The 72,089-nt window shown below is 41.9% G+C and overlaps 2 protein-coding genes across 6 annotated transcripts in view; one reads left to right on the top strand and one right to left on the bottom strand.

The window, feature by feature from the left end:
• The first annotated feature begins 17,915 nt into the window (after positions 1 to 17,915).
• On the top strand, positions 17,916 to 43,410 carry TMEM45B (transmembrane protein 45B). 2 transcript variants are annotated; one of them, XM_070765167.1, is made up of 6 exons: positions 17,916 to 18,002; positions 25,162 to 25,362; positions 28,604 to 28,816; positions 31,798 to 31,982; positions 33,779 to 33,924; positions 40,123 to 43,410. In XM_070765167.1, the coding sequence occupies exons 2-6, from the start codon at positions 25,179 to 25,181 to the stop codon at positions 40,229 to 40,231; spliced, it is 837 nt and encodes a 278-aa protein (XP_070621268.1). In that variant the 5' UTR covers positions 17,916 to 18,002; positions 25,162 to 25,178; the 3' UTR covers positions 40,232 to 43,410. The 2 variants fall into 2 exon arrangements, with proteins under 2 accessions (XP_070621268.1, XP_070621269.1); XM_070765168.1 differs by having other exon boundaries at positions 17,918 to 18,002; positions 25,145 to 25,362.
• Positions 43,411 to 53,449: 10,039 nt separating this feature from the next.
• The window catches only part of APLP2 (amyloid beta precursor like protein 2), a 112,341-nt gene continuing 93,701 nt past the window's right edge, over positions 53,450 to 72,089 (bottom strand). For 2 of the 4 annotated variants that reach the window (XM_070765459.1, XM_070765461.1), the window contains 5 exons: positions 70,199 to 70,234; positions 60,461 to 60,543; positions 60,167 to 60,244; positions 57,524 to 57,679; positions 53,450 to 55,143 (listed from right to left, as the gene is read on the bottom strand). In XM_070765459.1, the coding sequence (XP_070621560.1) occupies positions 55,042 to 55,143; positions 57,524 to 57,679; positions 60,167 to 60,244; positions 60,461 to 60,543; positions 70,199 to 70,234 (455 nt within the window). In that variant the 3' untranslated portion in view covers positions 53,450 to 55,041. The remainder of the gene's footprint in view (positions 55,144 to 57,523; positions 57,680 to 60,166; positions 60,245 to 60,460; positions 60,544 to 70,198; positions 70,235 to 72,089) is intronic. The other 2 variants (XM_070765463.1, XM_070765460.1) reach the window with 1 other exon arrangement.

Below are 72,089 nucleotides of genomic sequence, written 5' to 3' on the forward strand. Positions count from 1 at the left end.
GAGCTGATAGATAAATTAGTGAAGATTGGACTTAATCCCTGGATAGTTCAGTGGATTTCAAGCTGGCTGAAGCATAGACATCAGAGAGTTATTGTTAATGGCGAGTATTCTGAGCAGAGACAGGTTACAAGCGGTGTGCCACAAGGGTCTGTTCTGGGTCCTATTCTTTTTAATATGTTTGTGAGTGACATAGGGGAAGGTTTGGTAGGGAAGGTTTGCCTATTTGCCGATGACTCTAAAGTGTGCAATAGGGTTGATATTCCTGGAGGGGTCTGTAATATGGTAAATGATTTAGCGTTACTAGATAAATGGTCAAAGCAATGGAAACTGCAGTTTAATGTTTCCAAATGTAAAATAATGCACTTGGGGAAAAGGAATCCTAAATCTGAGTATTGCATTGGCAGTTCTGTGTTAGCAAAAACTTCAGAAGAGAAGGATTTAGGGGTAGTGATTTCTGACAGTCTCAAAATGGGTGAGCAGTGTGGTCGGGCGGTAGGAAAGGCAAGTAGGATGCTTGGCTGCATAGCTAGAGGTATAACAAGCAGGAAGAGGGAGATTGTGATCCCCTTATATAGAGCGCTGGTGAGACCACATTTGGAGTACTGTGTTCAGTTCTGGAGACCTCACCTACAAAAAGATATTGACAAAATTGAACGGGTCCAAAGACGGGCTACAAGAATGGTGGAAGGTCTTAAGTATAAAACGTATCAGGAAAGACTTAATGAACTCAATCTGTATAGTCTGGAAGACAGAAGGAAAAGGGGGGACATGATCGAAACATTTAAATATGTTAAAGGGTTAAATAGGGTTCAGGAAGGAAGTGTTTTTAACAGGAAAGTGAACACAAGAACAAGGGGACACAATCTGAAGTTAGTTGGGGGAAAGATCAAAGGCAACATGAGAAAGTATTATTTTACTGAAAGAGTAGTAGATCCTTGGAACAAACTTCCAGCAGACGTGGTTGGTAAATCCACAGTAACCGAATTTAAACATGCCTGGGATAAACATATATCCATTGTAAGATAAAATACAGGAAATAGTAAAAGGGCAGACTAGATGGATCATGGGGTCTTTTTCTGCCGTCAGTCTTCTATGTTTCTATGTTTCTATATAGGAGAGCAATAGGACAGGGGACGGAAGGCACTCTAGTGCACTTGTACTCGCCCCTTACTGACCTCTTAGGAATCTGGAGAGGTCAACCATAGATAATCTAAGGGTAAAGTGTTGGGGGTTTGGGGATGACACTATGGAGTCCGGTAATGAGTTCCACGCTTCGACAACTCGGTTACTGAAGTCATATTTTTTACAGTCAAGTTTGGAGCGGTTAATATTAAGTTTAAATCTGTTGTGTGCTCTTGTGTTGTTGTGGTTGAAGCTAAAGTAGTCGCCGACAGGAAAGACGTTGCAGCATATGATCTTGTGGGCAATACTTAGATCTTGTTTAAGGCGTCTTAGTTCTAAACTTTCTAGGCCCAGGATTGAAAGTCTAGTCTCGTAGGGTGTTCTGTTTCGAGTGGAGGAGTGAAGGACCAACATTTTTCTACCAGTTCTGAGTACCTGACCGTACCCTTAGGAGCCCCTCACTGTCCCCAATTTCCTGCAAGAAGGTTGACCTTAAACCCAGATCTCCATGTTTTCTCTTATCCGATGCCTCCACCATCTTTCATCCCAGCTTTCTTTCCATCAAGGGTTTCCTTTCTAAAGGAGAAGCTGCAATGGGGAGAAATGAACGTCAGGTTCACTTCCTGAAGAACCCAAGACAGACATTATCCCTCCCGTTAATCTCTGGGCCTCTCTCCCCGCCACCCTAGCCTGCCACCTCTGCTTCACCCCTCTCTCTTCCATCATCCAGCATCAGGTTCTGAACAGCTGTTTCTGAGCCCTTCCGAGAGCTGCACAAATTGTGCTTGAAGCAACACGTCAAAACACCATTAGCAAGCTTTGTCTGCCGCTACATGGAGATGCTTCCTCCCCAGCCGTCCCGCCAGGACACGCTGGCGCTGAGACACCCGGCATCCTTCTTTGAAGAGCCCATTTGCGTTGGGTTCAGACAGCTGGGCTTCGCTCTGTTTCCACCCCACCCCACTCCGTTCTTGGATCTTGGGGATAAACGGAGGTTTTAAAATAGACCTTTGCACACAACAATAGGTGACAACTGTATCCTTATTTGCGATGCTGTTTCGCCAGCTCGCGCAATAGGCGAAGCTGCTTGGGGAAGGAGAAGTGGACGAGGGTGAAGGCTCATTCTCTGAGCTTGTGGGGTTGGTTTATTTTATTTTATTTTATTTATTTATTTTGTCCAATGCACAAACACACACACACACACACACACACACACATAGGAAGGTTATAGAGGAGATACTCATAGTAAAATACAGTATATCTAAGAAAGAATAGAAAAGAAAATATAGTAATAGAAGAAAGGTATAGGAGATATAGGAGAGCAATAGGACAGGGGACGGAAGGCACTCTAGTGCACTTGTACTCGCCCCTTACTGACCTCTTAGGAATCTGGATAGGTCAACCGTAGATAATCTAAGGGTAAAGTGTTGGGGGTTTGGGGATGACACTATGGAGTCCGGTAATGAGTTCCACGCTTCGACAACTCGGTTACTGAAGTCATATTTTTTACAGTCAGGTTTGGAGCGGTTAATATTAAGCTTAAATCTGTTGTGTGCTCTTGTGTTGTTGTGGTTGAAGTTGAAGTAGTCACCGACAGGCAGGACGTTGCAGCATATGATTTTGTGGGCAATACTTAAATCTTGTTTAAGGCGCCTTAGTTCTAGGCTTTCTAGGCCCAGGATTGAAAGTCTAGTCTCATAGGGTATTCTGTTTCGAGTGGAGGAGTGAAGGGCTCTTCTGGTGAAGTATCTTTGGACATTTTCAAGGGTGTTGATGTTTGAGATGCGATATGGGTTCCAAACGGATGAGCTGTATTCGAGGATGGGTCTTGCAAAAGTTTTCTAAGCTCTGAACATTGGTTTCTAAATAATGTAGGTTGGTTTCTAAATAAAGTAGGAAAATGTGGGATGGACACAGTGAAGGGTTACCAAAACTTTTACTACCACACTGTGGGTGTGGCTTATGCAGGACAACCTGCATTTTCTTTCAACATCTCTGAGTGGAAATTGGAGCTCCATTTTTGCCACCCCACTGCATCCCCCCTTCCCCGTCCGGGCAGTAGCCCATCCCTGGATGGATAGCAAAGGATCCAAAACTGGCTAACCCAACTGCACTCAACGGGTAATGCTCAACAGAACTGCAACTACATGGCTCTGTTTTAGGACCAGTACTCTTCAACATCTTCATCAATGACTTGGACGAGGAGATAGACAGGGAACTCATCAAATTTGTAGATGACACCAAACTGGCAGGAATAGACAACACTCCAGAAGATAGGCACAAAACACGGAAGAATTTTGACAAACATGAACAATGGGCGCTATCTAACAAAATGAAATTCAATGGTGGAAAAAGTAAGGTTCTACATTTAGGCAAGAAAAACAAAATGCACAGGTACAGAATATGTGGTACATTGCTCAACAGTAGTAACTGTGAGAGGGATCTTGGAGTCCTAGTGGACAACCATTTAAATATAAACCAGCAGTGTGCATCAACTGCCAAAAAAGCCAATACAGTTCTAGGCTGCATTAACAGAGGGATAGAATCAAGATCACGTGAAGTGTTAATACCACTTTATAAGGCCTTGGTAAGGCCACACTTCGAATACTGCATTCAGTTTTGGTTACCATGATGCAAAAAGGATGCTGAGACTCTAGAAAAAGTGCAGAGAAGAGCAACAAAGATGATTAGAGGACTGGAGGCTAAAACATATAAAAAACGATTGCAAGAACTGGGCATAGCTAGTTTAATGAGAAGAAAGACCAGGGGAGACATTATAGCAGTGTTCCAATATCTCAAGGGCTACCACAAAGAAGAGTGAGTCAACCTATTATCCAAAGCACCTGAGGGTATAACAAGAAGAAATGGGTGGAAACTAAACAAGGAGAGAAGTAACTTAGAACTAAGGAGAAATTTCCTGACAGTTAGAACAATTAATCAGTGGAATAGCTTACCTCTAGAAGTTGTGAATGCCCCAACACTGGAAGTTTTTCAGAAGATGTTGGATAATCATTTGTTTAAGCAGGGGGCTGGACTAGAAGACCTCCAAGGTCCCTTCCAACTCTATTTATTGTTGTTGCTGTTGCTGTTTCAAGTTTCAAGTTTTATTGGATTTAAATGCTGCCCCTCTCCGAAAACTCGGGGCGGCTAACAGCAATCATAGACAATATACAATAATAATCCAATACTATCCAATGTTGCTGTTATTGTTGTTGTTGTTGTTATTATTATTATTATTATTATTATTATTATTATTATTATTATTATTATTATTATTGCAAGTTCGTGGAAGCCTGGCACTCAATAATAATAATAATAATAATAATAATAATAATAATAATAATAATAATTTATTATTATTAGATTTGTATGCTGCCCCTCTCTGAAGACTCGATTCCATCAAAAGGCACATTGGCCTACAACTTCTTATCACAAATGTCTATGGGGATTCTCAGTCAACAAGGTCATGGTTGTCCCCAAAGTTGCAAAAGCATCTTGGATGAGAAACAAAACATCTTCAAAGAAAAATCAGAAAGTCCAGTTGCCTCTTGAACAAAGCACCTTTGTGATCGTTGGCACAGGATCCATTACAAGACTCTCACTGACGGCTGTTAGATGACTAATCACAAGACCAGTCAGGAGAACCTCATTGGACAAACCCACACCCGAAGCCTTCAGCAACAGAGTGGTCAGTTTCTGGAATACACTACCTGAATCCATTGTTATATACTCAACCCCCCAAAACTAAATTTAGACTATGTACCATGGACCTCACCCCTTTCCTAAGAGGTCTCTAAGTTATGTGCATAGGTGAAAAGGAATATAAATACTGGTATATGTTGTGATTCAGCCTGCGGCTCCTCAGGGACTGGCTGCGTCTCTGCTGGCTCCATGCCCAGAGGAGGAGGACAGTGAACAGGAGGGGGAGGACCAGGCAGACGGGGGAGAGGAAAGTCAGGAAGAGGAGGAGGTAGAGCAGCCTGAGAGCCCCGGGGGGGGGCTCTCCCCAGCTAGTAGCCTGGACTCATTGGATGAAGAAGCACAGGCTATAATTGACATGAGACAGCGACGTGCAGCTCAAAGACGGGACCAATTAGAAAGGTATTTGCATCACTGAATTGGCCACAGCTGGGTTTGGGTGTGGTTCTACTCAGCAGGGTTTAAAAGGCAGGCCCGCCCTTGCAGCCTTGTGGAGCATTATCAACTGGAAGTTATGTGACCCTGCTTCGCTTCTCGGCATCTCTGATCTTGGCTTGTGGCCTAGAAGTCTGGAAGACTTGGGGGAGGCGTAGGTTTTGTTATCTCCAGCGTTGTTTTTGACAGCAAGAATCCTGTTTTCTTTCATGGCCTTCGTGAAACCTCTGTGAAGTTCCAGCGTGTTCCTGTCTGTAAGAACAGTTTCTGTTACCTGTATTTGCTTTGAATTATATAAACTGCCTTTGCTTTTTACCAGTGTGTCTGGATTCTCTTTTTGGTTGGTGTTGACTTCTGGAGGGACCCAGACAGAACAGTATACAGTATATACAGGATTTTTGTTGAAGCAATTTTGTTTGTTTGTTTAATTTCTATTCTTTTGGGAAAGAATTTGGCAGTTGGCTGTGGAACATGTGAAGAAAAAATAACAATGACCGGGCAGCCTTCTCAGGTGGTAACCTGAAAAAGAGATAAATATTTGTGCGTGTTTAAGCAAGTTTTGCTGTGACCTTCCACTTGAAGGTTAACATGGATTGAAATAGTTAAATACAGTCTGAACATCTGAAACGGTGTGAAATGAAAAGACACCAGAACATCTAGACAAAAGAAACTTATCCCTATAGCATGTATTTAATTTTAATAAATTAAAAGCACTCAACATTAAGAATTAAAACATTAACATTAACCAAGAGCTGGATAGGACGGCAGCAATGTGGAAATGGGATAGAGGCGAGGTTTTATAAAAATTCAGATTAACAGAGTGGGAAGGGATCTTGTAGATTATCTAGTCCAACACCCCATCCAAGCAGGAGATCCTAAATCATTTTCGACAAATAGCAGTCCGGTCTCTTGTTGAAAGCTTCGAGTGATGAAGTTCCCACACTCCTGGAAATATTTGTGAATATCAAGCACCACCTAGCGTTAAAACACCAATTAGCATTCGAAAACTTGTGGTTTTTTGTTTTTTCAAACGAGAGAGCAGAACCCAAAGCATCTTTTCCAAGAGGCAACTAGACTTTTGGGGAGGGGTGTTGAAGATGTTTTGCATCTCATCCAAGAAGTCCAGATGCCTCTTGAAAAAAAAAAGGTGCCCATACCTATAATTCAATGCCTGGGGAGGGCGAAAACAGCTTCCCCCGCCCCCTGGAGGCCCTCTGAAGGCCAGGAACAGGCTATTTTTCCCAACTTCTGGTGGGCCCAGTAGGCTCATGTTTCGCCCTCCCCAGGCTGCAAAGGCTTCCTTGGAGTTGGAGAAGGGTAAAAATGGCTTCTCGCATCGCCCTGGAGGATCTCTGGAAGCCAAAAATGCCCTCCCAGAGCATCTGTGTGACTCAAAAATAAGCTGGCCAGCACACACATGCACGTTGGAGCTGAGTTAGGGCAATGGCTCGGGTGCCAGCAGATATGGCTCCGCGTGCCACCTGTGGTGCCCATGCCATAGGTTCGCCATCACTGCCCTATAACATCTTGGACAAACGACAGTCCAATCTCCCCCTGAAGCAAGCAACCTGTTCCACTGGTCAATTGCTGGCTGCACTCCAGCATCCTAATACCTACTCCTATCACGTTCTATTCCACTTCCCATAACTTTTCTGTCTAACAATGCACCACCTAGGAATATTTCAAATGAAAGAGCAAAACCCAAAGCATCTTTTCCAAGAGGCAACTAGACTTTCTGTGGGTTTTTTTGAAGATTTTTTGCTCCAAGAAGTCCAGAAGGCTCCTGGGACAAAAAAACCCTTTGGGACAACCATGACTTGGATGACTGAGAAGCTCCATAGACATAGAGAGCAAGACTTTGCTTCTAAGGATTCTCTTACGGTCCAAAAAAATGGACATTCATAGAAAAACCTTGAACCTGAGGGTCGGGGGTATCGGTAGTTATTGAAATAGATGTCCATGTGCCGCCTCTATGTTGGTTGAGGCAGGCAGGATTCCATTGGGTACCATTTAATAATAATAATAATAATAATAATAATAATAATAATAATAATAATAATAATAGTAATAATAGTAGTAGTAGTAATAATAGTAATAATAGTAATAATAATAATAATAATAATAATAATAATAATAATAATAATTTATATTTGTATTTGGGGGTCAGGGGAAAGGGAGGGTCTTGCCTTCTCTTTCTGCTCAAGATCCCCATGGACAATTGGTGGGCCACTGTGTGACACAGAATGCTGGACTCGAGGCGTTTTGGCCCGATTCAGCATGGCTCTTCTTATGTTCTTATGGGGGGGAAGTCATTTCTTATCTTATCCCTCCTGTTGCAGCAAAAAACAGTTACCAGTCAAGGTAATGGAGACCACAAGGAGATTGAATAACTCAGCTCCACATTTCATAACTGCATAGGCTGTATTTTTCTGTACTTCCTCTTTTTCTTGCTAGAGCTATGTTTTGTTAAGCAGCTTGCTTATGGAAACATGCACACATCGGGAATTGGGAAATGAAACATCTGAATGCTAAAGTATCTCTCTGTATAACTATCATGAATTGCGCAGCACATATATGCTGCCTTTGTACTTACCTTGTCATTATTCCAACGTGTAATCATATTTTCTGTTGATTTTGCTTTTTTTACTTCTCCCTTTTGTATGCACGTGCACGTGTAGCCCATATTATTGGTCCATGCAATAACATGCCCGTTCATCCTACTTTTCCTAAAAGGTATAAGAATGTACTATAAGACTGTATTTATGTACTAAATATATAACAATTGTTAAAAGGAAGATATTCCTTTGTAAATGAGACATAAGCTGCACATGAATTACACTACTCTTTAAGTAGTGCAAATTGTAAATAATGATACCAAATCTGTTATGTATAAAGCAGGATGCTTTATTGTTTTTCTTCCTCTTTCTCTTACTTTCTCTTATTCTCTTTTTCCCTTTCCTTTCCCTTCATATTTGTCTTATGTGTATATACTGTCAAGATGTTGTCCCTTGCTGTGTATTTTTTAATGTACATATTTAATAATTTTTTTAAAAAAAGAATGTACTGTAACTAAAAGTGTTAATGGTTGTTCAGATTTTATTGTCTTATTTCTGAACCTTGCATGCAATAAACCTAAGTTACTCAATCTCCTTGTGGCCTCCATTCTCAACTGCAACAATTCTCGTGGTCTGTAAAGGGAATCGAAAGGGGACTGTGGGTTTCCTTTCCCGTTATGTCTTGTTCCTTCTGTGGGTCTATCTGAGAGAAGAGAGAGGAGGGGCAATTGGGTGTGGCTGTTCCTACAGCATGGCTTATGTGTATTGCTAATGCATATGTTCTTTTATTTATTTTATTTATTTATTTATTTTGTCCAATACATAATACACATTGCAGAGAAAGATATGCAATCATATAAGTAAAGAAAAGAATAGAAGAAAAGATATAAAGGTAAACATATTTGAAAGGAAGAAAAGATAAATGAGATAAGGAGAGACAATTGGACAGGGGACGGAAGGCACACTGGTGCACTTATGCACGCCCTTACTGACCTCTAAGGAACCTGGAGAGGTCAATCATGGATAGTCTAAGGGAAAAATGTTTGGGGTTAGGGGTTGACACTACTGAGTCAGGTAATGAGTTCCACGCTTCGACAACTCGGTTGCTGAAGTCATATTTTTTACAGTCAAGTTTGGAGCGGTTAATATTAAGTTTGAGTCTGTTGCGTGCTCTTGTGTTGTTGCGATTGAAGCTGAAATAGTCATTGACAGGTAGAACGTTGCAGCAGACGATCTTGCGGGCAATACTTAGATCGTGTTTTAGGCGACGTAGTTCTAAGTTGCAATTTGGAGGAAGTCGTTCAGTGCTATGCTCTGTTTGTTGGTTGACCTGATAAATTCATATTCCTAGATGTTGCATAGTTAGAAAAGTTATGAGAAGTGGAATAGAAGGTGATAGGAGTAGGTATTACGATGCTGGAGTGCAGCCAGCAATTGACCAGTGAAATATGTTGCCTGCTTCAGAGGGAGATTGGACTGTCATTTGTCCAAGATGGTATAGGGCAGTGATGGCAAACCTATGGCACGGATGCCACAGGTGGCACATAGAGCCATACTTGCTAGCACACGAGCAATTGCCCTAGCTCAGCTCCAATGTGCATGTGTGTGCTGGCCAGCTGATTTTTGGCTCACACAGAGGCTCTGGGAGGGCATTTTTGGCTTCCAGAGATCCTCCAGGGCAGGGGTCCCCAAACTTTTTACACAGGGGGCCAGTTCACTGTCCCTCTGACTGTTGGAGGGCCGGACTATTAAAAAACAAAATGGGAACATACTATTTAGAGATGAAATCGATGGGGACGTTCTCACCGCTGTCACTCCGGCTTTGGATGCGGAGGTGCCTCATCGAGCGGGCATAGAGACGCAATCCTCGCCTTGGCGGAAGGCACCAGCGATAGACACAGGTGGTGGGGAAGGAGAGGGAACCACTGCTGCCCCCGGCACCGCCTGCCATGGATGGGCCGGTGCCGAGCCTCTTTGAAGTTTGCAGCAGAGTGCTCAGACTTCCCCACCCCACCCCCCTGGCACATGGCAGGCTGGCAATGAAATGGGGAGCTCCTTCATTGCTGCAAGACTTCCCTGCACTTTTTTTGCTGCTCCTCGCCCCAACTCCGATGCCCAGCTCCCCAGTGCAGCCTTGGAAAAGACCCGCGGGCCGGATAAACGGCCTCAGTGGGCCGCATGTGGCCCGCGGGCCGTAGTTTGGGGGCCACTAGCTCCAGGGGGTGGGGGAAGGCATTTTTACCCTTCCCCAGCTCCAGGGAAGCCTTTGGAGCCTGGGGAGGGCAAAACATGAGCCTACTGGGAGAATAGTCTGTTTCTGGCCTCCAGGGGGCCTCCAAGCGGCGGGGACGCTGTTTTTGCCCTCCCCAGGCATTGAATTATGGGTATGGGCACTTTTTTTTTCAAGAGGCATCTGGACTTCTTGGATGAGAAGCAAAAGGATGATTAAAAGAGAGATAGACTTATTTTTAGTACAAAATAAGAAACAACCCACCTCCATACAAATATACTGGGATACACTAAAGGCATACCTGAGAGGCTTAACAATAGGTTATACAGTCAAAAAAAAAGGAAAGGAGGAAAGGGTAGAATATAACTGACATTTAAATGAGATTAAAACTTTAGAAAGGAATTGACAACAAGACCCAACCAATAATAAGACACTAAATTTGCTAAGGGAAACCAGACGCAAAGTAAATATTATCGATCAACAAGAACACGTTAGAAGTATAAAGCAAACTAAATAAATATACTTTGAAACAGCTAACAAACCAGATGGCAGATGGCTCTCTCAAAAGATTAAAAAGAGTAAAAGTGATAGGCTACTATATCAATTAGTAGATAAAAATGGACTGGTTCAACACACGGAACAATGGAAAAAAGAAATCACATTTGATTACTATAAAAATGTATACAAACAAGACCCAGTAGAAACTTCAAAAACAACAAAATACCTAACTGAAAATAATACTATACAAATTGAGGATTCAGATAGACGAATGTTGAATGATAAGATCACCATCCAGGAACTCCAACAAGCCTTAGAAAGACAAAAGAACAACAAATCACCAGGTCCGGATGGCTTCCCAGGCGAATGTTATAAAAAGATTAACGAAACTTTCGAACCCATCCTTATAGAAGTGTATACAGTGATCCCCCAGTTATTGCGTCCCCGACCATTGCGAACAGGGTAATTCGCGATTTTTCAACCCGGAAGTCAAAACACCATCTGCGCATGCGTGCCCTTTTTTCTATGGGCACGCATGCGTAGATGGCACCCGGCAGATCAGCTGCTGGGCGGCTTCCCTGGGTCTTCCCCCTCTTGCTGGCGGGAGGGCGAGCAGCGGGCATCAGCAAGGAGTTTCCCCACCGCCCACGCAAACTCCTCGCTGCCGCCCACCCTTCGCCCGCCCACATCGTTCATTCTCGCCGCTTTGGAGCTGAGTCCTGAAGCGAATTCGCTTCAGGACTCAGCTCCAAAGCGGCGAGAGCGAGCGCGGACAAGCCGTTCGCTGGCGCTAGCTCTCGCCTGCCTGCCCGCTAGCGAGGAGCCACCTGCCTGCCCGCTAGCGAGGAGCCGAAGATTGGGGGCGGGGCGGCTGTTTTAAAACGTCCCCGCCGACATGGGGGGCTCGCTAGCACACCCCCAAACCCGGGTTGGGGGTTCGGGGGTGTGCTAGCGAGCCCCCCATGTCGGCGGGGATGTTTTAAAACACCCGCACGACTTTCCAATGAGTCCCGAAGACAAACGCGGAAGTTTGACGTTTGTCTTCGGGACTCATGTCTATTCCCCTTCCAACTCTGTTGTTATTATTATACAGAACACTGGAAACTTGAACGGCCAGAAAGGCATATTTAGTAACTCACTTCCCTTTTGCCAATTCCTAAGGCTTGAGTTATAGTACAAATTACCACTAGCTGAGCACTCATGCCAAGAGGGAGGGGTTGAGCTCCTCACACTTCTGCTAAAATTACAATAGCACATCCTGCTGAATGCCATCTTGCACAAAACTTGTGCCATCTGTAAAGAGGATGTATTCCGGGTCCAAAAGAGGGATGTCAATCATGGCCGGGACGGCTAACAAAGATTTCATTCATTGCTTGAATGCAATCGTGCATGTGATATAAGTCGGGCTTGGGCAGCAATGTAGATAGATTCAATGCTGTTGGGTGGATTAGAGCAGTGTTTCCCAACCTTGGCAACTTGAAGATATTTGGACTTCAACTCCCAGAATTCCCCAGCCAGCGAATGGGGGTTGAAGTCCGGATATCTTCAAGTTGTCAAGGTTGGGAAACACCGGATTAGAGTAATCAGTAGGTTATACATAACCATCGCCCCGGTATTTTAGTATTCAGGTGTTTGAAAGCCACAAATGACCCTTAGCTTCCAAGACAGGTTTCAAAGTGTGAGGTGTGCGAATATGTAACTCCTGTCTAAATGTTAATTTATTAGCTTCCTGCGTTAGTGCCGTGTCTGCAATAAATTGGGCCAGCTCTTAACCTCATTGTCATGCTGCTTAGAGAGATAAACTACTGAGTGTTGCCAGTCTTTTTCTGGGTGACCACTCCCAGGGCCACATTTTGCTTTGAATAAATGAAATAACTTTTCAAGATGTAATAAAGCGAAGCCAGGACTTGTAGAAATGCCCTTTTTTAAAAGCTCAGAAACTACAGTGATACCTTGTCTTACAAACTTAATTGGTTCCGGGACGAGGTTCTTAAGGTGAAAAGTTTGTAAGGCGAAACAATGTTTCACATAGGAATCAATGGAAAAGCAATTAATGCGTGCAAGCCCAAAACTCAACCCTTTTGCCAGCCGAAGCGCCCGTTTTTGCCCTGCTGGGATTCCCCTGAGGCTCCCCTCCATGGGAAACCCCACCTCTGGACTTCTGTGTTTTTGCAATGCTGCAGGGGAATCCCAGTATCGCAAAAACGAGCGCTTTGCTGGCAATGGAAGTCATAGAGATGCAAGGTGGGGTTTCCCAGCGAAGGGAGCATCAGGGGAATCCCAGCAGGGCAAAAACACCGAAGCCCTTGAAACACCACCTCCGGACCTCTGTGTTTTTACGATGCTGCAATTTCATTGAGGCTCCCCTCGCTGGGAAACCCCACCTCCGGACTTCCATTGCCAGCGAAGTGCCCGTTTTTGCGATACTGGGATTCCCCTGCAGCATCGCAAAAACACGGAAGTCTGGAGGTGGGATTTCCCATGGAGGGGAGTCTCAAGGGAATCCCAGCAGTGCAAAAACAGGCGCTTCGGTGGCAACGGAAGCCCGGAGGCGGGGCATCCCAGCGGCGGCGGTGGGTTTGTAAGATGAAAATACTTTGTAAGAAGAGGCAAAAAAATCTTAAACCCCGGGTTTGTATCTCGAAAAGTTTGTATGACGAGGCGTTTGTAAGATGAGGTATCACTGTATTTCTTTCCTGTTTTTTTCCCCATGGCAGAGGTTCTTTTTCATTTCCTCTAATGGCTTCATACGAGGACGCTGAAATTAGGAATCTCAAATTTGGTGGGCTGAACCTGTTCGGTCTTGATCCCACTTCTACACTTCAGCCAGACCTATAAGTGTTGTGGTTAGCTCTGGCCCTGCTCCTGCCCCAAGGACTGTGGATGTGGGGGAGACATCCACATGCTGCAGGCCTGTTTTGCCCCCGGTGGAATCTGATGATGAAGGCTCCTCTGACCAAGAAGACATGAGTGACAGGGAGGAGGAGAGTGTGGCAGACAGCTCAGAAGGAGATCAATTATCTAGCTCCTCCTTGGAGTCAGAACAAGAGTTAATGATACAGCCACGCATGCGGAGAGCGATGCATAGGCAACAACAACTGAGAGATTATTATCAAAGAAAATGATAAAATATGGTTGGGTGGGGCTGTGGTAATTAGTGAGGCTGCTATAAATAGCAGCCTGTGGGTTTGGCCATTGTGGAGGATTATCTGATCATTGTGTTTTGTGCCTGCTTTACTGACTTTGACCTTTTGTGTGCTGCTTTTCCCCCCGCTTTGAAACTAAACCAGAGCAAAGTGTATTTCACTTTGTGAAAGAAGAAGGACTGTGAATTGCCTCACAGCTGCAAGCTAAGTATCACCGAACTGATAAGGGACTTGTACAAATTACCAGTTTGTTTGAAGACCAGTGCTCTTTGCTATACCAAAAGAGGGCTTAGTTTATGTGAATTTTCATTATAAAGAACATTGTTTTGAATTTTCAAACGTGTGTGTGTGTCTGAAATTTGTACCTGTGAATTTTTGGGAGGAGTGTACCAGAGAGCCCGACAGAACAATAAGGGGGAGCCGAGAGTAACAATGAAAGAGCTTACAAGCTGCTAAGAGCTGGGAACATCATTAGCACCTGGCTGGAAAGAAACAATCTGAGTAAGTAAAGCAATGAATAAAATGCTGCACAGATATAGGGCTTGGAAAGTATTCTTTGCAGAGAGTAACAATGGCAGAGCTTGCAAGCTGCTAAGAGCTGGGAACATCGTTAGTACCTGGTTAAGGCTGGAAAGAAACATTCTGAGTAAGTAAAGCAATGAATAAAAACCTGCACAGACATAGGGCTTGGAAAACATTCTTTGCAGAGAGTAACAATGAAAGAGCTTGCAAGCTGCTAAGAGCTGGGAACATCGTTAGTACCTGGTTAAGGCGGAAAAGAAACATTCTGAGTAAGTAAAGCAATGAATAAAAACCTGCAAAGACATAGGGCTTGGAAAACATTCTTTGCAGAGAGTAACAATGAAAGAGCTTGCAAGCTGCTAAGAGCTGGGAACATCGTTAGTACCTGGTTAAGGCGGAAAAGAAACATTCTGAGTAAGTAAAGCAATGAATAAAAACCTGCAAAGACATAGGGCTTGGAAAGCATTCTTTGCAGAGAGTAACAATGAAAGTTTGCAAGCCACTAAGAGCTGGGAACATCATTAGCACCTGGTTAGGGCTGGAAAGAAATTTATTCAGAGCAAGTAGAGCAATGAAAAACCCTGCAAAGACTTAGAGCTTGGAAACCATTCTCTGCAGAGAGAAACAATGAAAGAGCCTGCAAGGTAAGAGCTGAGAAGATCAATAGCAGCTAGTTGGGGCTGGGGGAAAAAAAGGCTACATTCAGAGTATAATACACATCCTAATTATCAGCCTCTTTTAGGGAGTAAAAAAGGTGCATCTTTTACTCTGAAAAATACAGTATATTCCCCAGGCCCAGAGCATGATACAATGGTTGCAGATTTTCATGGGTATATTCGGGTCTTTTGTGCTAGGTTCACCCAAGCAGAAAGCCAAAAGCACCAACCTGAAGACGACGAGTAGGACTCCGTTGAAATGCTCCCTAGATTCAATTAACCTTACACGGAAAAGACACACACACATATACACAGAGAGAGAGCAAGGGAGGGGGAGCGAGAGAGAGAGAATTATCCCAAAAATGCGAGTTCCAGGTACAGTTATAAATAAATAAAGAGGAAGTGGCCATCACAATCTCCGGAACATTTAAAATTTAAAATCTCCCCCACCATTCACTTAATCAATGTCCCATTTTTGTACATCTTTGTTGCCATCTAATGATTACCTAGAATCTAGATAGATAGATAGATAGATAGATAGATAGATAGATAGATAGATAGATAGATAGATAGATAGATAGACAGATAGACAGATAGACAGATAAATAGACAGATAAATAGATAAAATTTATAATAAACCACATTTGGAATACTGTTTTCAGTGCTGGAGACCTCACCTACAAAAAGATATGGATAAAATTGAACGGGTCCAAAGACGAGCTACAAAAATGGTGGAAGGTCTTAAGCATAAAAGTTATCAGGAAAGACTTCATGAACTCAATCTGTCTAGTCTGGAGGACAGAAGGGAAAAGGGGGGGCATGATCGAAACATTTAAATATGTTAAAGGATTAAATAAGGTTCAGAAGGGAAATGTTTTTAATAGGAAAGGGAACACAAGAACAAGGGGGCACAATCTGAGGCTAGTTGGGGGAAAGATCAGAAGCAACGTGAGAAAATATTATTTTACTGAAAGAGTAGTAGATCCTTGGAACAAACTTCCAGCAGACGTGGTTGGTAAATCCACAGTAACTGAATTTAAAACATGCCTGGGATAAACACAGATCCGTCCTAAGATAAAATACAGGATAATAGAATAAGGGCAGGCTAGATGCACCATGAGGTCTTTTTCCGCCGTCAATCTTCTATATTTTGTAACAAACAAACAAACAAACAAACTGTAACCCCTGAATACCCAGTAACCTTTGCAATATGACGAATATTGACAGGCCCTGAACTATTATTAACATCTAGAATGTCTCACAAAATAAACAAAAAAGCAAAGGAAACATCCTGCAACGTTCACAGATACAAATCTCGCGAAACGGTACAGATCCATTGAGCAGTGTTACCTGTAACTTTGGTGATTTGCTTCCAATCTGGCATACTTGTGAATTTTTAAAAAACAATTGTGTGGAAACTGGCCAACGCACAATGAGGGAGAAGGAAGTTTGCTGATTCTTATCAAGGGATTGGTAAACCAAACGGATAACGCTCTTTATCCAGGAATGGGCTCCTACGGATACGGTACGGTACACACAACCGGTAGAAAAAATTTGATCCCCCCCCCCTTTCTGGGCTCTGGGTATGTTTTTCCTATCACAGGAAATGAGGTTGAATGTGTATGTGCTGCTCCGAGTCCTGGGAGAGGGGTGGCATACAAATCTAATAAATTATTATTATTATTATTATTATTATTATTATCATTATCATTATCATTATCATTATCATTATCATTATCATTATCATTATCATTATCATTATCATTATCATTATCATTATCATTATCATTATCATTATCATTATCATTATCATTATCATTATCATTATCATTATCATTATCATTATCATTATCATTATAATTTTAGAAGAGCTACGTGCATGTGTGTGTACATACACATACAGTTTATATAGTAGATAATGTATATTTTTGTGCGCCTGTGTGTAATATTTATGTACACACATGGCATATATGCATAGAATTAAATAGTATATTTTGGATAAGGTCCAGGAGGGAAGTGTTTTTAATAGGAAAGTGAACACAAGAACAAGGGGACACAATCTGAAGTTAGTTGGGGGAAAGATCAAAAGCAACATGAGAAAATATTATTTTACTGAAAGAGTAGTAGATCCTTGGAACAAACTTCCAGCAGACGTGGTTGGTAAATCCACAGTAACTGAATTTAAACATGCCTGGGATAAACATATATCCATCCTAAGATAAAATACAGAAAATAGTATAAGGGCAGACTAGATGGACCATGAGGTCTTTTTCTGCCATCAGACTTCTATGTTTCTATGGATGTTCAGTAATAATAAATAGGGAAATTGTATCTCTTTGAGGCGATGAGAAGCCAGGCACCCTAAACCTAACCCAAACCCCTGACGTGAGTGATGTCAAGTTGGCCACCTTTAAGCCAGTTACATGACATTTAAGCCACACACACCCCGGGTCACATGATCGTCAAGCCACTCCCACCTGGTCATCTGGCCGACAAGCCACTTCCACAAAATAAGCCACGCCCATAGTGTGATAGTAAAAAAAAAAATCACCTTCACTGATATATATATGTATTGGATGATAAAATTAGCAAGAAATCCATTCATACTTTAGTGATTGCTTTCTCTCTCTATAGAAACATAGAAGATTGACGGCAGAAAAAGACCCCACGGTCCATCTAGTCTGCCCTTATACTATTTCTTGTATTTTATCTTAGGATGGATATATGTTTATCCCATGCATGTTTAAAATCAGTGACTGTGAATTTACCGACCCCGTCTGCTGGAAGTTTGTTCCAAGCATCTACTACTCTTTCAGTAAAATAATATCTTCTCACATCACTTCTAATCTTTCCCCCAACTATCCTCTCCTCTCTCCCTCCCTCCCTCCGGAAAGTGTGGTCTAGAATACTTGCCATCTTGTTGCTTGATTTTACATAAATTTGCCACCAGCAACTCTGAAAAGGGAGATTTTGAAATCTACACTTCTATAAAAAAGAGGGTGTGGCATGAACTACGTTATAGGCTGTTATCTTTCACAGAGACTCCAAAGCTTTGCCACTAGCAGTCTTTCTGCTAAGCGAACAGATAGACTTTGAGCTCTACCAACAGCTGAAAGTGGAATTAAACTGCTTGATCCAGGTAAAAAATATTTTCTTCTTGTTCTCCTCCACCACCCCTCCTCCTCCTTTTCTTTTTCCTTCTGCTTTTTCTTTTCTTTCTCTTCCTCCTTCACCAACTCCAACCATCCTCCTCCTCTTCTTCTCCTTCTCCTCCTTTATATTTCTCCTTCTCCTTCTCTCCTTCGCCAACTCTAACCATCCTCCTCCTCTTTCTCCCCTTCCTCGTCTTCTTTCTTCTTCTCTTCCTCCTCTTTGTCCTCCTCCTCCTCTTTCTCCTTTCTCTTTTCCCCTTCTTCTCTTCCTTCTCCTTCATCAAATCTAACAATTCTCCTAACTTTTGGAATTCATAAACAAATAAATATTATACCTACCTACCTACCTACCTACCTATCTATATACATACATACATACATATGTGTGTGTCTGTGTGTGTTTTTTTTCTCTTGCATATATATTATATATATACATACATACATACATCTACGAAAATCTACATCATACATCATACATAAATCTACGAAAACAAATATATACACTGTATATGCAACATATTTTGCTGATAGTGAAAAGGAATATAAATATATATACAGGATTTTTGTTGAAGCAATTTTATTCATTTGTTTGTTTAATTTCTATTCTTCTGGGGAAAAATTGGCAGTTGGCTGGGGAACATGTAAAGAAAAAATAATAATGACCAGGTAGCCTTTTCAGGTGGCAACCTGAAAAGAAATAAACATTTGGGCTAGTTTAAACAAGTTTTGCTGCGATCTTCCACTTGAAGGTAAACATGGGCTGAAATAATTAAATACACTCCTTATATCTGAAAGAGGGTGAAATGAAAAGTCACCAGCACATCTATACAAAAGAAACTTATCCCTATAGAAATTTGCCTACAGGCAAGTGAGACATCAAATAAATGCCAGATTCACATTGTACCGTAGAAAGATATAAATATTTGAGCAGCCTTAAGAAAATCGCTAACTAAATATCGATCCCTACACCTCACTTCAAGGACGTTTCAGCAGCTGAAATTTTTTTCTTGTTTCATATTCTTTCTTACAGAGAAATGATTAGATCCTTGTCAGCCCAGTCTTTCCCAACCCAAGAGATCCAGATAGCTTGGATTAAAATCCAATAATTTTTGAATCTAAGATAAGATCCGACAGAAAGCAATTGAAAATATCTGGCAGTATTATTAAAATAGATAGATATAACCCTAGTGAAGGAGAGTAAGAAAATCGGACATGGAATTAGTTCTGAATAAAACAGAATGGACTTTGCTTTATAGAAAAAGGCTTGGTTCTTGCATATTCTCTAATGCTGTCTGTCGAATCTTATGAGACACTCCTATCTTAGATTCAAAAATGATAGAACTGGGCATTTCATCTTGATAAAAGCCTATCTAACAGAAATATTGCGCTTATTTTGTGAAAGATGGGATATCGTTACAGGTAAAAAAGGGTTTTGTGCAGCTCTGGGGATTAAACTGTGTATTCTTCCTTACTAGAAACTTTTTTTTCTAATATCAGAGCCCCCTTATCATCAATCTCCAAGCAATTGTTTTTGAGAATAAATTCCAGAATGATTTATTTCAAAACTAAAAAGGGAAGTGCATCTAACTACAGCCCAAAGAGAGCTGGTTGCCATGCCCATATATTTTATGCCTTGTTGCTTATCTGAAAAATTTAATTGCTCTGGCGGAGTCAATAAAAAGTAAATTATTAAGAGATTGCAAAAGCTGTTCTCACTGTCAGGAATTTTCTTCCTGGTTCTAGATTCCCCTTTAATTATTATTATTATTATTATTATTATTATTATTATTATTATTATTATTAATTGGATTTGTATGCCGCCCCTCTCTGCAGTTTCTTTAGCCTTTTGTGTGAATATTTCTGTGGGGTTTTTTTTTTACTTAGCTTGGTGTTAATGTGTTTGGATCTAACAACAAATATTGGAAGAGTTCTCTATACACAACCTTTTCCTTTATTTTCAATGAGAAATCATAAACTGTAATTACTCTCTTTGGCCACTAGAGTGTGATATTTAATATGATGACTGACAAACACCCTATAGTCTTAGAGACAGAATTTCTGCTTTAAAAATTTGTTACTCTCCCAAGTATCAAATTTTGGAAGAATTGAAAAATTACTGGATAATCAATGGGATACAATTCATGTGGAAACAAATAAAGAAATACAAAACAAACAGGAAGCAATAAAAGTCAAAACAGACATTAATAAAGAGGAAGGACATTTTATGAATACATCTTATGTTTTAAGTGAATTCGTTGCCTACCAAAAAATACAGGAAAAAATTAGGAGCAAGTTTCTTCTGATTAGTTTGATGCAAGGTTAAAAGCTGACAATTCAAATACATTTGCTTTGAGAGAAATCCCTACATCAGTTTGAGATAATGACAGGAATATTATATTCTTCTATATTTATATCTAAATAAGCAAAGAGTGGGTCTCATTAGATCAAAAGTATCCAAAGATTTATTGATTTTCACAGTGGAAGTATAGTAGATTTTGATCAAGGTTCAACTAAATTAAATGAAATGATTGTTCAGCAGCAGTTTGCTCATTATTGATGATGAACATCAGAAAACAGGAACAGGGGACACAAAATACAAAGAAAAGAGCCTAGATGAGAAAATAGATTTCAGTAGGAAAAATGAAGGTTATTTTTATAGTTAAGGTATTTTTATTTATATTTTTTTTGCTAATACAGGTTAATTTTTTTTAAAAAAAAAACCTAAAACAGTCCGAGTCAGCATAAAAAGAGGGATAGAATCAAGATCATGTGTTAATACCACTTTATAATGCCTTGGTAAGGTCATGCTTGGAATACTGCATTCAGTTTTGGTCACCACGATGTAAAAAAGATAGGAAAAAGTGCAAAGAAGAGCAACAAAGATTATTAGGGGACTGGAGACACTATGGAGTTCCACGCTTCGACAACTCGGTTACTGAAGTCATATTTTTTACAGTCAAGTTTGGAGCGGTTAATATTAAGTTTAAATCTGTTGTGTGCTCTTGTGTTGTTGTGGTTGAAGCTGAAGTAGTCGCCGACAGGCAGGACGTTGCAGCATATGATCTTGTGGGCAATACTTAGATCTTGTTTAAGGCGTCTTAGTTCTAAACATTCTAGGCCCAGGATTTCTCAGCTGTGCTATAGGCGGCGCCAAGGTTGGGCAGTGATGGGGATGGTGTGGAACAACATTCCACCGGCGCAAATGAAGCTGTGCACACAGCAGCTGAATCTCACCGCCCCACCCAGGAAGGAGAGAAGCTTGTCGGGGAGACGACATGGCTCCCATTTCGCATGCGTGCCAGAGTCTCCCTGATGAGCTGCTGTCCTTCCTGGCAAGCGGTCAAAGAAGGAACCACATCGTCTCCCAAACAAGCTGCTCTCCTTCCTGCAGGCTTTCCGTTCCAGTCTTCGGAGAGGGGCGGCATACAAATCTAATAAATTATTATTAATAATAATTATTATTTCTTCCTTCTGGTGGCTCCCAGGCGGGACTAACCGGGGCGCCTCTGCCGATGCAGTTGGCAGCTCCCAGCTGGGATAGACTGCTGCCACCACCATGCAGGACCCAACCCCGTGGCTGCCGGCTCGCTACATCGGCAGAGGCTCACCAGTTAGTCCTAGATTTCTTCCTTCTAGTGGCCTGGGAGCAGGACTATCTGCTAACTACCTAACTGGGTCCTACATGGTGGCAGAGGTCCATCCAGCCGGGAGCTGCAAGCAGGAAGAAATCCTTTGCTTCCTGCAGAATTTCTTCCTTCTGGTGGCTCCTGGGCAGGATGGACCATTGCCACTGCCGCACAGGACCCAGCCTCGTGGCTGCCAGCTAGCTGCATCGACAGAGGTGCCCTGGTTAGTCCCACTCCCAGGCCACCAGAAGGAAGACATCTGTGACTAACTGATGCGCCTCTGCCCATGTAGCCAGCATAGTTCCCTCTAAGCTGAGCAGTGAGCAATCGCTCACTTAAAAATCATCATCAACTCAGAGTTTTCCAAACCTGCCCAGAAGCCGAGAGGGAAAGAGTGAGAGGGAAGGAGGGAGAGAGGAAGAGAGGAAGAGAGAGAAACAGATAGAAAAAAGAGAGGAAGGAAAAGAGAAAGAAAAAGAATGGGAGTAAGGAAGAGAGAAAGAAAATCAAAATCTAGTTTGAAACTAGCTCAACTATTTCAGTGGCATTTTGATATTGATAGAGTTGCCCTATTATGAGCTCACTGTTATAGACACACAGTACAGTATTTTATTTAAAGTTTATTTGAATTATTTATGATTTGTTATATCTTGTTGTGAGCCGCCCCGAGTCTTCGGAGAGGGGCGGCATACAAATCTAAATAATAAATAAATAAATAAATATGTACAGTACTGTGTTAGAATGTCATTTTGTGTCATTTTGGTTGGTGGTGTGCCCCAGGATTTTGTAAATGTAAAAAATGTGCCGCGGCTCATGGCGCCTTCTCTGTGGCGGCACCGGCCCTCTGGAACCAACTCCCCCCAGAGATTAGAACTGCCCCTACTCTTCCTGCCTTCCGTAAACTCCTTAAAACCCACCTTTGTCGTCAGGCATGGGGGAACTGAAACACCTCCCCCGGGCTTGTTCAATTTTATACATGGTATGCTTGTGTGTGTGTCTGTTAGTATATGGGGTTCTTTTAAATCTTTAAATATTTTAAAGTTTATTTGAATTATTTATGATTTGTTATATCTTGTTGTGAGCCGCCCCGAGTCTTCGGAGAGGGGCGGCATACAAATCTAAATAATAAATAAATAAATAAATATGTACAGTACTGTGTTAGAATGTCATTTTGTGTCATTTTGGTTGGTGGTGTGCCCCAGGATTTTGTAAATGTAAAAAATGTGCCGCGGCTCAAAAAAGGTTGAAAATCACTGTTCTAAGGCAGTGTTTCCCAGCCTTGGCAACTGGAAGATATGTGGACTTTAAGTTCCAGAATTCCCCAGCCAGGGAATTCTGGGAGTTGAAGTCCAAATATCTTCAAGTTGCCAAGGCTGGGAAACACTGTTCTAAGGAATCATTGATAAAATAGTGATATGTAGAGAAATTTAGCTCTGGCCTTGAAAAAGTAGAAGGCTGTGAGACTGCAGATTGCCCAGGAAATGGAAGGGCCTGTCCTGCTAGGTATTTATTTTATTTATTTATTTATTCATTTGTCCAATACACAAATACATAGGAAGAAAAATAGACATGTGGTAATATATATAAGGGTAAAAGTGAACTTAGAGGAGAGGATATATGAAAGGAAGAGAATATATATGATAGGAAGGAAGGAAGGAAGGAAGGAAGGAAGGAAGGAAGGAAGGAAAGGGAGGGGGAGAGAGAAGAAGGAATAAAGGAAGTTATGTTCATGTGTGGAATTTAAAACAGACTGAAACAGTGGAAAAGATTTTTTTCCCCAGCAATTTTTTCACAAGGAGTAAAAGTGGAGTAGGAGTAGTGGAAATAGTGAATAATAGCTATGAATGCTTCTTTGTGTGTATTATTTGGGGAGCTGTGCTATTGGATCTTTGGATTCCCCTAAATTGGGTATAGTTAAAAGAGCCCAAGACTCAAAATAAATATAAAAGTGGCCAGTAGACGGGCTTTCCAAATTCTGTGTTGCTATAGGCTTTCAAAATAAGAGAGATTCTTGACCTGGTCTAGCTTGTAGACCATCTAATCCTATGTAGCTTCCGCTCTGGCAATCTCACACTACTTACCAGAGCTTATAAAACTTTCACCAGACCCACCCGAGTCTACGGAGAGGGGTGGCATACAAATATGATAAATAAATAAAAATAAATAAATCCTAGAATATAGCTCATCTGTTTGGAACCCATACCGTATTTCTGACATTAATACCCTCGAAAATGTCCAGAGATACTTCACCAGAAGAGCCCTTCATTCCTCTACCCGTAACAGAACACCCTATGAAACTAGACTTACAATCCTGGATCTAGAAAGCTTAGAACTAAGATGCCTTAAACTTGATCTAAATATTGCCCACAAAACCATATGCTGCAACATCCTGCCTGTCAAAGACTACTTCAGCTTCAACCACAACAACACGAGAGCCCACAACAGATTCAAGCTTAATATTAACCGCTCCAAACGTGACTGTAAAAAATACGACTTTAGTAATTGAGTTGTCAAAGCGTGGAATTCACTACCGGATTCTGTAGTGTCATCCCCTAACCCCCAACACTTTACCATTAGACTGTCCACTCTTGACCTCACCAAGTAAGGGGCGTACGTAAGTGCACAAGAGTGCCTACCATCCCCTGTCCTATAGTCTCTCCCATATCTCATATATCTTCTCTTCTATCCCTATATTTTTTTCTGTTATTCTCTCATAGTTATATTTTACGCCTTCATTTTCTTCTCTATTCTCCCTTTAATACATTCTACCTGATTATATCGTCTATAACCCTCATTTATTATTGTGTATTGGAATAGATAGATGGATAGATAGATTAGATAGATAGATAGATAGATAGATAGATAGATAGATAGATAGATAGATGATAGATAGATAAATAGATAGATAGATAGATAGATAGATGGATGGATGGATGGATGGATGGATGGATGGATGGAATGGTAGATAGATAGATAGAGTAGATAGAGTAGATAGGATAGATAGATAGGTAGATAGATAGATAGATAGATAGATAGATAGAAAGATAGATAGATACAGTAGATAGATAGATACAGTAAATAGATAGATAGATAGATAGATAGATAGATAGATAGACAGACAGACAGACAGACAGACAGACAGACAGACAGACAGACAGACAGAGTAGATAGATAGATAGATAGATAGATAGATAGATAGATAGATAGATAGATAGATAGATAGATAGATAGATAGATAGATAGATAGATAGATAGGAGGAAGAAAAGGAAAGACACATCTCAAACCGGTAGAGGAATTGCAAACTGAGATGATAAGATCAGAATTTCATACCTGAAAGGGAAGAATTTATTCCAAAGAGAGAAACCAGTTGGTCCAGTCCCTAGGTCTTTCCAGAAGCGATGATTTCTTCATAAATAGTTGTATATTAGACTCAAAATCTCAGTTGTAGTGGAGTCAGTATACTGGAGTCACACATTTACACTTCCAATGTTTCTAACAACAGGATATTCTGTTCTCCAGGACCTGATTGAAGCAGAATGGCAAATTTAAAGGGCCATATTCTCCCAGGGAGTTTTTTTATATTGTTTGGCCTCTGGTGGTCAGTGAAATACTCCTTAAAACATATCAGCAGGACACCGAAGAAGAACAATCACGTACAGTGGAACTTCAAACAGGTGGAGGTCATTGAAGGGGCAGTCAAAGTTGCCTTTACATTAATAGGTAAGACTCAGAATATGACAACTGGCTTAAGGCATTTGAGGGTAGCTGCTTATCGCTCTCCTTGCTTTGAATTTGTGCGTTTTAAGCAAACCAATTACTTAACATCTGCCTCGGCAAATTGGCAACCTCCTAAACCTAGCACTGGGGATCTCCAACCTTGGCAACTTTAAGACTTCTGGACTTCGACTCCCAGAATTCCTCAGCCAGCTGGGAGTCTTCAAGTTGCTAAGGTGGGAGACCCCGGACCTACATCAAAGAAATCAGGAGGGTAAACTAAAAGTGACTTTATTTGAGTAATTCATCCCAGCGCAAAATTAACCATTAATATTGGTTGTTTCCTGATTGCTTATTTGAACCCTATGACAATTATTAAGTGCTGTACCATGATTTTTGACAAATGCCTCTTTTATTTTATGTACACTGAGAGCATATGCACCAATGAAAAATTAATTGCATGTCCAATCACACTTAGCAAATAAAGAATTCTATTGTAATTCTTTTTTAAAAAAATATACTTTATTAATTTATACAAAAAGGAATAAAACAGGGGGAAAGGGGGATGGGAGTGCAGAAAAAGAAAAGTGGGAGGGGAGTGGGGTAAACAGTATTGTTATATCACAGCTTATATATATTATTGTATATACATTTCAAGTACAGTGATCCCTCGATTATCGCGAGGGTTCCGTTCCAAGACCCCTCGCGATAATCGATTTTTCGCGATGTAGGGTTGCGGAAGTAAAAACACCATCTGCGCATGCGCGCCCTTTTTCATGGCCGCGCATGCGCAGATGGTGGAGTTTGCGTGGGCGGCGGGGAAGACCCAGGGAAGGTTCCTTCAGCCGCCCAGCAGCTGATCTGCTCGGCAGCGCAGCGAGGAGCCGAATCGGGGTTTCCCCTTTGCGTGGGCGGCGGGGAAACCCCGATCTTCGTCTGCTCGCTGCTGCTGCGGCCGCCCAACAGCTGATCTGCTCGGCAGCGCAGCAGCAACGAGCAGACGAAGATCGGGGTTTCCCCGCCGCCCACGCAAAGGGGAAACCCCGATTCGGCTCCTCGCTGCGCTGCCAAGCAGATCAGCTGCTGGGCGGCCGAAGGAACCTTCCCTGGGTCTTCCTCGCTGATGCCCCCGCTCGCCCGCCCGCCGCCCGCCAGCAAGAGGGGGAGAGATAGAGAAAGAGAGAGAAGGAAAGAAAGAGATGAGAGAGAGAGGAAGAGAGTGTGAGAGAGGAAGAAGCAAGATAGAGAAAGAGAGAGAGAAAGAAAGATGAGAAAGGAAGGAAGAGAGTGATGTCATCGGGTGGGAAAAATCGCGATATAGCGTTTCGCGAAGAACGAGATCGCGAAAATCGAGGGATCACTGTATTTGTCCATATGTAAATATTTCGTATTCAGAGTTCTTATTTAAATATCTTATAGCTGTAATATTTGGTAATCCAACAGTAATGTGGGAAAAGAAAGGGTAGAAAGGGAGAAAAGGGAGAAAAAAAAAGAGAGAAGAAAGAAAGAAGAGAGAGATAGAGAGAGGAGAAGTAGTACCTGCAAGCAAGCAGGCGTTTGGATTGTGACGACTTAGATGGATTATATTTGTGGTTTTTGTTAGTGAAATTTAATCATAGGTTGTAATATTAGTAGATTTCTAATAATTATCAAATGGATTGAACTCAGACAGGGATTGAATGATTTTTGATCCGATTTTTGGTTATACATAACTTTATTTTGGTGAATTCTATTGTAATTCTATTCTATCCTAAACCCAACACGCTTTAAATTTGGTGGGACTGTATCTCCTGGAGTTTTACAGCCCATGAGATCAAACTGTGTAGTTTGTTTCTAATGAAGTGTTGAATTTATCGTTAAATGGGAATGAAATAAGACTTGTACAAAGTAAGTGGGGTTTTGCCAGATGCAGTTTTGATCCCCAGTTGAATTAATAATGTTGTAAGTTCTGCTACTTCATTCTTTGGTAACAATCAAATTGTTTTAATGAATATATCTACCCAATTAGGCAGCCAAATTATATCCTTAACTACTCTGTTGTCTCAAGATCCTCTTAAGATTTATCATCTGAAATAGACTTGGGGTTATTTACTGCAGTTTGTCAATTCCATCCCCCTTTTTCTCCCCCCTATTGTTGGTTTTTAAAAAATTATTGTCAACATTTTGGATTTAAAAAGAAAATGTGTTGAGCATATAGAAGGCGAGGTTTACTGGCTTTTTTAGCAGAAGATAGGATCCAAAGTTTTGCAATCAAATAGTAGTAGTTAGAAAGAACAGGTTGAAAGAAAAGCATTGGTTGTTACCAGTGGTGGGGTTCAATTTTTTTTTATTACTGGTTCTGTGGGCGTGGTTTGGTGGGCAAGGTGTGGCTTGGTGGCCGTTGCAGCTCTATCTGTTTGGGATGTGCGTCACATCTCAACTTTTTTTTAACTCTACGTGATTGAAACATTTAAATATGGTAAAGGGTTAAATAAGATTCAGGAGGGAAGTGTTTTTAATAGGAAAGTGAACACAAGAAAAAAGGGGGCACAATCTGTGGTTAGTTGGGGGGAAAGATCAGAAGCAGCGTGAGAAAAATATTATTTGACTGAAAGAGTGGTAGATGCTTGGAACAAACTTCCAGCAGACGTGGTTGGTAAATCCACAGTCGCTGAATTTAAACATGCCTGGGATAAACATAGATCCATCCTAAGATAAAATACAGGAAATAGTATAAGGGCAGACTAGATGGACCATGAGTTCTTTTTCTGCCGTCAATCTTCTATGTTTCTATGTTTTTATACCCTGTGATTAGAGATTCTCAGTCATCTAGGTCAGTGTTTCCCAACCTTGGCAACTTGAAGCTATCTGGACTTCAACTCCCAGAATTCCCCAGCCATAGGATGGGAATGGAGATTTGGTAATATCCTTCCCCTGGAGTGGGGAGCGAATGGAGATTTTGCAGGATCCTTCCCCTGAATTTGGGTGGGAATTGAGATTTTGCAGGATCCTTCCCTCTGGAGTGGGATGGAAATGGAGGTTTTGCAGGATCCTTCCCCTGAATTTGGGTGGGAATGGAGATTTTGCAGTATTCTTCCCATGCAGTGTGGTTGGAATGGAGATTTTGCAGTATCCTTCCCCTGCCACGCCCATCAAGCCATGCCGCACCCACCAAGCTACGACCATAGAACTGGTAGTAAAAAAAATCCTGGATTTCACCACTGACCTTCCTTAACAGATCTATTCAACTTTGATCTCTGTTGAACAGGGATCCTTGCTGAGCAGTTTGTCCCCGATGGACCCCACCTATATCTCTACAGCGGGCAGCCACACAGTTGGGTGAAGCTGATGAACTGGCAACATTCCACCATGTATTTATTCTTTTTGATCTCTGGAGTAGTGGACATAGTCACCCATTCCTCAACTTTAATGCCTGTCGGGATGGACCGCTTCATGCTGGGCATTGCACTCTTTGTGGAAGGTAGGCACAAACAGAGAGGCAGTAAGTACAGGTAGTTCTCAACTTACAACAGTTCATTTAGTGACCATCCAAAGTTATAATGGCACGGGGGGGGAGTGACTTACAAGAGTTTTTTAAACTTGTAACCTTTGTAGCATCCTTACAATCATGTGATCAACTACTCACACTACTTACCACAGCTTACAAAACTTTTGCCAGACCCATCCTCGAATACAGCTCATCTGTTTGGAAACCATATCGCATCTCAGACATTAACACCCTTGAAAATGTCCAAAGATACTTCACCAGAAGAGTCCTTCACTCCTCCACTCGAAATAGAATACCCTACGAGACTAGACTTTCAACCCTGGGCCTAGAAAGTTTAGAACTAAGACGCCTTAAACAAGATCTAAGTATTGCCCACAAGATCATATGCTGCAAGGTCCTGCCTGTCGGCGACTACTTCAGCTGCATCCACAACAACACAAGAGCACACAACAGATTTAAACTTAATATTAACCGCTCCAAACTTGACTGTAAAAAATATGACTTCAGTAACCGAGTTGTCGAAGCGTGGAACTCATTACCGGACTCCATAGTGTCATCCCCAAACCCCCAACACTTTACCCTTAGATTATCTACGGTTGACCTATCCAGATTCCTAAGAGGTCAGTAAGGGGCGAGTACAAGTGCACTAGAGTGCCTTCCATCCCCTGTCCTATTGCTCTCCTATATCTCCTATACCTTTCTTCTATTCCTATATCTCTTCTTCTATTCTTTCATTGATATGACAATTTGCTTTGCGTTTCCCATGCTCGCCTTCCTGGGCCGCCCCCCCGCCTCAGGCTGGGTAGCTAGGTGAACGGGTGCTGCCAGAAGCATAAATGCTGCCAGCGCTGCTTCCACCCACGCCTTCTGCTTGCACCTCAGGTGGGAAGTGGCCGTGTGAGGCTGGAGGGGAGCCGGGAAGGAGAGAGGGAAGCTCATCCGAGGCCAGGAAGGAGGAAAGAGGAAAAAAGCAAGGAGCACAGATGCAGCAGCAGCAGGGAAAAAAAAGAAGAGCCGAGCCGAGCCCAGTAATCCAGGAAGTGAGAGCCGCCAATCAGCTGGAGCTGCACAGGCATCTTCATTTCCACCGGTGGAACTGCATTCCACCCCGTCCTGCCTGCTGCCTACCCCTGCTTACAACACTCCTTAATTGAAAAACGTTAGTCTATTCATTTCTGCACATTCTAATATTACCTTCTAATATCTGATCTTTCCTAACATATCTTATTATTTGAATATTGAAATTGAATTAGGGTTTTTAAATTAACTTAAATATTAGATTTGTTTATATTGTCTTATTATTGTTGTTAGCCGCCCCGAGTCTAAGGAGAGGGGCGGCATATAAATCTGATAAATAAATAAGTAAGTAAGTGAGTGAGTGAGTGAGTGAGTGAGTGAATGAATGAATGAATAAATAAATAAATAAATAAATAAATAATGTGGCATCCCTTGATTATTTTGAAGCACGCTGAGAATCTCAACCTTGGGCTTCTCTTGAATAAAACAACAGAAGCTGATCCAAATATGAGATTAAGATGCCTGGCAGCCCTCACCTTAATTTCACCCAGTGGTTTTGTCCCTACATCAGGATTAGAACTCGGTTTCTGATCTCTCACACTTTAATATTGCTTATTTAAATTTCACTCAACAGCTTGTAGTTTTCTGGGAGTGGAGGAAAGATATAGATTCACTGCCCCATTGGAGCTGGTCCAGGCTAAATTGAATTTCACTGAAATCATCATCGGAGTCCTCGGAGAGGGGCGGCATACAAATCTAAATAATAAATAAATCATAAATAAATAAATAATAAATCATCAATACATAGGATTGATAGGGGTGGCTTAAATAGGATCGGTCTGTCCCATTCTTTCTGAAATTTCTGGTCATTCCCCTGTACTCAAGTCTTTGCCTTGAGGGTCATATTTTGGGTGGAACAGGATAAACTTGTAGTGCAACTCAGTTTATTGATGGTTGGCTATTTTGTGGTTGGTTCTTTTTACCACCTTGCTAAACTGTCCACAAAGAGGGCTTTGACTGTTTTTAAAAGCTAGAGGATATGTTTATACCTTTAAAAACAAACAAACATGGAAGGCAGTTTTGCTTATAAAGCTCAGAACATAATCAAGAATAGGTTACTGTTATTCTCAGCTGGGAGAATAGAAAGGCCATAAGCAGTGATCAATTCAAGGTAGTTCAAAAGACAACAGCAAACCACTTGTAAATTTTATGTATTTATTTATACATAACACACACACACACATCTACAAATCTATCTGTACACACACATTTACACACACTGTCAAGCCGGTGCAGAAGTTGGTGATAAATTAACAGCTTGCACATAATCGGAGAGGGGCGGCATGCAAATCTAAATAATAATAATAATAATAATAATAATAATAATAATAATAATAATAATAATAATTTATTATTATTATGTCAGTACAACACAGCAAACAAGATCACTATGCTGGATTTCGTATTTCATTTCGTATTATTATTATTATTATTATTATTATTATTATTATTATTATTATTATTACTATTATCCTTCGTTCCTCCCTCCATTTCTCCTTCCTTCTTTCCTCCCTCCATTTCTCCTTCCTTCCTTCCTTCCTTCCTTCCTTCCTTCCTTCCTTCCTTCCTTCCAACCTCTGCGGGCCGGTCACAGACAGCGGGCAGGCCAAATCCGGCCCCTGGGTCGCACTTTGCCCAGGTCTGATATAGAGCATCCTTATTTTCTTCCTTTTCCACTTTTTCTTCTGCACTTTTTCTTTTCTTTTTTTTTCTCCTTTATGTATTTATTTATTACTTTTATTTATTACTTAGATTTGTAGTTTTGTTTTGTTTTTAAATATATTGGAAATTGTAATCTTTGGTGAAATTTCTATTAAAAATGTTAAGGTTTTTCTTGAAAACAATCGTTGTTTTGAACAACTTCTGCATTTTAATAGGTTTCCTCTTTAAATACCATGTCAACCAACGGCCAATGCTTGATCAACACATCCATTCCCTGCTCCTGACAGCCATCTTTCTTGGTGTTGCCACCTGCTTTGTACAAGTCTTTGTGCATGACAACATGATTTTGGACTTATTTGCAGTCTGCCTGGCCCTCTTGCAAGGAACCTGGTTATGGCAGGTGGGTTATCGTTTCTGTTTTCTCATTAAATTAGCTTACTGCTGCCATGACCATGGCCAAGGAGCTAAGGTTCAAGGCAACTCATGGGAACCCCCCTTTGAATCTACTCTATAAGGTGTGGGGCAGCTTAGGACAGATCTGAAGAGGACGTCCAGGGCCATGTCCTCAGGCAAGGGACCAAGGACCACATGGAGTGCAGCAATTGATGGTTACTGGCCAAAAGGTTAAGTGTTAGCACCTTGGTGAACAAACAGAGGTTCAGGCGGTAAGGAAAGCAAGTACAATGCTTGGCTGCAAAGCTAGAGGTATAACAAGCAGGAAGAGGGAGATTGTGATCTCACTGTATAGAGCGCTGGCAAGAGCCCATTTGGAAGACTGTGTTCAGTTCTGGGGACCTCACCAGATATGGATCAAAGATATGGATCAAATTGAACGGGTCCAAAGACGGACTACAAAATGGTGGAAGGTCTTAAGCCTAAAACGTATCAGGAAAGACTTCATGAACTCAATCTGTAGAGTCTGGAGGACAGAAGGAAAAGGGGGGACATGATCGAAACATTTAAATATGTTAAAGGGTTCAATGAGGTTCAGGAGGGAAGTGTTTTTAATAGGAAAGTGAACACAAGAACAAGGGGACACAATCTGAGGTTAGTTGGGGGAAAGATTAGAAGTAACTTAAGATAATATTATTTTACTGAAAGAGTGTAGATGCTTGGAACAAATTTCCAGCAGACGTGGTTGGTAAATCCACAGTAACTGAATTTAAACATGCCTGGGAAAAACATATATCCATTCTAAGATAAAATAAAAGAAATAGTAGAAGGGCAGACTAGATGGACCATGAGGTGTTTTTCTGCCGTCAATCTTCTGTGTTTCTATACAGTAGACCAGCTCTAATGCATTGGTGCCAATGGCATTATTTGTGGTTGTGGTTTTTATCTCTTAATTGTTAAAATATTATGTACAGGTATATACATGTACGGCCATTATGAACTAATTTGAGCATTGACAATTAGGTAATTCAGAGTTCCAAAGGAGTAACTTAATTCTAGGTCTGTTTAAACACTAAGCCTCACTGGCCTCAAATCTCTTTATTAGAGTATTTCGAGAATTTGGACATTTGTTGGAAAAGAGAAGTATGGGGTAAACATATAATTGAGTAAGGTGAAGATCAGTGATGGCGAACCTATGGCACGGGTGCCACAGGTGGCACGTGGAGCCATATCTACTGGCATGTGAGCTGTTGCCCTAGCTCAGCCTCAACGTGCATATGTGTGCCTGCCAGCTAATTTTTGACATGCACAGAGGCTCTGGGAGGGTGTTTTTGGCTTCCAGAGAGCCTCCAGGGGGATGGGGGAAGGCATTTTTAACCTCCCCAGCTCCACAGAAGCCTTTGGAGCATGGGGAGGGCGAAACACAAGCCTACCAGGCCCCCCAGAAGTTTAGAAACAGGCCGTTTTCATGCTCCAGTGTAGGGGTCTCCAACCTTGGTGACTTTAAGACTTGTGGACTTCAACTCCCAGAATTCCTCGGCCTGCAAGTCTTAAAGTCTTACTCCACAAGTCTTAAAGTCGCCAAGGTTGGAGACCCCTGCTCCAGAGGGCCTCTGCGGGGGTGGGGGAAGCTGTTTTTGCCCTCCCCATGAAGTTAATTATGGGTGTGGGCACTCGCGCATGCATGATAGCATGCATGCATGCTCTTTCGCTATCAATGGGGTAGATGAATTACAGCTTCTAAAATAAATGTTTGCCACCCGTGCTTTACCCAAATGCTCTTTTTTTAAAAAAAAAATCCAGATAGGTTTTGTCTTGTATCCACCATGGGGAGGACCAGAATGGGATCTGAATGACCACAGCAACATGATGTTCATCACTATGTGCTTCTGCTGGCATTTGGGCCTTGCAATCTTCATTACGGCCGTGAATTATTCCCTGATCTATTGGTAAGTTTTCTAGAATCATACATTCCCGATCAAAATTATGTCCTTGAATAAAGGGGTTTGCAGAGACTTGCTATGGAATAAAAGAATATGTGAAAGAATACAAGGAACTTTGCTTCCCTTGGTGGTTGTCCAGTGACAGCATGGTGTCTCAATTTAACAAGTTATTGAGATCATCTTGTAGAAACACAGGAATATTTTATTTGTTTGTTTTTTAATTTGTTTGTTTATTTATTTGTTTGTTTATTCCTTTATTCATTCACTTTTTCATTTATTCATTTATTTATTTATTTATTTACTTACTTACTTACTTACTTACTTTACTTACTTACTTACTTACTTTACTTACTTACTTACTTTACTTACTTACTTTACTTACTTTACTTACTTATTTACTTACTTATTTACTTTACTTACTTACTTACTTTACTTACTTACTTACTTTACTTACTTACTTACTTTACTTACTTTACTTACTTACTTACTTACTTTACTTACTTACTTACTTTACTTACTTACTTACTTATTTACTTACTTACTTACTTACTTTACTTACTTACTTTACTTACTTTACTTACTTACTTTACTTATTTACTTACTTTACTTACTTTACTTACTTTACTTACTTACTTACTTACTTACTTACTTTACTTACTTACTTTACTTACTTACTTACTTTACTTACTTTACTTACTTACTTTACTTACTTTACTTACTTACTTTACTTACTTACTTACTTACTTACTTACTTTACTTACTTACTTACTTTACTTACTTTACTTACTTACTTACTTACTTACTTACTTGACTTCTAGGCTGCCCAATTCCGAAGGCCTCAGGGCGGCTTACAAAATAATAATACAATAAAAAAGATACAAAACAATAAGAGAAGTCAACATAATATCTAAAACTAAAACGTATATTCGGAGAGGGGCGGCATACAAATCTAATAAACTATAACTATAACTATTTATTATAAAAAGACATAATCACATACATACACACCATTCATACAGTTGGCCACAAATGATGTATAATTTATGGCCCCCAGGCCTGCCGGCAGAGCCAGGTCTTTGTGGTCTTATGGAAGGCCAGTAGGGTGGGAGTCAGGGGGTAGTTGGTTCCATAGAGCTGGGGCAGCCACAGAGAAGACCCTCCCCCATGGTCTGGCCAACCTGCATTGCTTAGTCGACGGGACCTGGAGAAGGCAACACTGTGTGTGTTCTTATTGGTCTCTGGGAGGTGTGTGGCAAGAGGCGGTCCTGTAGAATAAGTTGTTTCGACTGGGGTCTCCAACCTTAGCAAATTTAAGACTGGTGGACTTCAGCTCCCAGAGTTCCGCAGCCAGCTTTTCTGAAGTCCACTAGTCTTAAAGCTGCCAAGGTTGAAAAGCCCTGGTTTAGACCAAGAAACCAAGCTGCAAACATTTATTATACTAAACCATGGTTTGCTCAATTCTTAGTTACTGAATAAATCAAGTGTTTCAGGTTCACCCAACATTCTAAGCCAAAGCCATACTCTATAAAACAGGGGGTCCAACCTTGGCAAACTAGTTAAGATTTGTGGACCAACTTCATTTTTTTGATGATGAAAAAAGTAAGGCTCTACATTTAGGCAAGAAAAACAAAATGCACAGGTGCAGTATATGTGGTGCCTTGCTCAATAGTAGTAACTCTGAGAGGGACCTTGGAGTCCTAGTGGACAATCACTTAAAAATGAGCCAGCGGTGTGCAGCAGCTGTCAATAAAGCCAACGCAGTTCTAGGCTGCATAAACCAGTGTTTCCCAACCTTGGCAACTTGAAGATATTTGGACTGCAACTCCCAGAATTCCCCAGCCAGCAAATGCTGGCTGGGGAATTCTGGGAGTTGAAGTCCAGATATCTTCAAGTTGCCAAGGTTGGGAAACACTGGCATAAACAGAGGAATAGAGTTGTAATCATAGGTTCATAGGCACTGAACATTGGAATGGAATATTGCTGAAGGGTGATGTTTTAGCCTAATGGGTGCTGTATAAACCTTATTCTTCCTCTATCAAAAGGCAGCAAAGTCCAGGCTGAGTAAGCAAGTTGCAGAATCCATGATCACGTGGAAAATAATTAACTTGATATCAGCATGAAGAAAATGTATAGCTAACTTTCATATAAGGAAATATATGCCTTGCTCTCATTCCTTTGCTAATCACCAGTAAACACACAATCCAGGAAAAGGCAAAGAATGGAGCTTCTGTTAATTATCTGTAGGGAAGTCACGAGGAGGTTATTTATTTATTTATTTATTTATTTATTTATTTATTTATTTATTTATTTATTTATTGGATTTGTATGCCGCCCCTCTCCAGAGACTCGGGGCGGCTAACAGCGACAATAAAACAGTGTACAATAGTAATTTGGTATTGATGATTAAAAATCAATTAATATAAAAACCAAACATACATACATACATACATACCATGCATAGAATTGTAAAGACCTAGGGGGAAAGAGGATCTCAATTCCCCCATGCCTGGTGGCAGAGGTGGGTTTTAAGTTGTTTATTTTATTTTATTAATAGAGTTGAAAGGGACCGTTAGGTCATTGAGTCCAACCCCCTGCCTGAGCAGGAAACCCTACAGCACCCCAGCCAAATGGAAGTCCAATCTCCTCTTGAAGGTGTCCAGAGTTGGGGAGTTCACCACCTCCCCTGGCAGGCAGTTTACGAAAGGCAAGGAGGGTGGGGGCCGTTCTAATCTCTGGGGGGAGTTGGTTCCAGAGGGCTGGGGCCGCCACAGAGAAGGCTCTTCCCCTGGGTCCCGCCAGGCGACATTGCTTAGTTGACGGGACCCGGAGAAGATCCACTCTGTGGGACCTAACTGGTCGCTGGGATTCATGCAGCAGAAGGCGGTCCCTGAGGTAATCTGGTCCGGTGCCATGAAGGGCTTTATAGGTCATAACCAACACTTTGAATTGTGACCGGAAACTGATCGGCAACCAATGCAGACTGCGGAGTGTTGGTGTAACATGGGCATATTTGGGAAAGCCCATGATTGCTCTCGCAGCTGCATTCTGCACGGTTGCCTTATACAGGTTGCCTTATACAGCGCATGACTGAATGGTAGTTGGAGGATGGCTTAATGTATGTGGCATTTGCGAATTGGTTATTGTGTACCACATGTCAGGAAAAGTGAAATGCAATAAAAGGAGAGATCTTGATTCAATCAAGGTCGTCTCATTGAGAAAGTTTTCTCCGTTGCTTCATTTTGATGTGGCAATTATGGCATAGAGGTCGACCCACTGGGGGAGGGCTATTTGCCTTCAGAATAGACTCAAGATCACATGAAAGGTAAATACCACTCTATAATGCCTTCGTAAGGCCATACTTCGCTCCTGAAGCAATGAGAAAAGAAACCTTCTTGAAAGCTACAAAAAAGAAAATAGGTCACAGTTCAGCCAACTTCAGGATTGAACAGTTCCTCATTCTTGTAGGACAAGCACCCTGGTTGTTTGCAGAAGGAGTTTGAAAGTGGAAAGCTTCCCCTAGTTTCCTTTCTCCCAAATGGCCTCATCAGCTGAACACAGGAATGGGTTCTGACTTACCTCGCTGCCGGTTTGCTTCCCCAAGCATCACATGGGGGGCAGGCGTGCTTTGCACGTGGGGGGGGGTGCACTTTGCAGGGGCAGGTGCGCACATGTGCAGAGCTACAAACCCAAAACAGCTTCTGCATGTGTACAAAAGTGAGAAGCAAGATAGCACCGCCCAGTAAAGGGAAGCCATTCGCGGCCCTACTGGAATGCTCGGGAGGGGGGGGGCGTGGGGGGGGGGCGCGCACACCTTTCAATTTCCTGTGCATGCACAGAGTCATGGGCTGAATCTGTCCCTCCCAGGAACCACCACGGGAAGAAATCCTGCAGCAAGGAAAGGATTTTTTACCCCACTGGCAGCTCCTGGTTGGGATGTACTGCCGCCACCGCCACGCAGGACCCAGCCCCGTGGCTGCTGACTGGCTACCAGTGTTCCCTCTAATTTTTTGGGGGGGGTGGGCGGAAAAGTATAGTGTCTGAGCGGCAGTCCCTTCGGGACTGGGCGGCACAGAAATATTAAATAGATAGATAGATAGATAGATAGATAGATAGATAGATAGATAGATAGATAGATAGATAGATAGATAGATAGATAGATAGATAAACAAACAGACAAACAAACAGACAAACAGACAAACAGACAAACAGACAAATAAACAAATAAACAAATAAACAAACAAACAAATAAACAAACAAGCAAAAAACCCACTGTTTTGCCTCAGAGAATTTCAAAATAAAATACTGTACTGTGTGTCTATAACAGTGAGCTCATAATAGGGCAACTCTATCAATATCAAAATGCCACTGAAATAGTTGAGCTAGTTTCAAACTAGATTTTGATTTTCTTTCTCTCTTCCTTACTCCCATTCTTTTTCTTTCTCTTTTCCTTCCTCTCTTTTTTCTATCTGTTTCTCTCTCTTCCTCTCTTCCTCTCTCCCTCCTTCCCTCTCACTCTTTCCCTCTCGGCTTCTGGGCAGGTTTGGAAAACTCTGAGTTGATGATGATTTTTAAGTGAGCGATTGCTCACTGCTCAGCTTAGAGGGAACTATGCTGGCTACATGGGCAGAGGCGCATCAGTTAGTCACAGGTGTCTTCCTTCTGGTGCCCCGGGGAGTGGGACTAACCGGGGCGCCTCTGTCGATGCAGCTAGCTGGCAGCCACGAGGCTGGGTCCTGTGTGGCGGTGGCAATGGTCCCTCCTGCCCGGGAGCCACCAGAAGTAAGAAATCTTGCAGAAAGGAAAGGATTTCTTCCTGCTTGTAGCTCCCGGCTGGATGGATCTCTGCCACCACGCAGGACCCAGTTAGTCAGTTAGCAGTTAGTCCTGCTCCCAGGCCACTAGAAGGAAAAAATCTGGGACTAACTGGTGAGCCTCTGCCGATGTAGCGAGCCGGCAGCCACGGGGTTGGGTCCTGCATGGTGGTGGCAGCAGTCTATCCCAGCTGGGAGCTGCCAACTGCATCGGCAGAGGCGCCCCGGTTAGTCCCGCCTGGGAGCCACCAGAAGGAAGAAATAATTATTATTATTAATAATAATTTATTAGATTTGTATGCCGCCCCTCTCCGAAGACTGGAACGGAAAGCCTGCAGGAAGGAGAGCAGCTTGTTTGGGAGACGATGTGGTTCCTTCTTTGACCGCTTGCCAGGAAGGACAGCAGCTCATCGGGGAGACTCTGGCACGCATGCGAAATGGGAGCCACGTCGTCTCCCCGACAAGCTTCTCTCCTTCCTGGGTGGGGCGGTGAGATTCAGCTGCTGTGTGCACAGCTTCATTTCCGCCGGTGGAATGTTGTTCCACACCGTCCCCGTCACTGCCCAACCTTGGCGCCCCGTATGGCGCAGCTGAGAAATCCTGGGCCTAGAAAGTTTAGAACTAAGACACCTTAAACAAGATCTAAGTATTGCCCACAAGATCATATGCTGCAACGTCCTGCCTGTCGGCGACTACTTCAGCTTCAACCACAACAACACAAGAGCACACAACAGATTTAAACTTAATATTAACCGCTCCAAACTTGACTGTAAAAAATATGACTTCAGTAACCGACTTGTCGAAGCGTGGAACTCATTACCGAACTCCATAATGTCATCCCCAAACCCCCAACACTTTACCCTTAGATTATCTATGGTTGACCTCTCCAGATTCCTAAGAGGTCAGTAAGGGGCGAGTACAAGTGCACGAGAGTGCCTTCTGTCCCCTGTCCTATTGCTCTCCTATATCTCCTATACCTTTCTTTCTATTCCTATATCTCTTCTTCTATTCCTTCATTGATATGTTCTATTACTGCATCTTCTTTTCTATTCTTTCTTAGATATATTTTACTATGAGTATCTCCTCTATAACCTTCATCATATATTTTACTATGTGTATATAGATATATATATCCACTAAAACCCTCATTGTGTATTGGACTAAATGAATGAATGAATGAATGAATGAATGAATGAATGAATGAATGAATGAATGAATGAATGAAAAAGCCCATTCATGGGCTGGGCAAGCCAGCCATCGCTGCCAGTTCTGCAAGCAGATGGAAATTCCCATTACCGGTTCTACAGAACCGATCCAATTGGCAGTAACCCACCTCTGGACAAACCGAACTATAGTGGGACTAATTAGAATTATGTCTTATCATTGTCCACAGCTACTTCCGGAATTCTAAAAGGATCCAGAAACAAATTACAATTGGACTTGACACACGGAAGCAAAAGGATGCTCATGTTCCCCTCATAAACGAATCAGATGAAGAATAAGGCGGACGGATCTTTCAATTGCTTTTTAGTCATATTTGGAAACCTGAGAAATGAAATAATCTTACCAGTCCAAAGATTAATTGCACTTAGACAAAATAGCTGCACTCCCTTTACATTTTCATATCATATCTTCTGGCCTGCCTTATCTACAATCCCTGATAATGCTTCCAATTGCCACATGTTCAACCTTTATCCAACAGTGCTCCTTTTATGAAGCAATCTGTTTTGTCAACAGTGAACGAAACCTGTCTGAGTTGCCTTTGACAGCTTCTGGCTAGGCGCAGGATTGTGTGACACAGAAACTCAGGAACTGAAGCCGATAAAGAATGTAGTTTTGCACTATTACTGAAAGAAGCCAGTAAACGTAATTGGGATTTGCTTATGGTAACATTTTTAATCTAACTCATCTTCGGTTACATAGGCAGAAGTCCCAACCTTATCAGGAATAAGCCTTCTCATTTTGCACTATCCACACATTTGGTCCATAGGTGCCGACCAACTTCTCCAAGTGGTAAGGAATTCAAAATTGCAGTGCTGTCCAAGTTTTGAATGTTTCTTTATTGGTAAAAGGAGGTTTTAGCCATTTCCTAATTATACGCATTAGTTTACCGACATACAAGCCAGTTGAGAAAGTAAGGGACCTAGACATTTCAATAGCCAACCTCATGAATTTTCTGGAGATAAGCAGATTAGAAACATGGAAGATTGACAGCAGAAAAAGACCTCATGGTCCAGCTAGTCTGCCCTTATACTATTTCCTGTATTTTATCTTAGGATGGTTATATGTTTATCCCAGGCATATTTAAATTCACTTACTGTGTATTTACCAACCACGTCTGCTGGAAGTTTGTTCCAAACATGTACTACTCTTTCAGTAAAATAATATTTTCTCACGTTGCTTCTGATCTTTCTCCCAACTAACCTCAGATTGTGCCCACTTGTTCTTGTGTTAGAAACATAGAAGACTGACGGCAGAAAAAGACCTCATGGTCCATCTAGTCTGTCCTTATACTATTTCCTGTATTTTATCTTAGGATGATTATATGTTTATCCCAAGGCATTTTTAAATTCAGTTACTGTGGATTTACCAAACACGCCTGCTGGAAGTTTGTTCCAAGGATCTACTACTCTTTCAGTAAAATAATATTTTCTCACGTTGCTTCTGATCTTTCCCCCAACTAACCTCAGATTGTGCCTCCTTGTTCTTGTGTTCACTTTCCTATTAAAAACACTTCCCTCCTGAACCTTATTGAACCCTTTAACATATTTAAATGTTTCAATCATGTCCCCCCTTTTCCCTTCTGTCCTCCAGACTATACAGATTGAGTTCATTCAGTCTTTCCTGATAGGTTTTATGCTTAAGACCTTCCACCTTTTTTGTAGCCCATCTTTAGACCCGTTCAATTTTATCAATATCTTTTTGTAGGTGAGGTCTCCAGAACTGAACACAGTACTCCAAATGTGGTCTCAGCAGCGCTTTATACAGCGGGATCACAATCTCCCTCTTCCTACTTGTTATACTTCTAGCTATGCAGCCAAGCATTCTACTTGCTTCCCCTACCGTCTGACTACACTGTTCACCCATTTTGAGACTTTCAGAAATCATTACCCCAAAATCCTTCTCTTCTGAAATTTTTGCTAATACAGAACTGCCAATACAATACTCAGATTGAGGATTCCTTTTCCCCAAGTGCATTATTTTACATTTGAAAACATTAAACTGCAGTTTCCATTGCTTTGACTACTTATCTAGAAAAGCTAAATCATTTGCTATATTACAGATGCCTCCAGGAATATCAACCCTATTGTACACTTTAGAGTCATCGGCAAATAGGCAAACCTTCCCTACCAAACCTTCCCCTATGTCACTCACAAAGTTATTAAAAAGAATACGACCCAGAACAGACCCTTGTGGCACACCGCTTGTAACCAGGCTCTGCTCAGAATACTCGCCATTAACAACAACCCTGTGATATCTATGCTTCAGCCAACTGCAAATCCACTGAACTATCCGGGGATTAAGTCCAATTTTCACTAACTTATCTATCAGCTCTTTGTGTGGAACCGTATCAAAAGCTTTGCTGAAGTCCAGATAGGCAAAATCCACGGCACCACCTTCATCCAACACCTTTGTGACATAGACAAAGAAATCAATTATATTAGTCTGACATGATTTGCCCTCAGTAAAGCCATGCTGATTTGGGTCCAATAAGTTATTGGTTTTTAGGGGCTGATTTATCCTCTTTTTGAGTAGAATCTCCATCATTTTAACTATAACTGATGTCAAGCTAAGTGGCCTGTAGTTACCAGCTTCTTCTCTACCGCCCTTCTTGTGGATAGGCACAACAATGGCCATTCTCCAATCATCAAGAACATCTGTTAAAAGGGATTGGTTAAACACATCAGTCAGGAGAGAAGCAATCACAGATCTAAGTTCTTTAAGAACTCTGGGGTGGATGCCATCGGGACCCATTGCCTTATTTGTCTTTAATCGTTCAAGTTCTTCTAAGACATCGGCCTCTGAGATCACTGGAGCTGAATCCCTACAGCTGGAAGAAATGCTATATCCACCCATAGTATTATATGGTAAGCTACCTTCTGAGAAAACTGAACAAAAGTAGCTATTCAAATGGTCAGTGACCTCCTTATTCCCATCAATGTATGCATTGTCCCCAGTACTAAGCTTTGTGATGCTACAGTTTTTCTTCTTCCTATCACTAATATATCTGAAGAAGGTTTTATCCCCCTTCTTCACAGATTTGGCATCTCAAACATGAAAGAAGTATGTCAGTTTCAGAAAAGCAGGCAGAACTATAGAACAGCAGTTAGTACAAATGGTTAGATTCAGACTTCAGCCTAACCAATTCCCATCTTGCAAAATGGAAGCTCCTTATTGTTGCTGTCTTCTTGAAGGCAAAGACAAAATGAAATGGAGGTGAAAAACAAATGGAATTTAACTGGTCTAATAGTTAACCTATCAAGAAATGCTTCTCCACTACACATGCCAATCTACCATGTTTTGCACTTTCCTAATCAAATGGGGATTTGATTTCCGGAAGGAAAATGGGCAAAACTGTTTTTGTTGCTGTTGTTCCATTTCAGAATGCCAGTGCTGTAAAAACAGAATGTTTGCTGTGCTCAGATGTGTTGCTGACATTAAAGTATTTTGCATTCTATAAGATCATATTCTAAAGCTTTTGATTTCAGTGTTCTAACATCCCAAAACCAGAAACTGCACCTGTTGTTATCCAAGGCATAGAATAAATCGATCCAAATTTAAAATAACAATATGACATCCTTGATTATTTCCTGCAGTTAGTTAATTAAGTTTGCTTTGTAGTAAAACAGAGTAAGTAGGTCTGAATAGTCATTCCATCCAGTAGAAATTCGCTTAATGCTATGGTTCCATTGAGTTATTTGTAATTCCAATTTTCCCAAGAGAACAGGAATTCTCTCTCTCTCTCTCTCTCTCTCTTTCTCTCTCTCTCTCTCTCTCTCTCACACACACACACACACACACACACACACTGATAGTACTGATGGTTGAACCTTATTACGATATAGGCATTTAACCCTGGTGATTTCCTTCTCCCACAAATATTTATCTAATCAATTCGAGAGATTGAACTTGGATCTTGGTGTTTTACAAATGCAATTATTTTTATCTCCTTAATCATCAGTTGGTTACGCCACTTTCCTGTTGTCAAGCAATGAATAATAGAATAAAGTGAGGCAGAACAATCTATGTGCACCTGTCTATCTTTCTGTTTTAGGTCTGATCCACAATTATCACTCTCCAAAAAACAAAATCATTCTCTCCTCCCTTTAGAGGTTTCCATCCTTTGAAGCTGCTTTGAGGAATTCATTCAATTCAGAAAGCAAACTTTCTCGGAAGGGAAACATTTGCAGTGCAGGATAATTGCCAAAATTTAAGAAAAAAAGTTGAAAAGGGGTGAAAGGTTTTCTGAAACACAAAGCCAGGAGGCACATAATTAGAATTTTATTCTTCAGGGAAATCATTGCATTGATGTAGTGGATTATCATTTCTTCGGATGTCTTGTGATTCCTTTGGTTTGAGGCCAGCTTGCCTCCAGCACTGCTTCAAAACCCTTTAGCTATATCAAGGCAACAAAGAAGTAAGCCAGTAGTTTAAAATTCAGGAAAAACGAGAATAGAACGGGAAATTGTGACTTGTGTTCAAACCAAGCCAGCTTTCAACCACAAAGGGGCTATGGGAGCAAGCTTCAAACATATAAATAGGAGTTGGCTGGTTGGTTGATTTGTCTCAGAAGCACCACAAGTAAAACACATACTACTGTATATGATATAAAACTTAAGATATAAAACATGAACAGATTAAACAGATCTTGCCCAGAAACTAGCAACATAAATTATGTTGTCATGCTACCATGAGGTCCTCAAGTGTGTACACTGATTGGGGCACAAAGGACTAGTGTACATATATCTTATTGTCTGCATGTCACCACAATCTCAAATAGCAGAAGCTACCGGATAACCCCATTTGTCCAGGAGGTCTGTGGATCTTTTTGTACCGGTGCAGTCTATTCAATAATTTCCATACTTCCCAGTTTTCCACAGAGCCAGGTGCCAGCTCCTCTGTTGGTTCCATCTTCAATTGGTTCTCGTATCTTTCCATAATCACCTCTACTTTGGAATTCTTCAAAGCCTTCCGATGATGACGAAGGAAAGGTTTCCTAGATTTCAGGTGTGGTAGATGTATTAAGAGAAGACCCTTATCTCCCGCTGCATCCTTCCTCCCCATCTTTTTAATTGCAATGTCTACTGTTATTAGAAGCAGTGATTATTTGTGGTCTTACTAGCTTGGCCACTAAGTCATCTAAATAATAATAATAATAATAATAATAATAATAATAATAATAATAATAACAACAACAACAACAACAACAACAACAACAACAACAACTGGTGGGATCATAAGCCCAAAAAAGTGGTCGAAAATGAGCAAGCAAAACTACTGTGGGACTTCTGACTTCAGACTGACCGAATTCTGAAACATAACACACCAGACATTGTGATCGTGGAGAAAAAGAAAGTATGGATCATCAACATCGCAATCCCAGGGGACAGCAGAATTGAGGAGAAGCAGCTAGAGAAATTAGTGAAATACGAAGATCTAAAAATCGAGCTGCAACGACTCTGGCATAAGCGAGTGAAAGTGGTCCCAGTGGTTCTTGGCACGCTGGGCGCGGTACCAAAGGATCTCAGTGGACATTTGAAAACCATCGGAATTGACAAAATCTCCATCTGTCAATTGCAAAAGGCCGCTTTACTGGGATCGGCAAACATAATTCGCCGCTACATCACACAGTCCTAGGTGCTTGGGAAGCACCCGACTGGTGATGAAATACGAAATCCAGCATAGTGATCTCGTTTGCTGTGTTGTACTGACATCATAATAATAATAATAATAATAATAATAATAATAATAATAATAATAATAATAATAATAGTAATAATAATTTATTAGATTTGTATGCCACCCCTCTCCCAAGGAGATAGGCAGCCAAATAAATCAAATCAAACCAGTCCTACCACTGCAAAAGGGACATTAGGTTGGATAAATTATTGAGGCATCAACAGAGGGGGAAAAGCAGGTCTGATGGTGGCAACAGATGACAGATCCAAGACAGGACATCCCTCACATCCCATTGCACCCATGGAGCAAGAGTGCTCATCTCAGCATTTTCTGATTCAGTTATTTGTCCCCTGCTATGCTTTGTTTACTCAAATATTTGCCTGTGCAAATATTATTGCATCAATTCAAGCTGGTACCGACACAAGGATCTCTATGGTTACCTTTCCCTATCTGTTGTTTTGGCATTTCAGAGAACCATTTCTCCTCCCCAAATGCTGCTGTTTTTCAAGGACAAGAAAGCAATAAAAGGATGCTCAGAAGCTTTAAGTGTGTTGTTTAGCCTCCAGGCAAAATAGAACCTTTAGAACCTTCTGAAGCGGGGCATGTTATTCATTAATAACATGACTTTTGCATTTGTTCATTTCAGTTTTGCCTTGAGAACAGAAAGAGGCAAGCAATGCCCTCTTGGATCAGCTCAAATAGTCCAATAATCTGTTTTCCCAGTGGCCAACCAGCTGCACAAGGAAGTCCACCAGATGGTCTCCAGAGGTTGTATCAGCCCAATAGCCATTAGTTGTTGTTTTTTAGATTAGCTATTTATTTTAATTGGATTAGATATGTTATTGTATATTGTTTTTTATTGATGTGTTATGAGCCGCCCTGAGTCCACGGAGACAGGTGGCATTCAAGTCCAATTAATAAATAAAATTAATTAATTAATCTCCATGACTTTGTTTGCATTTCATAAAGCAGTAGACGGCGTTTAAGGGGTGGCTTGATGGAAGTGTATAAAATCATGCATGGGATAGAAAAGGTGGATAGAGAAAAATTATTTACTATTGTGTGATAGAGAAAAATTATTTTCTCTATCAAACAATACTAGGACGAGGGGGCACTCCCTAAAGCTCATAGGTAAGAAAGTGAGGACAAATCAAGGGAAATATTTCCTCACCCAAAGGGTCGTTGGTTTATGGAATTCACTTCCAGAAGAGGTTGTGACAGCTCTCAGCCTGGATAGCTTCAAGGCAGGATTAGACAGATTCATGGATGCCAAGTGTATCGGTCATTATTATAATGGATGTCCATGTGCCGCCTCTATGTTGGTTGAGGCAGGCAGGATTCCATTGAGTATCATTTGTTGGGGGTTAGGGGAAAGAGAGGGTTTTGCCTTCTCTTTCTGCTCAAGATCCCCATGGACAATTGGTGGGCCACTGTGGGACACAGAATGCTAGATTCAATGGGCTTTGGCCTGATTCAGCAGGGCTCTTCTGATGTTCTTATGTTCTAGTTCTTAACCTGGGGGTCAGTCCCCTTGGGGGTTGAATGACCATTTCACAGGGGTCATCTAAGACTGACCAATTTCCCATGGTGTTAGGAACTAAAGCTTCTATTCTGGCACCTTGGAACATATTTTTAAAATCCGACCAATCAGGCGTTTACCGTGCAGGTGACCCTCTGACCTTCCTGCCAAGCAACTTAAATCTCTGTTAGGAGAATTGGCGCTAGACTTATGGTTGGGGATCACCATAACATGAGGAACTGTATTAAGAGGTCGCGGCACTGGAAAGGTTGAGAACCTCTGTAGTAAAGAAACCTAAAAAAACTTGGGCATCCTCCTCGATCCACAGCTCACATTAGAGAAACATCTTTCAGCTGTGGCGAAGGGGGCGTTTTCCCAGGTTTGCCTGGTGCACCAGTTGCGGCCCTATTTGGACCTGGAGTCACTGCTCACAGTCACTCATGCCCTCATCACCTCGAGGTTCGACTACTGTAATGCTCTCTACATAGGGCTACCTCTGAAAAGTGTTCGGAAACTCCAGATCATGCAGAATGCAGCTGCGAGAGCAATCATGGGCTTCCCTAAATATGCCCATGTTACACCAACACTCCGCAGTCTGCATTGGTTGCTGATCAGTTTCGGGTCACAATTCAAAGTGTTGGTTATGACCTATAAAGCCCTTCATGGCACCGGGCCAGAATATCTCCGGGACCGCCTTCTGCCGCACGAATCCCAGCGACCAGTTAGGTCCCACAGAGCTGGCCTTCTCCGGGTCCCGTCAACTAAACAATGTCGTTTGGTGGGACCCAGGGGAAGAGCCTTCTCTGTGGCGGCCCGGGCCCTCTGGAACCAACTCCCCCCAGAGATTAGAATAGCCCCCACCCATCTTGCCTTTTGTAAGCTTCTTAAAACCCACCTCTGTCATCAGGCATGGGGGAACTGAGATATTCTTTCCCCCTAGGCTTTTACAATTTATGTATGGTATGTTTGTATGTATGATTGGTTTTAAAATAAGGGTTTTTAGCTGTTTTAGTATTGGATTGTCGCATGTTGTTTTTAACACTGTTGTTAGCCGCCCCAAGTCTACGGAGAGGGGCGGCATACAAATCCAATAAACATAAACATAAAGGTTTGTTTCCATTCGCATCTGACCCTAAGGGGCAGTGTTCTCTATTTCTAAGTCGAGAGCCAGCATTGTCCAAAAACATTTGTGTGGTCAAGTGGCCATCTCATGCGGTCAAGGTGCATGGAGCACTCTTAATCTTTCTGCCAAAATGGTACCTTTTATAACAATAAAGAATACTTTGTTGTCGTTGTATGTATATACACAGTATACCCATACAACAAAATTCACATGAAGCTTAAAGACCAGTCCCAACGCACATCACAATCCCCAAAAACATGTCCCACCCACCACAAATTCCCCACCCTAAACCACCCCAAACATCTACACAATAGACCAGGTAATACTGTCCCAACAGCTCCTTTAAGTTCATTATTAAGTGCGAGTATAGATCAGCAATAAAAAACTATTCAGGAAACGTGTGGTCTGAGTTTTAATTCTTCTGTATCTTCTGCCAGAAGGAAACAAACAGTTCAAAAAGATTGTAAGCAGGATGAGAAGAGTCTCTGAGAATGTACCCCCAGAACCGCCTGCTACCGCACGAATCCCAGCGACCGATAAGGTCCCACAGAGTTGGCCTTCTCCAGGTCCCATCGACTAAACAATGTCATTTGGCGGGCCCCAGGGGAAGAGCCTTCTCTGTGGTGGCCCCGGCCCTCTGGAACCAACTCCTCCCGGAGATTAGAGCTGCCCCCACCCTCCCTGTCTTTCGTAAACTACTCAAGACTCACTTATACCGCCAGGCATGGGGGAGTTGAGACACATTTTCCCCCAGGCTTTTTTAATACTTTTGTTTTATGTTTGGTATGAATGTGCTGTTTGGTTTTTTAAATAATGATAGGGTTTTATGTTTTTTAATATTAGATTTGTTCCACTGCTATATTGTTTTTATTACTGTTGTGAGCCGCCCCGAGTCTTCGGAGAGGGGTGGCATACAAATCTAATAAATAAATAAATAAAATAAATAAATGTTGTGCACCTTCCTAGAACAGCAAGATGTGAAGATATCATCCAGGGCTAGTAGCTGGAACCCAATGATAATCTGGACAGTTTTAATGATTCTCTGTAGAGCGTTTTCATCCGCTAGAGTTGCTCCCATACCATGCGAGAATGCTGTATGCCAGGACATTCTCAATAGGGCTGCAATAGGACAGCAGTAGATGGTACCTGTTTATCTACTCGCATTTCCTAATGGGCTTCCCCAAATATGCCCATGTTACTCCAACACTCCGCAGTCTGCATTGGTTGCCGATCAGTTTCCGGTCACAATTCAAAGTGTTGGTTATGACCTATAATGCCCTTCATGGCACCGGGCCAGAATATCTCAGGGACCGCCTTCTGCCGCACGAATCCCAGCGACCAGTTAGGTCCCACAGAGTTGGCCTTCTCCGGGTCCCGTCAACCAAACAATGTCGCTTGGCGGGACCGAGTAAGAGCCTTCTCTGTGGCGGCCCCGACCCTCTGGAACCAACTCCCCCCAGAGATTAGAATTGCCCCTACCCTCCTTGCCTTTCGTAAGCTACTTAAAACCCACCTCTGCCGCCAGGCATGGGGGAACTAAGATACACTTTCCCCCTAGGCCTTCACAATTTTATGTATGGTATGTTTGTATGTATGATTGGTTTTTATATAATGGGTTTTTAAATGTTTTTTAGTATTGGATTATTGTCATATACTGTTTTATTACTGTTGTTAGCCGCCCCGAGTCTGCGGAGAGGGGCGGCATACAAATCCAATAAATAATAATAAAAATAATAATAAAAATTTGCATGCTTTTGAACTGCTAGGTGAGCAGAAACTAGGGTGATGGGAGCTGACCGTCAGGAGGTGCTTCAGTCTCGAACCTGAACTGTCACCTTTCCAACTGACCTCAACTTCCTTAATTAGGTTGCCACTCTGCCTCCTCTGCACTTAGCCACCCCGAGTCCCTAGGGAGTTGGGCGGCATAGAAATAGAATTAAATAAATAAATAGTGACAGGTATTTTACCTTCAAATTTATTTTATTTAGAATTGGAATTCAGGAGCAAAGGCATCTCTTGAAAGGTGTTCTGTGGATGTTCATTGTCGTTTCAGACGGACCCTCACAATCTGTAATATTGAAATCCAGGTGTAGCTCAGAGATGGTTAACTGCAGCCCCTTTCACAACCTGTGGACTTCAAATCCCAGAATTCCTATGCTGGCTCAGGAATTCTGGGAATCGAAGTCCACAGGTTGAAAAAAGGGACATAGTTGCCCATCCACAGCTACTGAATCAAACTTCAGGAGGTAGGGTGTTCCATAGGGCAGCTGCTGCAAACTGAAATGGCATGCTTTTTAGATCCCATCATCCTGAGCTAACCTGCTGTACTGCAGGCCACTGAAGCTGACTGTAGATCTGAAGGTCAGCGGTTCAAATCTCATCACCGGCTCAAGGTTGACTCAGCCTTCCATCCTTCCGAGGTGGGTAAAATGAGGACCCGGATTGTGGGGGCAATAGCCTAGCTCTGTTAAAAAGTGCTATTGCTAACATGTTGTAAGCCGCCCTGAGTCTAAGGAGAAGGGCGGCATAAAAATTGAATAAATAAATAAATAAAATCTCATGGTCCATCTAGTTTGCCCTTATACTACCTGTATTTTATCTTAGGGTGGATATAAGTTTATCCCAGGCATGTTTGAATTCGGTTACTGTGGATTTACCAACCACGTCTCCTGGAAGTTTGTTGCAAGCATCTACTACTTTCAGTAGTTGTTCCCTTCTAAAAAATGATGTTTGTCCATTGTGTTCGAGGAGGACATTGACATCTAATGGGTTGTGGGCTGTACACGATGTGTGTCCGCAAGTGGCTGTAAGGTCTATACAGGGACGAAATATTCTGCCACACGTTGGGGCAGATATGTGTGCGCCGTTTAGGGATGCGATGGCCTGGCATCCTAGCAACATGGCCTGCCCAGAGTGTCTGGGCTTTCATCAGCAGGCTGGGAATTGATGGCAGGTCTGCTCTGGAGAGGACCTGAGTGTCAGGCACCTTATCTTGCCACTGGGTCCTCAGAATTCTATGGAGGCAGGACATGTGAAAGTGGTTCAATTGCCTAGTATGTCCCCTGCAAACAGTTGAAGTCTCACTGGCATAAAACAGGACAGTGAGCCCTATTGCTCGGTAGACTTTGAGCTTTGTGGCAATCCTTCTTCCACATCGGTTCTACACGTTGGTCATCAGTCTTGCAAATGCAGAGCTTGCCTAAGAGCACAGCAAGACACGAAAGATGTTAAAGAATATTGAGTATTCCCAGTCTCAAAATGGGTGAGCAGTGTGGTCGGGCAGTAGGAAAAGCAAGTAGGATGCTTGGCTGCATAGCTAGAGGTATAACAAGCAGGAAGAGGGAGATTGTGATCCCCTTATATAGAGCGCTGGTGAGACCACATTTGGAATACTGTGTTCAGTTCTGGAGACCTCGCCTACAAAAAGATATTGACAAAATTGAACGGGTCCAAAGACGGGCTACAAGAATGGTGGAAGGTCTTAAGCATAAAACGTATCAGGAAAGACTTCATGAACTCAATCTGTATAGTCTGGAGGACAGAAGGAAAAGGGGGGACGTGATCGAAACATTTAAATATGTCAAAGGGTTAAATAAGGTCCAGGAGGGAAGTGTTTTTAATAGGAAAATGAACACAAGAACAAGGGGACACAATCTGAAGTTAGTTGGGGGAAAGATCAAAAGCAACGTGAGAAAATATTATTTCACTGAAAGAGTGGTAGATCCTTGGAACAAACTTCCAGCAGACGTGGTTGGTAAATCCACAGTAATTGAATTTAAACATGCCTGGGATAAACATATATCCATTGTAAGATAAAATACAGGAAATAGTATAAGGGCAGACTAGATGGACCATGAGGTCTTTTTCTGTCGTCAGTCTTCTTTGTTTCTATGAGTAAAGAAAGGTTAGAGGGATCTTTATGGAGCTTCCAAGCTTTTCCCACTGCAGGTCTCAAGACTTTTGATTCCCACCCCAGTTCATGTGCTACCCAAAGTCAGGTCTTGCTGTGTGATCAAGTTACCCAGGGCCATGAAGACAAAAAACCTTGTTTGTTGGAGGTTTCTGATCAAACCCTAGCGTTGGGCACTATAGCAAGCAAGTGGTACCCTTTTGAGTTGTGTGCTGTCCTTAAGGAGCTCTTAGTAAGCTTGTAAGAGATTTGAGTATCGTCTTGTTTGATAGGCATCCTTTTCATGTTATACTTTTAAATGTTTGTTTGGGCTAATAATGAAGCTTAACATTCCTTTATTTATAAGCGTTCATTTTCTTGGCTCCCAATTGCCAAATCTAGAGGTCTTCAAACTTGGCAACTTTAAGACTTGTGGACTTCAACTGCCAATAATTCTCCAGCTTAAAGTCTCTGGCATAATCACAGCCCTAACACTTGAGGGAGGGAGAGGAGAGATAGAGACAGACAGAGAGAGAGAATTGACTGACTGACTTTTAAAGATTTTGTTTAGCTTTACTTTTAAAATCTTGGATAAGTATTTTTGACTTAATGATTGGGTTACTGAATTTGTTTAAGCTTGTAGAAATACTATATAAACTGTTAAACTGAATTATTGCTTATGTTACATTCAACTTAAGAGTAAATGATTATCTTATGATTACCTTGTTATTAGTGATGGGCGAACCTAAGGGCGTTCGGATTCGGCAAGTTCGAACGAACTTTATGCAAAATTCGGCCTAACCCGAACCGAACCCAAACTCGAACCCGGAATCCCTCCCACGAAGAGATTCCGGGGGCGGAGCTTTGACGTCACCGGCAGGTTACTAAGGACGCCAAGGTGATCACTTCCTGGATTCCATGGAATCCAGGAAGTGATCACCTTGGCGTCCTTAACAACCTGCCGGTGACGTCAAAGCTCCGAACGTCGAACGCGACCCCAAACTTTGCCCGAAGTTTCAAAAATATTCGGGTTCAGCATACCAAATACCGCAAAATTCGGTACGGACCCAAATTGTGCGAGTTTGGTTTGCCCATCACTACTTATTATTACGGTAAAAAAAATTTCTGTACTGAGGAGTTGGAAGTTATTTGTGTGTGTGTGAGAGAGAGAGAGAGAGAGAGAGAGAAAGAGGGAGGGAGAGAAAATAAATATGATAATTGACTGACTGACTGAAGCTACAGTTTGACCCTAACTAACGCACACAGGGATATATACTGGAATCAGAAACTGGAAGTTAAAGGAGTTTATTGATGAGTTTCCAAATTTTTCTACATTCCCCACAGACCACACTAGGGAATTTGCAGGTTAAGTAAATTTGTGCATAGTGGGAGGAGAAATTATATACGGGAAGGGTGGAAGTTCAAAACAAAATTCACCCCAAAAAAAAAGAGAGTGGGGAAGAAAATACAACACAGGCTTATCAGAACTCAAGAGAATTAAAAAAAAAGAATGCTGTGAGGATTAACACCAACTATACAGGCATTACAAAGACATGATGGTTAATGGAGCAATTCTTTTGACATGTCGGTGCCCGTGACGGTTCCTTCCTCTTCGGTTTCTCAAACGTAATTCCTCCCTGTGGTGCGCGTAAAGCTGTACACAATGACAAGCCACATTGTAGGTCCATAATTCTTTCGCTTTAAGATGTCTGCCTTATTTTTTTTTTCCAAGGCAGGACGATAGCTCTGTTTAAGCACAACGCCATGCCTCTGCCTCCGCCAACTTCCTTGGGAAGACCCATCAGCCTTCCAAACCTGTAATGATCATGAGTGACCCTGGATGGAGGAGGAGGAGGAGGGTGGGTGGGGGGCACACATTAACAAGAAAGGTTTGCTTACATTAGGCAAGGCTAAAAGGAGAAGGTATGCTGGAAAGGAAGGGCTGAATCCAAACGTCAAAGCTTCCAACTCTATAGCAGGACTGGATTCAGAAAGCAAGGCAAGTGCATAATCCTAATCTGCTCGAATCCTGGGCAAATAATTCCACTACAAAGATCCTAAAACGAGAGAGCAATTTCCCCTCTCGTCTTTATAGGCTCTAGATTTTTGGGGAACCAAGCCACACAGCAGCAGAAATTGTACAGGTCACTGGCATTGAAGAATGTATTTAAATTTTCCATAATGTTTATATTGTTTGTTTTGTCAAAAACCCAGGAGGGAGGGAGGGAGGGAGGGAAGGAAGGAGGGTTGGAGGGAAGGAGGGAAGGAAGGAAGGAAGGAGGGAAGGAAGAAGGAAGGAAGGAGGGAAGGAAGGAAGGAGAGAAGGAAGAAGGAAGGTTGGAGGGAAGGAAGGAGGGAAGGAAGGAAGGAAGGTTGGTTGGTTGATTGGAATGAAAGAAGGTTCTTACAATCCTGCAAGCCAAAATGACCAAAGAGCCACTAAATTATCTCTTTATACAACATGGTTGGTACAAATACCCCGGAATATGCAAGCAGAGAATCAGAAATAAAACAATATTTCTCATGTATATTGAGAGCTTGTTATTAGACAATACAACAGCATTGGGATTTCTCGTTAGATTAGGTTTCTTATAAAAGGAAAAAAATTACATCTCAAATATCGGCAATAGATCCATCTTCCCATTTATGCTTTATATATATCATATATTGTTATATTACCATTTCCTCGCCCATTTTAAAGAATGGAAATTGAAATTCTACAGTAGTAATTTAAGTCTTAAATGACCCAGGAACTCCGAATGTAAGATGAGGTCCTCTTCAAACAACAGTTGGTCAGTAGTTGATCCAAAACAATGGACTATTTTGGCCCTTTCTCCCCTTAAACATCTGCTGGTCAGGGATGCAACCATGTCAAAACCCTTTAAATCTGCATCTGCTCCAGATATTTGTATGTCGGGTTCTCGTAGCCATGGTTCTGCATCTTGTTCAGATGCCTTTCCTCTGGAGTTAACATTGGGTCAACCTTAAGGGGTGGAAAAAAAGAAAGAAGAAGAAGAAGCTATCAACCAGCCAAGAGATTATTTTGACTAATAGAGTCTTTCTACTGGTAACAATACAAGAGAATATTTGTAGCTCAGGGGTGGTAAATTACCTTGCAGAAGCTTCATGTATTGTTCCATTACCAGATGTTACTAGATGTTACCACTAGGTAGCATCTTCAGAGCACTATCCTAGTTGTGTAATGAAACATCTGTGGGAAAACAGCCAAGCTCTTTATGTAACAGCACCAGATTCTGGAGATTAAGTCCCAACAGCTTTAGCATCCATAACAAATGGATGAAGTATAACCCTAATGCTTGTTTACCGCATCTATCTACGGTATCTATCTATCTATCTATCTATCTATCTATCTATCTATCTATCTATCTATCTATCTATCTATCTATCTATCTATCTATCTACCTACCTACCTACCTCTCTCTCTCTCTCTCTCTATCTACCTACCTACAGTATCCTATCTATCTATCTATCTATCTATCTATCTATCTATCTATCTATCTATCTACCTACCACTCTCTCTCTCTCTCTCTCTATCTACCTACCTACCTACAGTATCCTATCTATCTATCTATCCAGCTTCGTGCTGTTGTAAAATGGAATGTTTGCAACTGTCATTTCTTCCTAGTATATAGTGTGGGGGTGGAGATTTGGTTTGAATGTAGCAAATAGATTGGGTGATTATATATCTACCTACAGTATCCTATCTATCTATCTATCTATCTATCTATCTATCTATCTATCTATCTATCTATCTATCTATCTATCTATCTATCTATCTACCTACCTACCTACCTACCTATCACTCTCTATCTATCTATCTATCTATCATCTCTCTATTTATCATCTCTCTATATATCATCTCTCTCTCTCTCCCATCCATCCATCCATCCATCATCTATCTACTCTATCTACCATCTACTCTACCTACCTACCTACCTACCTATCTATCATCTATCATCTCTCTCTCTCTTTCTATCTATCTACCCATCTACTCTATCTACTATCTACCTACCTACCTACCTATCTGGATTTCTAGGCTGCCCTTCTCCAGCAGACTCAGGGCAGTTTACAAAGTAAAAACAGATACAAAATACAAGCTTTGAGAAACCCAAACATAAAAATCAAGTTAAAACTCCAGACAGTTTGAAACCATTCAACTAAATTCATTCAACCACAATCATACTCAAAGTCGGAGCAGAATGTCAACGCTCAACGTCCCCAGGCCTGCCAGCAAAGGTGTGTTTTTAAGTCCTTTCGAAAGGCCAAGAAGGACAGTACGAATCTCGGGGGTGGGGGCTGATTCCAAAGAACTGGAGCCACCACAAAGAAGGCCATTCCCCTAGGCCTTGCCAGGTGACATTGCTTGGCTGATGGGGCCGGGAGAAGGCCGATTCGGTGTGATCTGACTGGCTGCTGGGATACGTGAGACAATTTGCTGATCAGTTTCCGGTCACAATTCAAAGTGTTGGTTATGACCTATAAAGCCCTTCATGGCACCGGACCAGATTATCTCAGGGACCGCCTTCTGCTGCACCAATCCCAGCGACCAGTTAGGTCCCACAGAGTGGGTCTTCTCCGGGTCCCGTCAACTAAACAATGTCACTTGGCGGGCCCAGGGGAAGAGCCTTCTCTGTGGCGGCCCCGGCCCTCTGGAACCAACTCCCCCCAGAGATTAGAATTGCCCCCACCCTCCTTGCCTTTTGTAAGCTACTTAAAACCCACCTCTGCCACCAGGCATGGGGGAACTGAGATACTCTTTCCCCCTAGGCCGTTACAATTTTATGCATGGTATGTTTGTATGTCTGTTTGGTTTTTATTATAATGGGTTTTTAATTGTTTTTAGTATTGGATTATTGTTATATGCTGTCTTATTATTGCTGTTAGCCGCCCGGAGTCTTCGGAGAGTGGCGGCATACAAATCCAATAAATAATAATAATAATAAAAAAATTTGTCTAGCATAGAGATGGCTAGACAAATTAAAGAAATGATTCGTTGTAGTAACTTATCTCATTTCTAGACTGACTCCCATTGCGCAGAGTTTTCAACTGGGTTGCAAACACTGTGCGAACCAAAATATTCTTAGGCGTTTTCACATTTAAAATTCATTTCCCAGTCCGAATCTTTGAAAAGAAGTGCCCTGAACTTCCTAGGGGAAGGGCCTTCTCTGTGGTGGCTCCAGTCATTTGGAATCAACTCCCCCCCCCCTGAGATTCGTACTGTCCCTCTTGGCCTTTCGAAAGGACTTAAAAACACATCTTTGCTGGCACAGTAATGATTCAACTCGTTTTCTCTACCAGCCTGGCTCGGCTTGGCCTCCCGGTTAACGCGAGGCCTCTCTCACCTCTACAATCCCGTGGCTGATGGTTCCATACTGCCTCTTTCTCAGCATCACCAGGCTTATGACTATAACCGTAGCTATGGCCACTGCTATCACCAGAAGGCCGATGAGCGCGCTGCTGCTGAAGCTGAAGTCATCGCGCATAGAACGGTCAGTTTTCTGTAAGAGGGAGAAGAATATAACAGGGAGAGAGGTTGAAGCATGGAAGTCCACATGGGCAAACACATTTGAGAAGCTCTTTTTTAGTACTGCCACAAACATGTGATGCAGCAGGTGATGTTCCTGTTCTGAGATAATTGCATCACTCAATCCAGATACAGTGATACCTCGTCTTACAAACGCCTCGTCATACAAACTTTTCGAGATACAAACCCGGGGTTTAAGATTTTTTTGCCTCTTCTTACAAACTATTTTCACCTTACAAACCCAGTGCTACCGCTTGGATGCCCTGCCTCCAGACTTCTGTTGCCAGCGAAGCACCCGTTTTTGCGCTGCTGGGATTCCCCTGAGGCTCCCCTCCATGGGAAACCCCACCTCCAGACTTCTGTGTTTTTGTGATGCTGCAGGGGAATCCCAGCAGGTGAATCCCAGCAGCGCAAAACGGGCGCTCCGCTGGCAACGGAAGTCCGGAGGTGCAGTTTCCCATGGAGGGGAGCCTCAGGGGAATCCCAGCAGCACAAAAACGGGTGCTTCGGCTGGCAAAAGGGGTGAATTTTGGGCTTGCACGCATTAATCACCTTTCCATTGATTCCTATGGGAAACATTGTTTCATCTTACAAACTTTTCACCTTAAGAACCTCGTCCCGGAACCAATTAAGTTTGTAAGACGAGGTATCACTGTACTTATGGTGACAAGTGAGCCCAAAAGTTATGTTGCTAAGTGAGTTTTGCCCCATTTTAGTGAGTCCCTCTTTTCAGTGCCGCTTGAGCTGTCCTAAAAAGCTGTCCTCTCCTTAAAGCCCTACATGGCATTGGACCAGAGTACCTCTGGAACCGCCTGCTACCGCACGAATCCCAGCGACCGATAAGGTCCCACAGAGTTGGCCTTCTCCGGGTCCCGTCGACTAAACAATGTCGTCTGGCGGGCCCCAGGGGAAGAGCCTTCTGGAATCAACTCCCCCCGGAGATTAGAATTGCTCCCACCCTCCTTGTCTTTCGTAAACTACTCAAGACCCACCTTTACCGCCAGGCATGGGGGATTTGAGACACCTTTCCCCCAGGCTCTTTATATTTTATGTTTGGTATGTATGTGTTGTCTGGTTTTTAATATGATAAGGTTTTATATATTTCTTTTTAATGTTAGATTTGTTTGCACTATAATATTGTTTTTATCATTGTTGTGAGCCTCCCCGAGTCTTCAGAGAGGGGCGGCATACAAATCTAGTAAATTGAATTGAATTGAATTGTCACTAAATGAACTGTTGTAAGTTGAAGACTGCTTGTAGTTCTTTACAGGATTCGATATCCACCTGGAGAAAAAGGGTGTCACAACTCTAGCTGAAGATTCATTTTTCTTGCTTTGCTTCTTAGTTGCCATACTTTGGGGCGAAGGGGGAGAGATACACACTTATGGAATGTAGAACGTTTTCCTCCAATGTGCCAGACAAAACAACGATAAGGCACCGGAGAAGCAAGGTCAAATCAACGTGTTATCAAACCTGAACGTGGCTGAAATTTGGGCCATTTTCCTTTTTTATAAATTTCTTTGCTTCAGGGCTGACGTAGCCTGGAGCCAAGGAGCGGGATATAGAGATAGCTGGGGTGTTGTAGCCTAAATAAAATTCTTTCTCCTGGGAATCAAGGATGTTGGTGCAGGTGTTCAAATGGTGGAGTCTGGTCACCTAGCAACTAAAATGTATGCTGATTGTGACTGGAGACTCGGGGGGCGGGAGGGGTAAATGACAAGGTTTAGAGCCGGGTTTTCACCAGGATCGTACCAATTTGATATGTTCCAAATAAAATGTTCTTTGAGGAACTGCCTGCCTCGGAGATCTTATTAAATGGGATGTGTGACTTGGAACCCTGACGTGTAACTGCAGGAGGGAGTGCGGAGAAGTTCATCGCCTGCTTGCTTGGCTCAGGTGACCTGTGACACACAAGCGGGGTGGACAGTATCGATTCTTTAATTATACCAAAAACATGGGAATTACTCAGTGCTGGTTTCACCTTTGACGGTGCCAATATAATGTACCCAATAAACAGGATTTTTGAGGAACCCAAGATCTAACGCAGTGGTGGCAAACCTTTTTTGCTTTGTGTGTCAAAAGGGTGTGTGCACATACACTAGCGCCATGACTCAAACTCAACCCGGATAAGACGGAGTGGCTGTGGGTTCTGCCTCCCAAGGACAATTCCATCTGTCCATCCATTACCCGGGGGGGGGGGGTGTTAATATATATATATGAGTGTGACCGCCATTTCTTATAATAATTTTTAAGGGGTTTTAGTTTGTTAATGTTTTAACCTTAGATAATGTTCGATTTCTTTTACTGTTTTGTATCTATTTATTGTAATCATACTGTTGTTGTAAGCCTCCCTGAGTCCTTTGTGATTGGGCAACATAGAAGTTGAATGAATGAATGAATGAATGAATGAATGAATGAATGAATGAATGAATGAATGAAGAATGAATGAATTAATAAATACCGGAATGTCATCCACCAATCCACCAACTCGCTCAGGATTGAAAATCATTTCCTTCACATCAAGTGTCTCATCAATCACCTGAAAGAATCACGAGAGAGAGAGAATTTTATGAGGCGCTAACAACGGCAGGAGCCGTAATACTCTGCATTTGTGCGGAGTTCCACCAGAGACTGCTACTTCTACAGCCAAGTTATCTTCAAGAGAACATATTTCACGTGTTTAGCAAAAATCCCGAAAAGCTTAGCATTGAAGGCACAAGTTTTCCCATGCAAATTTCTGCGCAAATGGACCTACCACGTTCTCATCCAGCTTGCTCTTGCTGTTAATCACTTTCTCTTCTGCTCCGATCAGCCCATCCAGATCCACCAGGCCAGACCCTGAATGACAAAGACATTAGGCATGACATAAACAAACAAACAAATCCAGCAAAAGCAAGAAAATAAATAAATCATTTTTGTCAAACTATGCGCCTACAAGTTCCATTTTCTTAATGCGCATGTCAGAGAAGGATGCTCAATGTTACACTAAACTAAAGAAACGAAGTATGGACAATGGCGAGGGGATTGTTGAGCAGATTACATGATGAAAATGAAAAGCTACCCAGGAGGTTCAAGGATACATGTTGTTTCTTACTAACCAGTAACAGTCTAAATTGATTTTTCTGTACAAGTTCTACTTTCTTCTCCTCTTTTTACGATTCTCATCCCTTAAGTAATTCGGGGTAGAGTAGGAGGGGACTACTAGATAGAGTGCTTACTGGTAGATGCCCTCCCTGACAGCACGTGGAGTTCACAGAACAGTGGTACCTCTACCTACAAACGCCTCTACTTTCTTTTCTAGATAAGAACCGGGTGCTCAAGATTTTTTAGCCACTTCTCAAGAACCATTTTCCACTTACAAACCCGAGCCTCCGAAACTGTAATCGGAAAATGCAGGGAGAAGCCTCTGTGGGGCCTCTCTAGGAATCTCCTGGGAGGAAACAGGGCCGGAAAAGGCGGGAGAAGCCTCTGTGGGGCCTCTTAGGAATCTCCTGGGAGGAAACAGGGCCGGAAAAGGCAGGGCGAAGCCTCTATGGGGCCTCTTAGGAATCTCCTGGGAGGAAACAGGGCTGGAAAAGGCAGGGAGAAGCCTCCGTGGGGCCTCTTAGGAATCTCCTGGGAGGAAACAGGGCCGGAAAAGGTGGGGAGAAGCCTCCGTGGGGCCTCTCTAGGAATCTCCTGGGAGAAAACAGGGCCTCCACCCTCCCTGTGGTTTCCCCAATGGCACACATTATTTGCTTTTACATTGATTCCCATGGGAAAAATTGCTTCTTCTTACACAATTTTGTACTTACAAACCTGGTCACGGAACGAATTAAGTTCGTAAGTAGAGGTACCACTATAAGTGGCTATGGAGGAACCAAACCTCCTTAAATTAATTCAAATTAATAGCAGAAGATGTTGGTGCTATGAGGGTTGCTGAGAAAGTAATGCACCACATTTTTTTTCTCAGCCTACAGTAATGGTATGAATGCAAAACTTTAGATCTACATTATTTGAATTATCAGGAGTGCACATTTAAATTTTGCATCCCAACGACCGATAAGGTCCCACAGAGTTGGCCTTCTCCGGGTCCCATCGACTAAACAATGTCGTTTGGCGGGCCCCAGGGGAAGAGCCTTCTCTGTGGCGGCCCCGGCCCTCTGGAACCAACTCCCCCCCGGAGATTAGAACTGCCCCCACCCTCCCTGTCTTTCGTAAACTACTCAAGACTCATTTATACCGCCAGGCATGGGGGAGTTGAGATAGCTCTTCCCCCTAGGCCATTACAAGTTATGCATGGTATGTTTGTGTGTATGTTTGGTTTTATAATAGGGGTTTTTAGTTGTTTTTTATTATTGGATTGTACATGTTGTGTTTATTATTGTTGTTAGCCGCCCCGAGTCTACGGAGAGGGGCGGCATACAAATCCAATAAATTATTATTATTATTATTATTATTATTATTATTATTATTATTATTATTTCTTCAGACAGACAGCTTAGCTGCAGCAGTGTTTCAAAATGACGTCTGTAAGTGATGTGTGTTACAAGCAGCGAGTTCTCATTGAATTTCTCACTGCCGAGAAAGAAACTGTTGGGAACATTCACAAACGTTTGTGTACAGTTTATGGAGAATCTGCAGTCCACATAAGTACGGTTAGTCGCTTGGCACAGAGGGTGGGGGTCAAGAGGTGATTCGCACAGTGCAGAAATGGCTTTGTGACCAGAACAAGGAGTGGTACGGACAGGGCATACATGCCCTTGTGTCTCCCTGCAGGAAGGCCATAGAACGGGACGGAGATTATGTGGAAAAATAGGGAAGTATAGAAGAAACATCATTCTTTCTTGTGTGTAAGTTTCATTGTGTTCAATAAACAAATGTTGAAGGAAAAAAATGTGGTGCGTTACTTTCTGGGCGGACCCTCGTTATCTTCAAACCATCCCAAATTTTCATAGTCCTGAATATCAAACTCTTGAGGTGTGTGTACAGATAATGTACAGTGTTGGTTATGACCTATAAAGCCCTTCATGGCACCGGGCTAGATTATCTCAGGGACCGCCTTCTGCCGCACGAATCCCAGCGACCAGTTAGGTCCCACGGAGTGTGTCTTCTCCGGGTCCCATCAACTAAACAATGTCGGTTGCCGGGGCCCAGGGGAAGAGCCTTCTCTGTGGCGGCCCCGACCCTCTGGAACCAACTCCCCCCAGAGATTAGAATAGCCCCCACCCTCCTTGCCTTTCGTAAGCTCCTCAAAACCCACCTCTGGCATGGGGGAATTAAGATGCTCTTTCCCCCTAGGCTTCTACAATTTATGCATGGTATGTTTGTGTGTATGATTGGTTTTATAACAAGGGTTTTTAGCTGTTGTAGTATTGGATTTTTACATTCTGTTTTTTGTCACTGTTGTTAGCCACCCCGAGTCCACGGAGAGGGGCGGCATACAAATCCAATAAATTAAATAAATAAATAAAAAATAAATAAATTTCAGGGGTCACCACAGATTGAAGGCATCAATCAGTCAATATCTATTAGACATAATGCTGTCTTTGGGAGAATTCCCCCATTCTTTTTAATTATTTCACAGTGCCAAGGCAGTCTCAAGGACATCTGCATTTACTGCTTATCCCTTTAAAAAAAATCTCTTCGCAGTGTCTAAAAACACTCCTTCGGATTCCAAACATATTCGGAATTGCTCAGCTTGCTTTCCAAGGCTGCCATAAACTACATTTCCCTCCCTTCAAAGTCAAATGATTCCCAGCTTCCAAAAAAGAAAAGAAAAGAGAAAAGAAAATACCTAGGCCATCAATCAACAATCAATCCCCAGCATCCAGCTTTTATCTGATTGTTGCAGAGTCTAAATGGGGGCCATTAGATCCAGCTTACCAGCCTTAATTGGACTGGTGCTCAGGGGGAAAGCTCTAGCAGGCCAAGAATGAAACAGCAGTAAGCTATAAAGAAACCAGGGGGGGGGGGGGGAAGCAAAGAAGAAATACGGTAGTTCTACCATTTTAGCTAAAACGAACTAGGAAAAAAAATGGATGAAATGACGTCCATTATATGAGATTGGACTAAATGACGTCAACAAACCCCCAAATAAAATTACCCTAAAATTATACACACACACACACACACACACACATATATGTATATATACACACAGCTGAAGGGATTGGATACTGGAGCCTAGAGGTTAATTCTCTGCCTTACAAGGCAAAAGGTTGCACGTTCAAGTCCCAGTGAGGGTAGGGCTAGCTGATGAGGCCAAAATAAGGCCGAAATAGATATATCCTAGTCTCCCTTAATTTTCAAATTCAGCAAAAACATGTGACACACACACACACACGTCTGTGTGTCACATGTTTTTTTGCTGAATTTTTAAAATTAAGGGAGACTAGGACAGCGCTATTTCAACCTTGTTCTGGCCTCATCAGCTAGCGATACCCTTACTGGGATTTGATCCAATAGAAAAAAACATATATATGTGTGTGTGTGTATGTGTGTGTGTGTGTATATATATATATATATATATATGTATATATATATATATATATATATGTGTGTGTGTGTGTGTGTGTGTGTGTGTGTGCGTGCATATATATATATATATATATATATATATATATATATACACAGTATATATATATATATATATATATATATATACACAGTATATATATATATATATATATATATATATATATATATATATATATATATATATATATATAAAAATATATATATTTCTAATGGATTCGAAAGGAAAATAATCACAAACCTAATCAAAAAAGAGACACCCCCAAAAAATCAAGACCAAGAACAGGATAATGGTACCACCCTCCTCCCTCACATCAAGGGCACCACAGACAAAATTAGTAAAATTCTGCACAAACATAATATCAAAACTTCATTTGTCACGAACCAAAAAATATCAAACATCCTAAGGAACCCAAAAGATAAAATCCAACTAGAACACCAAGGAATCTATGAAATCCCTTGCAAAATATGTGCAGCCACATACATTGGACAAACCAATCAAAGAGTGAGTGCACGCATTGCAGAACATAAGAATGCAGTTAAAAAAGAAGAAAAGACTTCCTCCCTTGTCCAGCACATTAAAAAAACAGGGCATGAAATTGACTTTGAAAAAACTAAATTACTTTCCAAAACAGAAAATTTATATAGAAGAATTACTATGGAAGCTATAGAGATTGAGAAACACCCCCTCTGCATGAATAAAAGAGATGATACGTCCCGCCTACCAGCCTTAAACAAAAAAACATTTCATAATAATCACCATGTCAATCCTTCAAGTAATTGTGATTCCACCAACCAATCAAATCACTAAAACATAGTCACCCAATCTATTTGCTACATTCAAACTAAATCTCCACCCCTAACACTATATATAAAGAAGAAATGGCAGTTGCAAACATTCCATATTTACAACAGCACGAAGCTTAAAACTTCAGCCTGATGATGGTGAATGTGATTTCACCGAAACGTCAAACTACAGAAGTCAATAGTATGGTTGGCAGTTGTGTCCTTTACATTAAACACAATTTTGATACTATAGAAGGGGGTATGTAAATTAATATAATAAGATATAATAGGAAATTATTATTATTAATATCATCACATGAAGTATAGTATAAATGTTATTATATGATAAGAAATATATTGCCTGCTCTTCCCTCTCTGATTTTTACTGCAAGGTATTATGTTTGTGTGTGTTTTCCCTTTTTTTGTTCACTGTTTAAAAGAACACTGCATTTGCCTGAAAATAATTTGGTATTTTCTAATTAATCCTGAAGCACATAATGAGCCAGCTGACGTTGCTTTTTAATCTTATAGATTTCCCAGGGCTGCCCGAGGTTCCACAAGTTAATGATTTACAAATTTTACATCCGTAGCTGTTAGAATCAAAATGATTAAACAACCATGTTTGGCAGATTCTCCATGAAAGTCAACTCAGTAACTGCTGACCAGGAACACAAATCATATTCGGTTCAAGATTCAGCTTCTCCCTAGCTATGTTGTTATACTTCCCCGATTCCAACAGAATCCAGTAAAATCACAAGAGGAAGTAGAAACATAGAAAACCGACGGCAGAAAAAGACCTCATGGTCCATCTAGCCTGCCCTTATACTATTTTTTGTATTTTATCTTAGGATGGATCTACGTTTATCCCAGGCATGTTTAAATTCAGTTCCTGTGGATTTATCTACCACGTCTGCTGGAAGTTTGTTCCAAGGATCTACTACTCTTTTCAGTAAAATAATATTTTCTCATGTTGCTTTTGATCTTTCCCCCAACTAACTTCAGATTGTGTCCCCTTGTTCTTGTGTTCACTTTCCTATTAAAAACACTTCCCTCCTGGACCTTATTTAACCCTTTAACATATTTAAATGTTTCGATCATGTCCCCCCTTTTCCTTCTGTCCTCCAGACTATACAGATTGAGTTCATGAAGTCTTTCCTGATACGTTTTATGCTTAAGACCTTCCACCATTCTTGTAGCCCGTTCAATTTTGTCAATATCTTTTTGTAGGTGAGGTCTCCAGAACTGAACACAGTATTCCAAATGGGGTCTCACCAGCGCTCTATATAGCGGGATCATAACCTCCCTCTTCCTGCTTGTTATACCTCTAGCTATGCAGCCAAGCATCCTACTTGCTTTCCCTACCGCCTGACTGCAATGTTCACCCATTTTGAGACTGTCAGAAATCACTACCCTTAAACGCTCTTTAAAGGTAACCCCACGTAAACAGCTTCTACACGTAGTTCTACTTCTTATCTTACTTACTTCTTTTCCTACATTGCAAGAGCTGCTTGGGTATTGTACACATGCATCATGTTTTATATTCTTGTATATAAAGAAGCTTCTTCTATAAATGAATCCAGCTGAATTATTTACTTGTATGATGGCTGGGTAGCTACAGACTCTGACATAACTATAATTCATTATTTGGAATTACAGTGATACCTCGTCTTACAAACGCCTCGTCATACAAACTTTTCGAGATACAAACCTGGGGTTTAAGATTTTTTTGCCTCTTCTTACAAACTATTTTCACCTTACAAACCCACTGCCACCACTGGGATACCCCGCCTCCGGACTTCTGTTGCCAGCGAAGCACCTGTTTTTGCGCTGCTGGGATTTCCCTGAGGCTCCCCTCCATGGGAAACTCCACCTCTGGACTTCCGTGTTTTTGTGATGCTGCAGGGGAATCCCAGCAGCGCAAAAACGAGTGCTTCGCTGGCAACGGAAGTCTGGAGGTGGGGTTTCCCAGCGAGGGGAGCCTCAGTGAAATTGCAGCAGTGAAATTGCACAGAGGTCCGGAGGTGGGATTTCGAGGATTTCGGTGTTTTTGCAATGCTGCAGCAGAAAAACAGGCGCTTCGGCTGGTAAAAGGGGTGAATTTTGGGCTTGCACGCATTAAACACTTTTCCATTGATTCTTATGGGAAACATTGTTTCGTCTTACAAACCTTTCACCTTAAGAACCTCGTTCTGGAACCAATTAAGTTTGTAAGACAAGGTATCACTGTACAGGAGCTATAATCCATGCAAACCATTGGGTGGGGGAAGCCTGACACACAACTAATTCCAGACCTCCCTTAATGGGCAGTGGGGTTTGTTTGTTTTTAATCTACAGTACAAATATTTTGACAAATAACAGTGAACTTCCCGAAGAGCTTTTTAATGGTAGAATATTAATCATGCTCTCCGATAGGTTGAAAACCTTACTCCATGAAGTCCAGCCCCATTCTTTCAACATCTAATGCTTCTTCTTCTTCTTCTTTTTTAAAAAAAGTATGACTTTAATTGAATTTCAAAAAATAGACAAAACAGAGGAGGGGAAAGTAGAAAAGAGACAAAAAGAAAAATAAAAGTGCAAAGGAAAAAAAAGGAAAGAGAAAAAAGTGCAAAGAAGAAAAAAAGCAGATTTTTTTTAAAAAAAGAACGGCTTCCAATTCTCTTTTGGCAGAGAGAATATCTGGGATATAGATGAAAAAAATACATCCAATTCTTATTCTCAAATTGACAAGAGTCTACGTTACTTCTATACTCCCGTATAATAATGTCTAATGCGTCTCACACTTTGGGCCATATCCATTCCAAGTTAGTTTATATAGCAGTGATGGTGAACCTATGGCACGAGAGGCATTCATTCATTCATTCATTCATTCATTCATTCATTCATTCATTCATTCATTAGATTTGTATGCCGCTCCTCTCCGAAGACTCGGGGCGGCTAACAACAATATAAAAAGACAATGTAAACAAATCTAATATTAAAAGCAATCTAAAAAACCCCAATTTAAAGAACCACTCATACATACAAGCATACCATGTATAAATTCTATAAGCCTAGGGGGAAGGGAAATTTCAATTCCCCCATGCCTGACAACAGAGGTGGGTTTTAAGGAGCTTGTGAAAGGCAAGGAGGGTGGGGGCAACTTTGATATCTGGGGGGAGCTGGTTCCAGAGGGTCGGGGACGCCACAGAGAAGGCTCTTCTCCTGGGTCCCGCCAAATGACATTGCTTGGTCGACAGGACCCGGAGAAGGCCAACTCTGTGGGACCTAACTGGTCGCTGGGATTCGTGCGGCAGAAGGCGGTCCCAGAGATATTCTGGTCCGATGCCATGAAGGGCTTTATAGGTCATAACCAACACTTTGAATTGTGACCAGAAATTGATCAGCAACCAATGCAGACTGCGGAGTGTTGGTGTAACATGGGCATCTCCAGGTCCTGTCAACTAAACAATGCCGCTTGGCGGGACCCAGGGGAAGAGCCTTCTCTGTGGCGGCCCCGGCCCTTGGAACTAACTCCCCCCAGAGATTAGAATTGCCCCAACCCTCCTTGCCTTTCGTAAGCTCCTTAAAACCCACCTCTGCCGCCAGGCATGGGGGAATTGAGATACTCTTTCCCCCTAGGCCTTTACAATTTCATGTGTGGTATGTCTGTATGTATGTTTGGTTTTTTATATTAATGGGTTTTTTAATCATTTTTAGTATTTATTGGATTATTATTGTACATTGTTTTATTACTGTTGTTAGCCGCCCCGAGTCTCCGGAGAGAGGCGGCATACAAATCCAATCAATCAATCAATCAATCAATCAATCAATCAATTGGGAAGCCCATGATTGCTCTCGCAGCTGCATTCTGCACGATCTGAAGTTTCCGAACACTTTTTAAAGGTAGCCCCATGCATTGCCCTAGCTCAGCCCCAATATGCATATTTGTGCCGGCCAGCTGATTTTTGGAAGCCTTTGGAGCCTGGGGAGGGCGAAACAGAAGCCTCCTGGGCCCACCAGAAGTTGGGAAATAGGCCGTTTCCGGCCTCCAGAGAGGCTCCAGGAGGTGGGGGAAGTTGTTTTTGCCCTGCCCGTGCATTTAATTATGGGTGTGGCCACTCGCGCATGCATGATAATACCCATGCACGCTCTTTCGGCACATCAGGGAAAAAAGGTTCGCCATCATTGTTATATAGATTTATATTAATTCTAATGACGATCATTCTCCCCAGGCTTACGGATATATTTTACCCCTTCAGGAGGAATTGTAAACATCAGCCCTGTTTAAATCCTCCTTATAAACACCATTGTAACAAAGCTTACCACATGGCAAGAAAGAGAGGAAAAATAGTGCTGTAATAAAAACCAGCATTTTAATCTTTTGAAACTGCTCAAAACTTATTCAGCCGGCATTTGTCACCTGATCCCAAAGAGCTGCTTCAAAACTTCAGAAGGCCCTACTCGCTATTTAATTACTTCTGTATCATCAGCCTAATGACACTTATCGTGGTCATCATGTATGACCACTAAATAGTTCCAGGGGCCACCAAATTGACTCCTAGGGCATCAGAAGGCAGCAGCTAATGCAACCTTGGCTATATAAGCAGGAAGGTCTGGCATCGGGCCAGAATATCTCCGGGACCGCCTTCTGCCGCACGAATCCCAGCGACCGGTTAGGTCCCACAGAGTTGGCCTTCTCCGGGTCCCGTCGACCAAACAATGTCGTCTGGCGGGACCCAGGGGAAGAGCCTTCTCCGTGGTGGCTCCAACCCTCTGGAACCAACTCCCCCCAGAAATTAGGATTGCCTCCGCCCTCCTTGCCTTTCGGAAACTCCTTAAAACCCACATCTGCCGCCAGGCATGGGGGAATTGAAACATCTCCCCTTACCCATGTAGTTTCTGTGTATGATTGTTTTTTATATATTGGGGTTTCTTTTGGATTTTTTAACTTAAAACTGTAATTTAGATGGCAAAATATTAGATTTGTTATTATGTATTGTTTACCATTGTTGTGAGCCGCTCCAAGTCTACGGAGAGGGGCGGCATATAAATCCAATAAATCTAATCTAATCTAATCTAATCTAAGGTGGAAGGGAAGGCAGTGAAGCTGAAGTTATGAAACACAAAATTAAAAGGGATTAAAACCCACTCAAAAAGGGGGGAAGGGGTTATGATAGAGAGCGTATGGAAAAGGGATCAAGGTGGAACCAACCTTTTTTCACGGGATGGTACAATTCCGGCTGAGAATCTATAGCAGGAAGGAAAGAGAAGAACAAAAACAATAGAAGTAGCAGAGAGAAAGGAGATTAGGAGGGGGTAAAAATAAAAAAATAAATAAAAGAGGCTCGTGTGCGATTTCTGATTTAGATCCTGGAGAACATTTACATCAAAGGTTTGGACTTCTTTTCTGCCGCCCCAATTTATGAACCCCGGGAAACTTAGGAAAATGTCATTTATCCTAACGCTTATGACGCACGGGTGTCGTCACGTGACTTATCTCGACTTCCACCCCTCCGCTAAACCTGGGGTGGGCGTGGCCAGCATGGGACGCATCCGGCCCGCGGGCCGTGAGATTGACACCTCTGTTATAACACAATCAGCACACAAAACTGAATTCTCGCCATGAGTGTTAAGGTGCGAAGGTGGGAAGGCCAGCTAGACGTTAAGTACAAATACGGATCATACGACAATAGGTGTCTTGCATGAATCAAGTCAGAATGCTAAGTTCCATTCATCTCAGCCAACCAGTGGTCCATTGTCAGAAATTATTTTATTTATTTATTTATTTTTTGATTTATTTGATTATTATGCCGCCCTTCTCCTTAGACTCAGGGCGGCTTACAACATGTTAGCAATAGCACTTTTTAACAGAGCTAGGCTATTGCCCCCCACAATCCTGGTCCTCATTTTTACCCACCTCGGAAGGATGGAAGGATGAGTCAACCTTGAGCCAATGATGAGATTTGAACCACTGACCTTCAGATCTACAGTCAGCTTCAGTGGCCTGCAGTACAGCACTCTACCTGCTGCGCCACCCCGGCTCTTTTGAAAAGCTCTGGCAAAAAAGGCTTGTCCAGAGCAAAGCTGAGACTAAGTTTATTCTATTTGCCGTATTTTTCGGAACATACAATGCATAAAATGAGTATAAGACACACTTTAATTTTGGGGAAGGAAAAAACAATCTGTCTATCAGGTATTCATCTGGCTACTGTCCTTAGTCTGGCCAGCTTCAGCACATTATTTTATCCCCTGATTAGGGCTTTAAAAAAACTTATTCAGAGAGAGTAACAATGAAAGAGCTTGCAAGCTGGTAAGATCGTTAGCAATTCATTAGAAACATAGAAACATAGAAGTCTGACGGCAGAAAAAGACCTCATGGTCCATCTAGTCTGCCCTTATACTATTTTCTGTATTTTATCTTAGGATGGATATATGTTTATCCCAGGCATGTTTAAATTCAGTTACTGTGGATTTATCTACCACGTCTGCTGGAAGTTTGTTCCAAGGATCTACTACTCTTTCAGTAAAATAATATTTTCTCATGTTGCTTTGGATCTTTCCCCCAACTAACTTCAGATTGTGTCCCCTTGTTCTTGTGTTCACTTTCCTATCAAAAACACTTCCCTCCTGGACCTTATTTAACCCTTTAACATATTTAAATGTTTCAATCATGTCCCCCCTTTTCCTTGTGTCCTCCAGACTATGCAGATTGAGTTCATTAAGTCTTTCCTGACACGTTTTATGCTTCAGACCTTCCACCATTCTTGTAGCCCGTCTTTGGACCCGTTCAATTTTGTCAATATCTTTTTGTAGGTGAGGTCTCCAGAACTGAACACAGTATTCCAAATGTGGTCTCACCAGCGCCCTATACAGTATAAGGGGATCACAGTCTCCCTCTTCCTGCTTGTTATACCTCTAGCTATGCAGCCAAGCATCCTACTTGCTTTCCCTACCGCCTGACTGCACTGTTCACCCATTTTGAGACTGTCAGAAATCACTACCCCTAAATCCTTTTCTTCTGAAGTTTTTGCTAACACAGAACTGCCAATGCAATACTCAGATTGAGTATTAGGGCTGGAAAAAACATTTGGAGCAAGTAGAGC

This window comes from Erythrolamprus reginae, chromosome 12 (genome assembly GCF_031021105.1).
Source record: "Erythrolamprus reginae isolate rEryReg1 chromosome 12, rEryReg1.hap1, whole genome shotgun sequence".
NCBI classification, from domain to species: domain Eukaryota; kingdom Metazoa; phylum Chordata; class Lepidosauria; order Squamata; family Dipsadidae; genus Erythrolamprus; species Erythrolamprus reginae.

Coding starts and splice junctions, on each gene's coding strand:
- TMEM45B (XM_070765167.1), top strand. CDS start 25,179: ATGGCAAATTTAAAGGGCCATATTCTCCCAGGGAGTTTTTTTATATTG. Junction 25,363..28,603: donor AGTTGCCTTTACATTAATAG/GTAAGACTCAGA, acceptor TCTGTTGAACAG/GGATCCTTGCTGAGCAGTTT. Junction 33,925..40,122: donor AATTATTCCCTGATCTATTG/GTAAGTTTTCTA, acceptor CATTGTCCACAG/CTACTTCCGGAATTCTAAAA.